Raw genomic sequence first — 68,443 nt, 5'->3', positions numbered from 1 at the left:
CTTGTGTGCTATCTCTGTTGAATAAGAATGGTTTTGGTACTGTGTGTTTGTAATTTGTAGGGGAGTTTATGGCTATTTTGTGTCTGAGAGCTATAAACGTAATTTATGTGCAAAGTCTTGTCCTCTCTCCATTATTTAGTGTTTGTATTTTCTGTTTGTGGACCAGTCAGATAGAGGATAAAATCTGATAGTATATGGTGACGTCATGGGATTATTTAATCTATGATAAAACTAATATGTCTGTGTTTTATCTGCAGGTTCTTGAAGGAATGTTGCTATATATATAGTATGTGTAAAACCTGTGATATAATGGATCCATTTAAATTGGTAAATGTAAATTGGAGTATAGAAAGAGAAAAATCCACGCGGTGATATTGATGGGCCTTATTCGATTTGAAAAATAACAATGAGTTTTGTTTGTTTCCACAGCTGTAGGAGAGTTTTGCCCTAATGAAAAGTTTTGTTTATTCCACGGTTAAGCAAGATGGAGACCAAGAACTTCAACTGTGTGAAAATGCCATTAATTGTCCATTAATATTTTAGGATTTGCACATGAAAGAGACATTTTTTTGATATGGTTAACCACAATTTTTTAGGCATTTCATGATGCTTTTTTTTTTTTTTTTTGAAAGGAGCTCCATGTTTTGTTTTGTTTTTATCATTTCTTTTGTGTGAATTGTATGTTATGAATGGATGGGCCCATGTGTGTGTTTTATGTTTGTACATGTCTGTATTGTTATATGTGTTGTCTGTCTTGTGATACCACAAGAAGGTTAGTAGGTTTGGTATGGTCCCAGGGTTACAGACAACTGACCTGAAGTATGACAATACAAAGACCTGGACTAAGGGGGTGGTGACTAATGACATAGAAAGGTGGGAGGAGAAAGGTGGGATAAGAAATGGAGAGTGACAGCCCCTTATGTTTGGATATACCAGTCCTTTGCTCTTCCTAAAGATGTTATGGTCACTTGAAACCTGAGAGGAAAATAAGGTTGAGAAGTCTGAATTATCTTCAGATGCCTACTTGGTGCTATATAAGTGGTGTATCTGAATGTTAAATGGAAAATGTTTGATTGAAATTGTTTTGGGATAAAAATTAATCAATATTGAAGTAATAAATTGAATGAGTTCAGAAAGCTTAAGATTGTTTACAAACAAAACAATAAGAGTATTGGTGAATTGGTGTTATTGAAGGGTGGGTGAATTGTGTTGTGAAATGCAAATATGTACTGAGATGCCTGCATTGGATATAGCTATATATGTGTGTCTATATATCTCCAATACAGGATAATGGGTTTGCTTTACATGGGATGCATATTGAAGGATATATGTGTATACTCTTGATTTGTTTATTCACCCAACAGACAGAAACAATAGACTGAAGCCAGATATGTTTAGTTTGTATGCTTGAAACTAAGAATGTTGTTTGACGATAAACATGTGGGTAATGGGATTAGGTAGATAACCATTGTTACATGTCCTTGCTATCAACAGAAACACTTTCCTGGGCAGAGATTTGATTTGTTGTTGTTTTTTTTTTCCCTAAGAAAGACATTTGGATTTTTTATTTTTGTGTTTTCCATTTGATGAAGGAGTGAGCGACCACCATGAAAATGCACAGGACTTTATACAGAGTTTACAGAGACTTTGCAAATGACCTTCTGTTCTCATGTGACTGAGTCTAAAGCCACCATGTTTCCTATCTGCTGTGGATTCGTTGATTTATTCCTATTTGGATATTGACCCTTGTTAAGTCTGTCTCAGCAAGTGCAGAGAGCCTGAAGAGCTGACATCCCGAGATCTACAGTGTCTTCAAAGGTGCCAAGATGATGCACAAGTGCAGGAAGACAATGCACCTGGAACAGCACTGCCAAAGGGGCTCTACAGTCTGCACCTCCAGCCATACCTGCAACCCCCCCCCCCCCCAACCCCTCACCAGAGATACAGAGGGGGAGGGAAGGAATGAGACAGACTTCTGAACGTGTAAAGGGCTGGGGCAGATGCCTACTGAGGATTTGTTCTTTGACCAACCATGGAAGTAGTGACGTTACTGGGGCACAATGATCCCCTGCTTCCCTGCACCAGAGATTCAGGTCTAAGAAGACCAGAAGAAAGAAGGTTCACACCAGAATGGACATTGTATTTTGTATTACTGGACATTTGATTTTTCTTTTTTGTTTTTAAGCCCAGCTGTGACCGCACCAGTTTCTGTTTGTAGCAACCGACCAATGTAAGAGAGAATAGGAAGTGAGCAATCACATGGTTAAATGAGGATGATATCAGAAGAATGTGTAAATGGCGTCACAAATAATGTCTGTAACTTCCTTACATCACATCAATAAGTCAAGGGGTGGAGTGTAACCAGATGGGTTCATTTCAGAAAATTTAAGTGTCTTATTGATGTGATGAGAGGGAATGTATTATTTTAATGTCTTGTGTGTGTATATATATATATATATATATATATATATATATATATATATATATATATATTTGTATGGCTATGTGTGTAGAAGTCATTGTAGTTGTGTGTATGTATACTGTCACACCTATGTCAACTGTCCAGCCATATAACTTCACAATAGTGTAAACATTGGAGGATACAGTTGTTTGTTGCTATTGTTGTATGGCTGAAAGAACCTTGTAGCTGTAGTGGTAAAACTGGGTCCCCATTGTGCTTGGTAAATATGTACAAGGCCAGGGAAACATCCAGGGATAACTTCCATTCATGGTCATCAGTGGTCTACATAGACATAGAAGCACATCACCCCCACCCAAACTTACTATAAAGGTCAGGGGTATGTAGCTTCTAGTCAGCCTCAGCTGGGACCATGGATGGAAGGTGCCCAGCACTCTGGAGGTCATCGAGGGAAATGGGTGTATATTAGACCATAATATACAAAGGGGCTCCCCATTTCAATGTGGATGAAACATCTATGCATCTGTACCATCTGTAACTACAGCTAAGTATTGTTCTTTGTATTAAATACCTTATTTTTCTATAAATCTGTGTGGTTATAGCCTTCTCCGACTTGTCAAAAGCAACCGGTTACAACACGTTAGATTACAAGGACACAAACCAATCAACCAATCAACCAAGGAAAACTTTAATACGGACACTATGTCAAGTGACTCCTAAAAGTTAAAGAGGTAGTGTGTACTATCATGAACACTGATTGCAGGTGCTGTATACAAGTGCATTATGAAGGTCTTTGTGATATTTATGCCTATTGAACTTTATTTGAGAAGATTGACTTATGCTGCTTTTATCTTGCATATAAGCTATATTTTCTGTATTTAAGAGACACATTTGCAGTTATTGACCCATCTATGGCAGGCAGCCTTGTAGAATGTACTCCACAGATAAAAGACTTTTTGTTGTTGTACTTGATGTTTGAGTAAAGTCACTGTTGAATGATAATATCTCATCTCCCTGTTGGCTGATTTCTACTGCACCTCAACAACACCCAGGGACTCCTTGTAATCAAAGGTGACTTGCTGGGATAATTTCACCCAGGAGAGCTGTGGACAAGGTGTACTGGTACACAAATCAAGAGGACAGAAGAAAACTGACAGCTACACAGCTTACTCTGTTACCCTCACACTTTCCCCTATCTGTCCCTGATACCTAAACAACCTTTTTTAAACCTGCCTCTCTTTGTCTTTACTTATCTCTCTCTAGCTATTATACAGAAGCTGATTTGATCCAATGTGTGTATATCTTAAGTGTGGCATGCGGGGTGTGTGTGCTTTACAGCCCTTTGCCCGGCTGCAAGGGATTATGGGTAACCCCTTGCACCTGCACTTTTGCTGTAATGTCATGTACTATGTGCATCCCATTTTGGACAAACTTTTGAGTGAACATTTTGAAAAATTCAGTTTGTTCCCGAATAAAATTTTTGGCAAAGTTCGAAATAAATCTCAGTTCGGGAAGTTGGGTCCGCTCATTTCTACTATTCAGGAGATATTTGTGCATCAAGCTCAATAATAACAGAATACAATAAGCTTCTAAGGCCTCTGTAGGGATGTCTGTGGGATTTTATTAAGCAGGTGAAGAAATTGAACATTTTGGAGAAATGGAGCTACAAACGATAAAAAAAAGGTTATATCATGGAATTGATCAGTATAGAATCATAAATCTATTTAGATTTAAATAATTAAAAAAAATTGTAGATTTGCTTTAAATTTTGCAGAATTCGCTTCAAATTGTATTAGCAGCAAAGAACATTCCTTGGAATCGGTTCAGCCTTTAGCTCCCATGCAGGGTTTCATTGTAATTTATAGAAAAAGCTCATTTTTCATCTTTTCCTGATTTATCCGTACACTCAAAAATGTGTTCTTTGACTTCTCTGACCCCAACCATGGCGCTTACATCCACTTTACATCCAGCAGTGTTTGTGCATCCTTTTACTGAATAACGTATTAATTCGCCATCTGTAAAAAATAAGTAAATAAATAAATAATAATAATATTAAATAATATTCACAATCAATGACAATTAGGAAACAAGATAAAATGATACATGATATTAATAATATTCACAATCAATGACAATTAGGAAACAAGATAAAATGATACATGATAGATTTTCTTAAAGGCTTAAATGAGAATGCCAGTTTAGAGAGGCTTCACTTCCTGGATAACATGGTGATGTCACTTCCTGGATAACATGGTAATGTCACTTCCTGGATAAAATGGTGATGTCACGACCTGACTCCTAGAGCTGTGTGGGCTGTGCAGCCACACTGGGGGGACACTGAGCAGCCACAGCCCGCACAGCTCTGGGAGTCGGGTCGTGACATCACCATGTTATCCAGGAAGTGACATCACCATGTTATCCAGGAAGTGACATCACCATGTTATCCAGGAAGTGACATCACCATGTGATCCAGAAAGTGACATCACCATGTTATCCAGGAAGTGAAGCCTTGATGCAGTAGTAAGTGCAGGGAAAAAAGCACTTTATAAGCATTTCCCTTATTAAGTGTATATTGGGGATTTGTATAAATTTTGCAGGGCAATACATTACTTTAATTAAAATTTTCGCCGGACTTCTCCTTTAAAAAAAAAAAAAAACGATAGATACGGTTAAGTCTTGATACTGCACTTTACATGCATTTCCCGTAAAGGGTGTATATTGGGGACCTGTATAATTTTTGCAGGGCAATACAATACTTAATAAAAAAAATTTGCCAGACTTCTCCTTTAAGTAGTGTTGTCCGTTAAAAGAAACGGATATGTTTTGATCTGTTTTTTTTTTTTTTCTTTATAATGGAAGTCAATGGAATAACGGATCAAAACGGATGCACACAAATGCATCCATTTTTTTCCCTTCCTTTTTCATCCGTTTTTGCAAAAAAAACGGATTGCAAAAACTCAGCGGGAACCCAGCCTGACTTCTCATGAAAATGTCTCTGTCAAATTATTGATTGCAGTGGGACTCCGTACTGTGACCGGAGATACAGCCAAAGAAAGAGGAAGTTCTCTCTACTCCCCGACCATCCAAAGAGCCAACTTTTTTGCTTGATATCATGAATTACGAGTCTGATTTGATTGACAGCTTGGGAGAGGTACCAGCCATTGTGCTTTATCCCTAGCTATAACTCCAGATCACAGCAGGTCTCCTCAGTGAAAGTGAGATTCTCTCTTAGGGTATGTTCACACCTACCAGATCCGCAGTGGATCTCATGCTGCGGATTCGCAGAGAGATCCACTGCGGATCCGGTACCATTCACCCCAATGATAGCACATACTCGCAGCGGTATTGACATCCCGCTGTGAGTGTGTGCTTTAACCTTCTGCTGCCCGCATCTCCCATCGCCGCCCCCATCAGCCCCGCCGTCTGCATCCCACATCAGCCCCGCATCCCCCATCCCCGCCGGCTGCCGCCAAGAGCATACCTGCTCCTCGGCGTGGCTGCAGTGAGGCTTCCGGCTCCGGTCCCGCTCAGCCGATCAGCGCACGGCAGCACTGATCAGCTGAGCGGTACTGGCGGCGGGGATGGGGGATGCGGGCGGTGGGGCTGATGGGGGCGGCAATGGGAGATGCGGCCAGCGGGACTGCAGGAGGCAGGGACGCGGCAGGGCTGCGGGCGGCAGGGGGTTAAAGCACATACTCACAGCGGGATGTCAATCCCGCTGCGAGTATGTGCTATTATTCAGGTGAATGGTACCGGATCCGCAGTGGATCACGCTGTGAATCCGCAGCATGAGATCTGCTGTGGATCCGGTTGGTCTGAAACTACCGTAAATTAGCTTTTTCTCCACTTGTTGGCTTTTCTAGAACTATCATAGGTGGTTAAATGGGTACTCCAGTGATTCCCCCCCCCCCTTCCCAAATCAACTGGTGTTGGAAAGTTATATAGATTTACAATTTACTTCTATTTAAAAATCTCAAGTCTTCCAGTACTTATCAGCTGCTGTATGTCCTCCAGGAAGTTTTGCATTTTTTTCCCCAAGAGCTGTCCAGAGCAGTAGCAAATCCTCATAGAAAATCTCTACTGCTCTGGACTCCGCTGTTTTTAATAGACATCCAAAAATAACTAACATGATTTTGACGTCCGCCATTTTGTACATTGTGTGCATTGGACAGCCGTCATTCCATTGACTTCGATCCATTGCACTGAAGTCAATTAAATTACGGCATGATGATGTGTGAACATAGCCTTTCATTGATCTCTGAGCTCCTAGTTGCCTCTTCGGTGATTTTTAAACATTACATAATGAGTTTTAGATGAATTTTCTTAAAATTTACCTGGTTTCTCGAGCTCCCCAGCATACGATATACATTTGTCCCTGTCACCCTGGCACTCGATTTCCTCTTCGGATTCACACTCCTCTGTAGTGTTAAATGCAAAGCAGTTTGGACATACAACCCCGTTGGGCTCAACATCAACTTCTGGAACTAAATTATAATTGAGGAAACAATAAGTTGAGATACACGCTAAATAGACAATCAATAATTTCTTTAATTTGTCCTTTAATGTCTTTAATCTCCGCTTTTTTTGCCTAGAAGCTCCTTAGGTAGAAAATCCCCCCATTATGTAGAAATCAACTGTAAATAGAAAAGGTTAAAAAAAAAAAAAAAAAAAGGGTAGAGATCCTCTGTAAATAGAAAAGGTAAAAACAAATCCCCCCCCCCCCATTAGGTAGAAATGCTCTGTAAATAGAAAAGTTAAAGAAAAATCCCCTCTCTGGCGGCTCCATAGAAATGGATACAGCCAAGTATGCTGGAAAAGTGCTTACTTGGGTCTCTCCAGCTCCTCCATAGGAATGAATTGAGCTGCCGGTCTTGTGCCGTACCCACGTCTCTATTCGTAACACAGAAGCCGGGGGCCAATACGGAGACTGCCAGGGGGTTCAGAGGTTGAACCCCTCCTTATCTATTACTTGTCTCCTATCCTGGGATTAGAGGACAAGTTAATTTTATCTTGGATTACCCCTTTAAATGGCATAAGTGACTGATAGGCTTCCCTTTAGATAAGTATATTACGCTCTAAACATCCTTCCATATCTTAACCTGATTTATACTATTTATTTGATCATTACTATAATTTCTATCAGTGTATAATATATGATGTATAATATATGATCTTATTCTCTGTACTTACTTTCATAGGACTCATTGTTACAGAGGTATTCACCGCAGCACTTTGTGTTAATTATTAAAAAGAGTTCATTTTCTCCCTTTGTAAAAGGCAGCCGCTCATCACACTCCCCGGCACCCCGAGCACAACCCTTGCGTATCGAGCGATAGGTTCCATCTGCCAAAATAATTTATTTTTTATTTGATTCACTTTTTAGTTATTTTTTTTTTTTCTTTTTAAAAACACAATGAAGTAAAAAAAAATGCAGAAAAGACAAAAAGACAGAAATTCATACTCACTCATTATATATTGTTCAGACCTTGTTAAACATTGGTCTCCCTCTGGACAGTCTACTTCTTCTACATCACATGTCTCTGAGGTCCTTTCATTACACTTATAGCATTTCAGAGCGCCAGCTAAGAGTAAAATACATGGGAAATTTATAATGTAAACATAATAATTAGAGATGAGCGAATACAATTCTATCGAGATGGTATACGATCGAATATTGCGGTATTCGAAAGCTTCGAATTCAATCAAATAGTGTGGCGAATACGCGGGAAACATTCAAAAGCCCTCCCATCGCAGTTGATGCTTTATTTTAATCCAATCATCATGCAGAGAGGCCGTGAGGGACCCTGGGAATACGCACGCAGCACGAAAACGGCGTCTACCCTCATTGGATGGCTGAACCACATGACCTTGAATCTTAAATACTTGGCTCCCACCTCTCAACCGCAGATGCACTTTCAACCTAGTCAGGGAGAGATCTTGGAGCAGGGAGAGATAGGTTTTAGTAGCGTTTTGGTTAGGCAGGATTACTACAGAACTCAAAAGTCCTTTTCAGGGCTAAGATCCAGCAAAAAAGTCATCTCTTCTCAGTGCTAAGACATACACAGTAGAATCAGCAGCATCAGTAGTAGGTGTATTCATTCCAGTACCCTGTGTGACTCATAGTGTCATAGTGTCCCTGGTGTAGCCCACTAAGGGCACGTTATACATACTGCTCCAGTAGCCCGATAAAGGCACGTGATACATAATATTCTAGTAGCCCACTAAGGGCACGTTATACATACTGTTCCAGTAGCCCACTAAGAGCACGTGATACATACTGTTCCAGTAGCCCACTAAGGGCACATTATACATACTGTTCCAGTAGCCCACTAACATGACGCTCTACAGATGCACATTGCAATCATGTATGTAACGCTGCGCAAGAAATACGAACGAAATGTGTGAACATTGCCATAAATGTTTGCAAATATTTTTCCTTCGCAACTGCGGAGAGTGGCATTATACTGAGATTTTGGGGTGTTGGGTGCACCCAGGCATGCTCCCCCTAATGTCCGAGTGTCATTCCGGAGGTGTTGGCATCGTTTAGGTAGGTTTCATGGGGGACTTGGTGACCTCAAAGTGGTCGAATTTGGATTTCCAAGTGCAGAGATTTTTTTCCCATAGGCTGTAAAGGGATCGAATATTCTTTCGAATTTTAGAAAGTCGAATATTTTACTACTTGCTTATCTCTAATAATAATAATATAAATATCAACAATAATCATAATAATATAAATATAAACAGAAGCAGGAATTACAGTGTAGATCTTGATGGCACCATGGACAACAACACAACTCCAGATAATAAAACCTCTTAAATTTTACCCAAGATGGCCACTATCTAAATGTCCCGATCCACCTTGGGTCATATTAACGCGTCCGTAAAAAAAAAAAAAAAAAAAAAAGAGTACATACGGATCCGCAATCCGCAAATAGTGACTAGCTTATAATTAAGTACCCTTTTTCATTTTTGCAGATTAGCAAAAAATACGGATGCAATACAGATGGAATTTTTCAGAATAGACCCTAAGGGCCCATTCACACTGAACAATAGGCAAAGAATAGACAAGGAATTGAAGAGGAAAGATTTCTGCCTGAAATTTCTCATACAGCTCTGGCAAAAAAAAATAGCAGAATTTGGGTGGAATTCAAGAAGAATTCAAGCAGAATTTAAGCCCCATTGCCTTCTATAGGATTCCTCTAGCGGAATCCACCCAAAGAATTGGCATGTCGATTCTTTGGGCGGAAAGCAGATCTGCGACGAATTCAGCCGTGTGAACAGCAGAGTGGAAATCCCATTGAACTTAATGGAAAATTGCTCTGCACCAATTTTTCAGGCAGAATTTTAAGTGTGGATTCAGCAAGGAAATTGTTCGCTTTTTACTCAGTGTGAATTGGCCCTTATACTTTTGTCATCTGCAACGACAGTACTACAGAGGTTAGTATAAGAATATGTGGGATGCTCCCGATCCATCACCTGCAGATGATGTACTGTAGGTTTAGATAGGGGTTTGAAGGAAAATCACTACTTGACCCCTCAGCTCTTGGCAAACTCCACATAAAATGTTATCTCCAATTTTTAGCATAATATTCATTGCAGTATAATTATCTAGCTATTATAGAAGAATAACAAATGGGTCATAAAATAGACCCTATAATTCACAATACTTACCTATCGGCAGTAAGAAGGAAAGAAGGAAGACGCTTATTACGGCAGGTTTCATATTGCCGATCTTGTACTTCTGAGACTTTTCTATAGAGATAATCTCATATTGGAAGATCAGGATATATACATACAGTAGTGTCAGCGCCTGGGGGGAGCGGGGGGGGGGGGGGGGGGGGGCAGTTATGCAGCATATCATGTTCCTGCTGACAGTTTTAGCCTCTCACAAAATAAACGAATAAATGTTTGTTAGAGCTTATTTGATCAGCTTTAGGGGCTTATTCTTACAATTATCCAAATAAAACGTGATAAAGCACACAACCTGCTCATATGACACTAGAGATGAGTCAATTGTTTAAGAAGAAGTCACATTTGTGACTAAATTAAAAAAAAATCAATTTTGCGTGAATCTGATTTTTTTATTTTTATTTTAAATCTGAGTCCTTTACAATGTATACATGCCTGCAAAGGCCCAGAGACCTGATTTGAATATACTCACCGCACTCCTGGGGTAGCGCCCAGCTTTATAGTGATCACTAGTATGCTGCATTATATTCCTCTGCTGTCTCTTCTGATAATCAAATGGTCACTAGAGACCTACAGGAAAATGCTGGTCTGAGTCTTACAGGAATGAGGAGAGATGAGTATATTCATAACACCCCATAAGAGGAGTAGGATCGCTGTTTTTGTGTTCCTCCGCAGTAAGCAGTGATGCACTATAAATCACCTGCTCCTTCCTGCAGGAGGCATACATGGAGATCAATAATTCTACTACAGGAACACAATCCTATCATTATAAAAAGCATTTTGTGTAATAATGAAGTAATTTGTGTGTGTATATACTGTATCTGTGTGTATGTATGTACTGCATCTGTGTGTGTGTGTGTGTGTGTGTATGTACTGTATCTGTGTGTATGTATATACTTTATGTGTGTATGTCCTGTATTTGTGTGTATATCTATGTACTGTGTTTGTTTGTGTGTGTGTGTGTGTGTGTTCTGTATCTGTGTATACTGTATCTGTGTGTATAATGTACTGTATTTGTGTGTGTGTGTGTGTGTGTGTGTACTGCATGTGTGTGTATGTGTGTTTACTGTATCTGTGTATGTATATACTTTATGTGTGTATGTCCTGTATTTGTGTGTATATCTATGTACTGTGTTTGTTTGTTTGTGTGTGTGTGTGTTCTGTATCTGTGTATGTATATACTCTATCTGTGTGTATAATGTACTGTATTTGTGTGTGTGTGTGTGTGTACTGCATGTGTGTGTATGTGTGTGTTTACTGTATCTGTGTATGTATATACTTTATGTGTGTATGTCCTGTATTTGTGTGTATATCTATGTACTGTGTTTGTTTGTGTGTTCTGTATCTGTGTGTGTGTGTGTTCTGTATCTGTATCTGTGTGTATAATGTACTGTATTTGTATGTATGTGTGTACTGCATCTGTGTGTGTGTGTGTGTACTGTATCTGTGTGTATGTATATACTTTATGTGTGTATGTCCTGTATTTTTGTGTATATCTATGTACTGTGTTTGTTTGTTTGTTTGTGTGTGTGTGTGTGTGTGTGTGTGTGTGTGTTCTGTATCTGTGTATATATATACTGTATCTGTGTGTATAATGTACTGTATTTGTATGTATGTATGTATGTGTGTGTGTAGTCAATTTTCCAAGAGACGCCACTAAGAGCATGGAACATCTGCAGTCATGGCTGGAAGAAAGCCAACTTAGGTTAAGTAAGAACCCCCCCATCCATGTGAGTGCAAGACACAGGATTACATAATGAAGATTGGTGCTTTTTTAGCAAGTCTCAGAAAATGTGCACTGAATAAACAACAATTCAATGGCTGGACTCCAAGACTGACTTTACTTTTATTATCATGAATATGCTGCATGATAAGTTTCCATGAAGTTACAGTTTAGAGCCATCAAATATCACTGAGCTGGAGGCTTTTACAAGTGAAGAACAAAGATTCTAATCAAAAAGTAAGAAGATCTGTTCCATCTGTACAGTCACACGTGTTCTGAGATTTTCATTTTTCATTTGAAAAATAACTTAATTATGTGGGAATAAATATTCGTTGCTGCGTTATGAGGTTTGTTTGTTAATTATTTCCATTATTGTACATCTACATCTCTATAATGTGTTTTGAGATAAGGGGAGTAATTATTTCCGATAAGTGAGTCATGACCAGTGCCTTAAGAGAAACAGATTGCTGAACTCAGGGAGACCAGCCAAATGACAACACTGCCGGCTGCTAGTGAAAGTGCTCAATGCAGTGAAGTCCTAGGTGCATTGCCCACTGGGAAACATGAATATGCAAAAGAGCCAGAATCCTGCTCCACACTGATGAGGGGCAACACCCCAAAACAGCTGTATGTGGATGGTTACCTGGCCTTGGTTTATCCCTTGTCATTACATTGACTTATAGGGCCACTTAATTTGGTGGTTTCCTAACAGGAGATGCCCCTTGGCTGTGTCCTTCCTGGAGGGATGTCTGGCTAGTCCTGTGTTTTGAGACTCTTCAATGAGGCTCCACGGGCTCTTCTTTTGCATATTCATGACCAGTGCCTGGCTTCCTCCAGATATGGTGCTTAGAATTGAGGCCACAAAGTTCAATCCAGGTTTCATTAGAACAGAGAATCTTGTTTCTCACAGTCTGAGATTTCTTTAGGTGCTTTTTTTTACAAGCTCCAGGTGACTTTTATTGAGGAGAGGTGTCAGGTAGGGTATGGGAAAGACACGGAGACAAGTGCAGCCCTAGACTGGCACCCGCCCCAGCTGTCCCTACCTACTTGCCATAAACAGTACTAAGAATTACTGCGGACAACTGGTCGACAAACTTTACACTGATATAAGTGCAACACAATAACAAAACAAGACAAACAAACACAGTATAGAATGGTCAGAAAATACTCAGCAACAGCCGGGCAATGGAGGTACAAAATCAGAATCCAGAAAGCAAGGTCAGGGTACGAAATCCAAAAGGTCAGAACAACAACAATAATCAGTCAGGAGAAAGCTAGGTCAAGGCACAAGGCGCTATCACAGGCACTGGAATGAGACCAGGGGCTGGAATTTATAGTAAACAGGAACCTAGGTGCTGACAGCTAACTGGCTAGGTCAGCTGTCAGTCACCATCAAGGGTACACCTGATGCTGATTGACCGGGGGTGGTAAGGCCCCGGCCGCGGCTATACACAAAAGAAAAGATAAACACAGCAGGCTGGTTGCCGGGGACGCTATCGGCAGGCCCCCGGCAACCAGTTCCGCTCAACAGCAGAGCGTTGTAATGTCAGAGCACGGCCCGAGATCTAAATGTGCAGGGCAACTGCTAAGGACACCGTCGGCGCGCCCCCAGCAACCTTTCCTGCTTGTTACGAAGGACGCCGTTGGCGCTACTCCCAGCCGCGCGCCTTGGCTCCTGACAAGAGGTTTCTTTCTAGCCATTTTGCCATTAAGTCCAGATTGGTGGAGCATTGCAGTGATGGTTGACCTTCTGGAAATTTCTCCTACCTTTAAAGCTCATCCAGACTAACCATTGAATTCTTGGTAATCTCTCTTACCAAGGCCCTTTCCCCCCAATTACTCAGTTTGGTGTTTAGTTTGGTTGTTCCAAAATTCTTCCTTTTATATTTTATTGAGGCCTTTGGGATTTTAAGAGCTTTAAGTGCAGGGGTGCCGATATCCGTGTTAATCAACTGTTTAGCACCCCAGTAGACAGTGTTGACCTGAAGTTACACATTGCCACGGTGTAAAGCAGTGCAGAACAGCGGACAGAGAAGTTGTTAGGGCCGATTCGGCCGATTATCACTCCGTGTAATAAAGACATTTTCAGATTCCCCCATCCGCGATGTGTGAGCAGGCTTCTCTGGCAAACAGACATGGCATGAGCTGCTATCACATGACCACACATCAGCTCAGCTAATGATAGACATCTGTCAGGGATAGAGCATGTGATCAGAAGCCAGGGGTATACCTGTAGGGAGTGCAGAGGTAGATATGTTTTCCTGACACATATGAGAACAGTAATTCAACACTTTCAAGTCTAGATTATTTTCTCTTCTATTTTACAATACAATTGTATTGTATTGACGCCTTTCATTTGATCATTTTTTTTTTTTTCATACATGGTTCACCATGCAGGATCAATAATATTTTACTTACAGTATGTTTTAACATTTCTGTATTTCTTGAAACTATAAGACTGTATTAGTAGAGTTAAAGGGATAGTCTGAACCTTTTATTTTTTATATTGCTGTTGAGGTACAGGTTCATGTTTATCATGTTTAAGCTGCAGTTTAGTTAGCCACGGCAGCTTGCAAACTGCATAGTGTGAACAAGTGTGAGTGGGGTTCTGGCTACTCGTTTGCTTTTTGTGTTACATGTAGGGTGTGTGGCTACCGCCTTTTAGCCATGCATTCCACCCAGCTTCTGTGGGTGTTTTACATAGAGATTAGTTTGTCCTGTATGCCCAGTTTTGTAGACATATAGTCCAAGAGAGGCCATAGCTAAGTATAGGGTCCAACTCTTTGAGGTCTTAACCTTAACATGGCGAGTTGGTACATTCTATTTGATCAAATGGTTTGCTAAGAACTCTAAAAAGGGAACAACAAAGGGGCCATCTATAAGGGGGACTACACAGGGAGTGTATACAATATGGGATGCACAGTGGGGGGCATCTATAAAGGGGGGCTACAGAGAGGGGACATCTATAAGGGGGGGCTACAGAGAGGGGGGCCATATACTATAGGGGATACATAGAGGATGTCATCTACTATAGGGGGACGACACAGAGGGGGGCTTTCTAGGAAAGGCACACAAGGATAGGGGGGCATATACTATAAGGGGGATCACATAGTGTCAGGGCTACCCACTAAATGAGGGCAGATGGAGAAGAAATGAAAAGGAAAGAACTCTGATCAGAGAAGACGTCCCCTGTGAGTCACTGCACTGTAATTTATATGGCGGGCAATCAAAAGTTTGCTATGGGGCCCAGTCATTTCTAGTCACGCCCCTGCCTTTGATGCCACAATTGTTGTTGATCATGTCTATTTAATCTGGTAATTTATTCAATGATACATTCCCTGTCCACATACTGATGGCACATTTACTATTCCGAAGACAATTGTAGATTTAACTCAATAATGACAGAATACAATAAGCTTCTATGATCTCTGCAGGTTTTTATTAAGTATGTTAAGGAAATGTCAAATTCTACAGGAGAGAAATGTAGCTCCGAAACTATAAAGACATATTATGAGATTGATCAGAATTGAATATTGAATCGATCTAGATTTAAAAAAAAAAAAAAAAGAAGAAAAAATCTGCATATTTGCTTTTATTCTGCAGAATTGTCATTTTCAGCTTTATTTACGGCCGACAACATTTCTTGGAATTGGTTCAGCCTATTTTTTTAAGTAAGTTGGATACTACATTAAGAAGCCCGCCTTTTTCTCTGTTATCCGTACACTCATAATTGTTTACATGTAGTATTTTGGGTCCAACAAGTTTCTTTATGTCTATGTTGCATCCTGCTGGAGGGACACATCCTGTTACTGAGTAATGCTGCGTTTACACGTAACGATTATCGTACGAATTTGTGCGATAACGATCGAATTCGAACGATAATCGTACGTGTAAACGCAGCGAACGATCGAACGACGCACGATAAATCGTACATCGTGATCTTTCATCAGGTCAGCAAATCGTCGTTCATCGTACGCAACAGTCGTTCGCCGATTTAACCAATGTGTGAGATAGGCTTAAACGATCGCAGTGCGAATATTCGTACGATATATCGTACCATCTAAACGCTGATCGTTATAAAAAAAAATCGTAAATCCGACATCGCTAATCGTACGATCGGGCCAATAATCGTTACGTGTAAACGCAGCTTAAGTTACCGATTGGCCTGTAAGACAAATAAATAAGCAAATAAAAACAGAAACAAATAAAAAAAATTACAATTAACCCTTAGGGGACACAGCTACGTTTGGTGTTTATGACACGACCAAATTTTTCAAATATGACATGTGTCACTTTATATATTGATAACTCTGGAATGCTTTTACCGATCCTTGTGGTCCCAAGATTGTTTTTTTGTGACATGTTCCACTTTATGTTAGTGGTATATTTGGGCCACTACCTTTAAGTTTTTTTGTGAAAAACTCCAAAATGTTGTGAAAAATTGAAAAAAATTGCATTTCTCTAATTTTGAAAGTCTCTGCTAATAAGAAAGATAGTTATACTATATAAATTATTGACTAATTCATATCTAGAACATGTCTACTTTATGTTGGCAGCATTTGGTGAGCATGCTTTAACTTTTTTAGGATTTTAGAGGCCGTGATTGTTTAGTAGCAATTTTCTAAATTTTTGTGAAAATTTAAACTGGGATTTCTTTAGGGACCAGTTTAGTTTTGAAGCATATTCTAGAGGCCTGTATACTACAAACCCCCATAATTCACCCCATTTTGAACTCTTCACCCTTTGAAGTATTCAAATTGACATTTAAAACAGTTTTTAACCCTTTAGGCATTTCAGAGGAATAACTGCAAAGTAAGTGTGAAAAGTAAAAATTTCCATTTTCTTGGCAGACATTCCAATTCAATCCTATTTCTTTTATACCGCACAGCTATAAAAAGTAAAATACAATAAAACATTTATTCCTCTGAATCTGCAGTTTTTACAAATACCCCATTTGTGGGTGTAAACTGTTGTGCAGGCGCTCAGAAGAGAAGGAGCACCCTTTAAATTTTGGAGTGGGGATTTGGCTGCAATAAATATAGGAGACCATGTTACAGTTACAGAGCCCCCCTAGTGCCGAGACAGTGGGAACCCTCCATAAGTGACCCCATTTTGAAAACTACACCCCTTAAAGAATGTAACAAGGGGTACAGTGGGCATGTGGACCCTACAGGTTTTTCACAGTTTTTTGCAAAAGTGGGCAGTGAAAATGAAAAATCAAATTTTTCACACTTATACATTGATGAAACCTCAAATTTTTCAAATTTCAAAAAGCTTGGAGGAGAAAAAGCCCCCCAATATTTGTAAAGCAATCTCTACTGAGCACAGAAATACCCCATTTGTGAACATAGAGTATTGTGTGGGCGTACAACAGGGCTCAGAAGAGAAGGAGCACCTATGTCTGTGTGTGCACAGACGTTTACTGACACTTACTAATGGACACTGACTGACGGTTACTGACACTGACTGACGGTTACTGACACTTACTAATGGACACTGAATTACGGTTACTGACACTTACTAATGGACACTGACTGACAGTTACTGACACTTACTAATGGACACTGACTGACGGTTACTGACACTGACTGACGGTTACTGATACTTACTAACGGACGCTGACTGACACTGATGTTTACTAACGGACACTGACTGACACTGACGCTTACTAATGGACACTGACTGACACTGACGCTTACTAACGGACACTGACTGACACTGACGCTTACTAATGGACGCTGACTGACACTGACGCTTACTAACGGACACTGACTGACACTGACGCTTACTAATGGGCGCTGACTGACGCTAACGATTACTAACGGATATAGACTGACACTGACGCTTACTAATGGACACTGACTGACGCTTACTAACAGACGCTGACGGACGCTTACTAACGGACGCTGACTGACGCTTACTAACGGACGATGACTGACACTAACGGACGCTAACTGACGCTTACTAACGGACGATGACTGACTCTTACTAACGGACGCTGACTGACGCTTACTAACGGACGCTGACTGACGCTTACTAACAGATGCTGACTCACGCTTACTAGCGGACGCTGACTGACGCTTACTAATGGACACTGACTGACGGACGCTAACTAAGATCTCCCTTATTACTGGGAGATCACAGGGGAGGGGGTACTTTTTATTATATGTGTGTGTGTGTGTGTTTTTTACAGTATATGGATGCAGGCTCTGATCTTCTCACAAAGTGAGTGATCAAAGCCTGCATCCATGCTCTGCCACGATCAAATACTGTGATTGGCAGCTCTGATCACAGGGCTGCCAATCACAGTATATAGCAGCATGTACCAGCGTCATCACACAGACGCTGGTACATGCTGCTGCAGCACTGGCTCCCCGTTCCCTGAACTCACTCTAAGCTCCGGGATCCGGGGAGCCAGTGCTGCCAGGAGGAGGGGGAAAGAGACATCTCCTGTGACCCCCTCCGGTGGCGGCGGCAGCGGCGGCGGCTGTAGCGGCGATCCGGGGGGGGATCATGCTGCAGCAGGAGGGCGTCATAGCAGAGATTGCATCTGCTGTGACCCTCCAGCACATCGGCGGCGGGATGGCCCGGGCGACACATCAGCGGGGGGGGGGGGGGCAGACATGGCAGGGGGGGGGGGGGGTTGGGCGGGCGGGACATCAGCAGACACGGCAGGGGGGGCGGGACGGATCGGCAGCAGCTTCCCCCGGATCCCGGAACTCGTCAGAGACTGGGACCCGGGGGTTTACTGCTCGCTTTACCGGTATCAGTGGATCGTTACCGATCCACTGATGCTGGTGATTGGCTGTGCTGGACCCCTTCAAAGGGTCCAGGGGCAGCTACACTAAACTGTCAGCTATCAGCTGACAGTTTAGTTTCGGCTCCCGGTCACTGTTTGTGTAAACAGTGAGCACCGGGAGCCGGGAAGTTATAGTACGTCCTGGTGCGGAAAGTAACCTCCTGCCAGGACGTACTATAACGTCCTAGTGCGTCTATGGGTTAAAGGGGTACTCCAGCAACAAAATAAAAATAAATAAAAATCTTTCAAATCAACTGATCTCACAAAGTTATTGTATATAGATTTGTCATTTACTTAAGTCAAATCTTAAGTCTTCAAGAAATTATCAGCTTCTGTACCTCCTGCAGGACGTGGTGTATTCTTTCCAGTCTGAAACAGTGCTCTCTACTGCCCCCTATGTCCATGTCAGGAACTGTCAAGAGAAGAAGAGGTTCTCTATGCTCTGATTTGCTACTCCTCTGGACAGTTCCTGTTTTTGGCAGCAGAGCACTGCGTCAGACTGGAAAGAATACTCTACTTCCTGCAGGACATACAGCAAGTGATAAGTACTGTAAGACTTGAAATTTTTAAATAAAAGTAAATTACAAATCTTTTTTTTAATTTTTTATTTAATTTAATTTATTTTCCATAAAAAACAATACAAGTAACTTCTCCTCGCAGGGAGTACAATACCTTATTAAACCAAAATACAGTAACACTTCAGTCCCCCTGTCCCTAGCCAATTCCTGGTCTGAGTGGCAACTTGGGACATGACGTGTACGGAGCACCGCTACAGCTTCTGACTGGCGGAGCGGGTCTTAAACATCAATCCCCAAATCCCCTCTCTAGATCATGAAGTGACCGGGAACCAGTGGACCTGAGCGGAGGACAGTGGACAACATCGCTGGAGCCGGGGAGGTAAGTGCATGTTGATTTTTGCAACCACTTCCAACACGGCAGTTTTGAAAAAAATATCCCTTTAAGTGGACATATTGTAAAAGTGAAATATTAACTCATTTGTATGGTATGACTAGCTTTTTTTTCTTTTTTCATAGCGGTGAATTCCCAATTGTGAGAGTTTTCCCAAATAATTATTGTGTATCGGCCAAAATTTATCACTAAAATAAAGTGCAACGTCTCACCAATAACCAACTCAGAATCACATGGATGCTTTTTCTGAATATGGGATTTTCTGATATAGGATTTTTTATATTATTGTGGCCTCAGGAGAGGCATTTCTAGAGCAATAGAAGGAGATTAGAAAAAGTTGGTAACCAGGGTAATTTTCTTGTGTATCCTGTGCATTAAGTACTTCTTCTTCCTTTTTTTTTGTCTTACAAGATTGACAAAATAAATTTCCATTTTGTCAGTCTTTTGCAGAGACTTTTGGGGAGATCACGATAAATGGCATAAGCATGGCGTGACGATTGCGCATAGCGTGATTCCAAATATGTTTATTAATTTTTTTGTTTACATTTTTTATTTAACCATTAAGAAAAGGGGATTGATTAAAAAAAAAAACATTATTGGATGGATTTATTTATATTAAAAAAATACCTTGATTGCTCATAGGAATTAATGCAGTACCTAAGTACTGCATTGATCCTTTAAATCTGCACTTGATTGTTACTGGCTGCCAAAGGCAGGTTGTAGCAATCGCCAAGACATGACAGCAACAGTCTTTACAATGAATCGGCTTTGCGAACAGTTTTTGATCACAGTTGGTCTCACTGCCAAGTCCAGAGATATGGCTGGCGAGAAAGGGAGGAAGTGCACTCCATTCCCCGAAAGGCCAAAGATTCTTTGGCTTCATACAGTAGATTATAATGATTCGAGTCAGATTTCATAGACAGCCGGGAGAGATATGAGCTGCTGGCCTCTCTCCTTGGCTGTATCTTCGGATCGTAGCAAGTTTCAGCAGTGGGATTCTCGTTTAAAGGCTTGCATTTTACTTGTTGGACTTTTTAGGACTTTCCATATTGGTTAATAACAGTTTTAAAGCTAAGTAGTATCTTGTGGTGATTTGCAGCAGTTAATATGTCTGATCCTCTGAAGTCTTAAGGCCCTATTCCACGGAACGAATGTCGTTTGTATTCGGCCGATATCGGCCGCTACGAACGATAATCGTCCCGTGGAATACAGTGCAACGATCAGCCGACATCGTTCATGTCGGCTGATCGTTGCAGTCGCTTGTTTTTCAACATGTTGAAAAACAAGCGACTGATACAGCAACGATCTGCTGCCTTCGCTCCGTTGAATAGGAGCATCGGCAGCAGACGTTGCTGTATCCTATGGGCTGCCCGGACGATCAGCGATCCTCCAAGCAGCCCCCCCCCCCCGCAGCTCCCCGGTGCCCCTCCCGCACTCACCCGCTCGCTGCAGCCGCACCGAATAGCGGCGGCAGCGAGCGGGAACGAGGCGCAAACGAGCGCTGAGAGCGCTCGTTTGCCCCTCTAAGCGACCCGTGGAATAGGGCCATTAGATTGATCCCTCCTTGTTGCATCTTATATCATCTTCTAACATTATACAATCAGTGTTGTATTTTTTTTATTAATTACCTGGTTTCTCGACTTCTCCTGCAAATGTCACACATTTGTTTCTATTTCCCTGGCACTTTGTCTCCCCGTCACCTTTACACCCTTGTACAGTGTTTAGCTTAAAGCAGGATGAACATACAACCCCATTGGGCTCTTCATCAACAAGGTCTGGCACTAAAATTAGTAAGAAAACAGTAAAGGATTAAATTGTTATACAATGCCAGTTAAGGCCCAGCAGTAGCCACACTCATACATTTTAATCAACATAGGTTTCAGGTGTAAGTTCCCCATTTGGGTAGATGCCCCCAGTAGGTAAGTATACCGCAACCCAAATAAGTGAGTGCTCCTAGTAGGTAGGTAATCCCTTGTATTATGTAATAGTCTCCTAAACTACATACCCCTCCCCCAAATTAGATAGCTCCAACACCAGAATAGAAAATGATAAAAAAAAGAATACATTTACCTTCCTTCTTCACCCAGCACTAGGGAGAGCAAGGAAAGTATACTTACCTGGGTGGTCTTATTGTTGTCTTTACTATAACAACTAAGCTAATCAGCAGTGGAGGCAGGATTGCAGCCACTGATTGGCTGATTGGACTCCGCTCAACCAGTTAACGATGTCCCGCCTCAGCTGTTGAGTGGCAATAGTGAAGACAAATGGAAGACCAGAGTGGTAAGTATAATTTTCCGGCAACTCCCCCCCACACACCCCCCCCCAACAGAGCACAATCTGGCCCCTGGGGGGTATTTTAACCCCCTGGGGTCTGGACTGTCATTTTCAGGTCGACCAGGTACCCCCAACCCTGCCGAGCTGGGGCACCTGGTTAAATACCTGAGTCTCCCATTTATTTAAATGGGCTTGTTACTCGAATTGAGCACTCCAGTATTAAAAAATGTTCAACTTGAATAACAATCATTCGAGTATTTTGGTGTTCACTCATCTGCAGTAATAACATTATATTAAAAAGTCATATGTCTCGGGTGATAGTTTAATTTAAATGCAATATCCTGATAGTGGATTATCCCATTAAATGCCAAATAGTATCAGTTCATAAGTAATTGATGGGCTTATCTGTAGATCGGTATGTTTTCCACAGAACATACATAAGTGATATCTTAACTAGTAATAAGCCAGCACGCTCGTCCGAGCTTGGTACTCGATCGAGTATTAGGGTACTGATGGTACTCGTTACTCGGAAAAGCATCTCCCGATACTCGAGAAAATCTTATCATCCGTTTCCTGTAAGTTTGGGCCCTATTTCTCAGCCAATAAACATGCAGGAGACTCTTTGGTACATCCTGCAAACACGTGGGACCCATACATGTCGATATAAAATGTGCAGTAGGCTTTAGCGTTCCAGTAGGCAGGGAATACTAGCAAACAGACCTTTTCAGGGCTTCAAAGCGTTTTTTAATAGTATTACTACAGACTGCTGGCTGGGACTTGCAGTGCTGCTACCACGATTTTACCAGCACACTGTGGTGATCGGCCGCTGGCAGAAAGGGGACATTAGGTGTTGCATACAGACCCCTAAGAAGTGCTCAGTGTACTCTTTTTTGATTTTGGGGCTGGTGGTGCTGCTGTACTACATTGTATTGCTGGGATTTTTAGTACACCTGCATAGAACTTCACTGCTCATTGGACGGGGGTATCAGAGAGTGTGTATAGGTCTAGCCACTACCAGATTGTACCGTACAGCCCCCCCTTAAAATAGTGTGTACTACACTGTATTGCTGGGATTTGTAGTACACCTGCATACAACTTCACTGCTCATTGTCAGGGGTATCACAGAGTATGTGTATAGGTCCAGCCACTACCAGATTGTACCGTACAGCCCCCCAAAACTAGTATGTACTACACTATATTGCTGGGATTTGTAGTACACCTGCATACAACTTCACTGCTCATTGTAAAGGGGGTATCACAGAGTGTGTGTATAGGTCCAGCCACTACCAGATTGTACCGTACAGCCCCCCCCAAAAAAAAAATAAATAAAATAAAAAAAATAAATAAATAAACAAAAAAAAAACTGGTGTGTACTACACTGTATTGCTGGGATTTGTAGTACACCTGCATACAACTTCACTGCTCATTGTAAGGGGGTATCACAGAGTGTGTGGATAGGTCCAGCCACTACCAGATTGTATCGTACAGCCCCCCCCCCCCCCCCCCAAACCCGTGGGAGCACAAGTATTTTTCCTGATTTCTGTATTTCATACGCAAGGCCTATCTAAGTTCCATCACATCACAACTGCTTTCACAGAGTAAAGGGTGTGTCAGAGAGTGTGTCTAGGTCACGCCACTACCAGATTGTACCGTACAGCCCCCCCCAAAACTAGTGGGTATTACACTGTATTGCTGGGAATTGTAGTACACCTGCATAGCACTTCACTGCTCATTGTAACGGGGTGTCACAGAGTGTGTATAGGTCCAGCCACTACCACATTGCATCGCACAGCCCTACGTCTGTGGAGGAGCGGGACTGGTTGCCGGGGGCCTGCCAATCGCACCCCACCAACAAGCCTGCTGTTTTATTTATTTATTTATTTTTTTGTCTAGCCGTGGCCGGGGCCTCACCACCCCGGGTCGAGAGGCATCAGGTGAACCCTTGATGGTGACTGACAGCTGGCCTAGGCAGATTGTACCGTACAGCCCCCCCAAAACTTGTGGGTACTACACTGTATTGCTGAGATTTGTAGTACACCTGCAAAGAACTTCACTGCTCATTGTAATGGGGTGTCACAGAGTGTGTATAGGCCCAGCTACTACCAGATTGTACCGTACAGCCCCCCCCCCCCCAAAAAAAAAAAAAAAAAAAAACTAGTGGGACCACAATTTCTGTATTTCATACACAAGGCCTATCTAAGTTCACAACTGCTTGCACAGAGTAAAGGGTGTGTCACAGAGCGTGTATAGGTTCAGCCACTACCAGATTGTACCGCACAGCCCCCCAAAACTAGTGGATACTACATTGTATTGCTGGGATTTGTGGTACACTACCCCTCAAGTGAGGATCCCTTTGCATAAGACAATTGACAGATTCTCAAGGATCAAAGTCAAATTCAAAATGAAAAAAGCGGTGGGGGGAGAGGTGGTGAGTCACATTATGCAGGGAATGTTACCCCAACTGCTACAGTCAAATTGAAAATCAAAAGGGTGCTGGGGGTAGAAGTGAGTAGTTACATTATGCAGGGAATGTTACCCCATCTGCTCAGACAAATTGAAAATCGAAAGGGTGCTGGGGGTAGAAGGCTACTTGTTGGCTACTGCTGGGCCTTAACTGGCATCCATGTTGACTACTGGTGTACCTGCCCTTGCCTCCTTGTTGCTGGGCCTTAACTGGCACCCATGTTGACTACTGGTGTGCCTGCCCTTGCCTCCATGTTGGCTACTGCTGGGCCTTAACTGGCATCCAAGTTGACTACTGCTGGGCCTTAACTGGCATCCATGTTGACTACTGGTGTGCCTGTCCTTGCCTCCATGTTGCTGGGCCTTAACTAGCATCCATGTTGACTACTGGTGTGCCTGCCCTTGCCTCCTTGTTGCTGGGCCTTAACTAGCATCCACATTGACTACTGGTGTGCCTGCCCTTGCCTCCATGTTGCTGGGCCTTAACTGGCATCCATGATGACTACTGGTGTACCTGCCCTTGCCTCCATGTTGGCTACTGCTGGGCCTTAACTGGCATCCATGATGACTACAGGTGTGCCTGCCCTTGCCTCCTTGTTGCTGGGCCTTAACTGGCATCCATGTTGACTACTGGTGTTCCTGCCCTTGCCTCCTTGTTGCTGGGCCTTAACTGGCATCTTTGTTGACTACTGGTGTGCCTGCCCTTTCCTCCTTGTTGCTTGGCCTTAACTAGCATCCATGTTGACTACTGGTGTGCCTGCCCTTGCCTCCATGTTGCTGGGCCTTAACTAGCATCCATGTTGACTACTGGTGTGCCTGCCCTTGCCTCCTTGTTGCTGGGCCTTAACTAGCATCCACGTTGACTACTGGTGTGCCTGCCCTTGCCTCCATGTTGCTGGGCCTTAACTGGCATCCATGATGACTAATGGTGTGCCTGCCCTTGCCTCCATTTTGGCTACTGCTGGGCCTTAACTGGCATCCATGATGACTACAGGTGTGCCTGCCCTTGCCTCCATGTTGCTGGGCCTTAACTAGCATCCATGTTGACTACTGGTGTGCCTGCCCTTGCCTCCTTGTTGCTGGGCCTTAACTAGCATCCACGTTGACTACTGGTGTGCCTGCCCTTGCCTCCATGTTGCTGGGCCTTAACTGGCATCCATGATGACTAATGGTTTGCCTGCCCTTGCCTCCATGTTGGCTACTGCTGGGCCTTAACTGGCATCCATGATGACTACAGGTGTGCCTGCCCTTGCCTCCATGTTGCTGGGCCTTAACTAGCATCCATGTTGACTACTGGGGTGCCTGCCCTTGCCTCCTTGTTGCTGGGCCTTAACTGGCATCCTTGTTGACTACTGGTGTGCCTGCCCTTTCCTCCTTGTTGCTTGGCCTTAACTGGCATCCATGTTGACTACTGGTGTGCCTGCCCTTGCCTCCTTGTTGCTGGGCCTTAACTGGCATCCATGTTGACTACTGGTGTACCTGCCCTTGCCTCCTTGTTGCTGGGCCTTAGCTGGAATCCATGTTGACTACTGGTGTGCCTGCCCTTGCCTCCTTGTTGGCTACTGTTGGGCCTTAACTGGCATCCCGGGTTCGTGTGTAATTAGCAGTGAGTTTGGTTGCGTGTGACAAGAGGCGGAACCTGGTGGCGGCTCTGCAACTCGACAGCCTCACACATGTACCTGGCCCACATCTTCAAACTAGTGTTGCTGCAGTTCCTTAAAACTTACCCCAATGTGGCTGACTTGCTCACCAAGGTGCACCGCATCTGTGCGCATTTCCGCAAGTCAACCAGTTAAACTAACCCCAACTGCTAAATTCAAATTCAAACTCAAAACAACGGTGGGGGGAGAAGTGGGGAGTCACATGATGCAGGGAATGTTACCCCAACTGCTAGAGTCAAATTCATAGTCAAATTAGATTTGCCTTCCTTGTCTTGTCCATTTCGAACCATATTATCTGTGGATGTCACCTTATCTTACGGGTGTCCTCTGCCATCCTTTCACCAGTACCTTCTACCTTTTTTGGATGTTGTAGTCGTTTTGAAGGCAGGATTGACCAAGCCTTTCACCAGTAGTTTTTTTCCTTCCTTGGATGTTGTAGTAGCCTTTTTAAAGGCAGGATTGACCAGGCCTTTCACCGGTACCGTCTACCTTCCTTGGATGTTGTAGCCTTTTCGAAAGGCAGGATTGAAGCTGAAAATGTACTTCCCATCTGACACCACTAGCGCCAGAGGAACGTAGTTCTGTGGGCCAAAGAGCAGGGGAGAGGAGCCGTGGAGCAGGCAGCTTGTCAAGGGGCAGGGGAATACTCTCCAAGGCCTTTGACATTTTCATGGCATCCCAGCAAGACTATGTCAACCATCCCCAGTCTATACAGATTATATCCGCACTTTTGTCCACATGCATTAATTAATAGCTATTATGCTTTGGCAAGTGCCCATCTAACTTATTTGCATATAGTAGTAGTGCTACTACAGCTATACAAACAACTGCCTCAAAACGAAAGAAAAATGCTGAACTTATGTAGACAAAAAATTAATCTTTATTAAATAGAATATTAAAAACAATTCATTCTTTAAAAAAGAGAGGAACCCAACATTAAAGAACAGTGGCTGTCCCGAAGGAGGTATTATATTATACTATACTATTATTGCACATGCCGTGTCCCCGACCAAACTAAACACACCATAACATAGGCAAATCATTAAAGTGGTAGTGCATATTTGTAAGCAATCTTAATCCGTCTGGTCATACATCCTAATACAAAGTTGCCTATAAGTATTTCTGACCCCAATAGTCTTGGAGACACAGCATAGAAACCTGCCAAGTAGTTTTCATATATGTCCTCCGGGACATATACGGAAATGAATTTAAAGAATGAATTATTTTTAATATTCTATTTAATAAAGATTAATTTTTTGCCTACATAAGTTCAGCATTTTTTTTTTCGTTTTGAGCCAGTCTATATAGAGTAGGTGGAAGCCTTCAGGAAGATGGTGAGGGAGTACCTTGCTGACCATACCAACGTCCTTACCGATCACTCTGCTTCCTACAACTACTGGCTTTCAAAACTGGATACGTGGCCCGAACTGGCGCTTTACACCTTGGAGGTGCTGGCCTGCCCTGCCACTAGCGTGTTGTCAGAGCGGGTCTTCAGTGCAGCTGGTGCCATCATCACTGATAAGCGCACCCGCCTGTCAACTGACAGCGCTGACAGGCTGACGTTTATAAAAATTAACAAAGCCTGGATTTCACCTGAATTCAACTGTCCACCCGGGGAAAGCAGCTCAACATGAAGATTCTTGGTATCTTCTCTCCTCCTCCTCCTCCTCCTCCTCTTCCTCCTCTTCCTTCAGTTCTCAGCCAACTACCAAGTTTTCTTCCGCCATGCAGGGTCTGGCCTAATTATTGGGAGGCTCAATTGCTTCCTCACTCACTTCTAATGGTTCTCTGTGTCCTCGCTGCCATGCTCTGACATAACACTACGTCTGCAGAGGAGCGGGACTGGTTGCCATGGGCCCGCCGATCGTGCCCCCGCCAACCAGCCAGCTGTTTTATTTATTTTATATTTTTTTTTTGGTCTAGCCGTGGCCGCGGCCTCACCACCCCCGGTCGAGAGGCATCAGGTGTACCCTTTATGGTGACTGATAGCTGGCCTAGCCAGTTAGCTGTCAGCACCCGGGTTCATGTCCACTAAATATCCCAGCCCCGGACTGACTTCAATTTTTGGGTGGGCTCACTTGCTTCCTCGCTCACTTTTAATGGTTCTCTGTGTGCTCAATGCCATGCAGTGTCTGGCCTAATTTTTGGGAGGCTCACTAGCTTCCTCACTCACTTTTAATGGTTCTCTGTGTGCTTTATGCCATGCAGTGTTTGACCTAATTTTTTTGGAGGCTCACTAGCTTCCTCAATCACTTTTAATGGTTCTCTGTGTGCTCAGTGCCATGCTGTGTCTGGCCTAATTGTTGGGAGGCTCACTTGCTTCCTCACTCACTTTTAATGGTTCTCTGTGTGCTCACTGCCATGCTAGGTCTGGTATAATTTTGGAAGGCTCACTGGCTACCGCTTCTACCTTGTTCACTCTGTCCTCACCGCCATGCTGTGTCAGGCTGAATTTTTGGCTGGTTCATGATATGCTACCTCTGTTTTAATGGCTCCATGTGTTCTCACTGCCATGCTGTATCAGGCTGAGTTTTTGGGTGGTCCATATGCCTACCTCTGTTTTAACCAGGCTCTTGCACAGAATTAGGCATAATGGTGCCATTAGGCAGCCTCAGAGGCATGCATACATGCTGCCCCTGCTGTTTCCTGTCCATTTCCGTTGTGTTTCCATCAATTTCTGAGGTTGAAAGGTTTTCATACGACCTTCCCTTTATCGAACTTGGGTCCCCTGAAAAAATGCTCGAGTCTCCCATTGACCTCAATGGGGTTCGTTATTCTCTTATTCTCTGTACTTACTTTCATAGAATTTGTCATTACAGAGGTCTTTATGACAGCACTTTGTGTTAATCATTAAATGGACTTCATTTTTTGCATCTGTAATAGGTATCACGTCACAGGCCTCGTCAGCAGGAGCACAACCCTTGGATATCGAGTGATAGCTTCCATCTGCCAAAAGAATTATTATTTTGATTATTATCATCGTTATTATTATTTTATATTATTTTTTTTTTATAATTTAAAATAAATCTACAAAACTTATAGGCCATGACTACACAATGTCTATTTTTTGCCTGTTTGACATCCTTTTTTTTTTTTTACAGCCATCATTTCAAGCCCAAATAACAGGCGTTGTTTTGAAATTATTTGGGCTCAAAATAATGGCCATCCAAAAAACAGCCGTCAAACAGGCAAATATAGACGTTGTGTTTTTGTGGCCTTAAAGGGGTTGTCCAGCAATAGAAAAACATGTCCACTTTCTTCTAGAGACAACACGACTTTGTTTCCAGTTCAGGTGCGGTTTGCAATAAAGCTCCATTCATTTCATTGTAGTTGAGATGCAAAACCTGCACCCAAACTGGAGACAAGAGTAGTGCTGTCTCTGAAAGAAAGTGGCCATGTTTTTTTTAACGCTGGATAACCCTTTAGGCTATGTTCCCGCACAGTATTTTTGCTCAGTATTTTGCAACCAAAACCAGGAGTGAAATGAAAACACAAAAAGGCTCTGTTCACACATTGTTGAAATTGAGTGGATGGCGGCCATTTAATAGCAAATAATAAAGCTGATATGGGGCTCTTTACTTGTTGGCATCTATAAAAGGTCAAAAAAAGAGTAGCACCTATATAGATGTCTATCAAACCTACAAAAATTTTAAAAAGACAGAAATTGACACTCACCAACTTCAAATCTTTTAGATCTTGTCACACATTTGTTTCCCTCTGGACATTCTTTTTCTTTGTGCTCACATTTATCTGAGTTCCTTTCCAGACACTCGTAGCATTTCAGAGCGGCAGCTAAGAATAAGATACATTCAGTTGCATATTAACATCGAGAAGATATAGGAGAGAATATGATAAAGGCAAATAAACTTCAAAACAATAAAAAGTATTAAGATATGTTTCTTCACCAATGAATTAAAGGCGAAGGTCGACAATTTTTTAAAATTTGTCAGCCGGTAGGGGCAGGGTGGAACATAATAAACTATCAATACTTACCTCTCCCTGTGACTTTGCAGAGCAGGCTTGCCACTCCAGGTCCCCCGTCAGGGCTCTGAGTTCTCCTACAGCTTGAAGGTCACAACCTGGTTGATGGACCTCCCCTGTCACCAATTGGCTGATAAGGCAATCCATTACCTGGGTCTGGCATTTTGCCCTGAGTCGTGATGACATCGAAACTCGAGGGAAAATGCTTTCCGGCGTGGATCCTGGGGCCAGTGACACAGTGCTTCACAGGGACAGGAAAAGGTAAGAAGCTTTTTAGTCTTGTGCTGGTTGAAAAAACGAGACTAAACACATGAAGTCCCGGCCATTACAGAGAGGCACGGCTCAATGTGTCCATCAATCACATGACTGCCTTCTCTGTGAGCGCAGAGGAACTGGGGAACACTGGACTTCCTGTATTTAGACTCTTGGGGGGGGGGCACAGTCTGAAAACAGAAGTGTGGTGTTTTCCATGATAACAATAAATAAAGAAATAATGATCTGCTATAGATCTTGATGACACCATGGACAACAACACACCTCCAGAAGGTAAAACCTCCTGACTTTAACCAACAAAGACCACAATCTAAAGGTCCCATACAACATTATGCTTCAGCCAGCTGTACCTGCTGCTCGAGGAGGGTTCAGCTTTCAGTATAAGGTTTGTAGGCCTCTCCGGACCACCCGCTCACAAGTGACAAGACAGGACCTATGAGGACAAGTGAGGACCTATGGGACATAGGTGTTGGGTATGATGGAAAATCACTGCCAACCTCTCTGCTGTTGTTACCCTCTATGAATCAGTAGGAATATAACACAAAAAGTGCCATCCTCTATCCTTCCCCCCACGTCTCCGTCCAGTGCTCCCATACCCTACATGTGTTCACTTTATATGCTCATCGGTGTTCAATACTGCCCCCCAGAAATAATTCCCTCCCTGTTCAATAAAACATCTAGTGGTTGGTTACTGTGCTGTTTGTATCACACATGGGTAGAATTTTATGCTATGCATTTCGCTTTGTGTAATTAATGCTCTTTCATTGTGAGGTCACGGATAACATTGTGATGTCATGGATGGGGCAGTGCTTCCTTGCTAAAGCACTGAAAGATCGCAATAGCTTAGGAGTGAATTTATCTGGCAGAAAGGCTTGTATAATGATGCTGGGTTAGCCAGGCCTCCTCTTCCTGTGATATATAACATATATAATGTTGCTGGCCATAGTGCCGGATGTGAAACAAAGAATTTTGAAAAGGACTATAAAAAGTCTGGCACTGGTGGATCCTGCTCATATCATGGGAATGGAGAATGACATTGGGCAGTTATATAACTTTATATGCTACAGTCTTTCATCAAAATACCTCTTTAAATCTTTAAAGGGGTCCTCCAGCGTGAGGGCACTTTTTTGGGGGGACCAGGGAGGAGGTGGCTGAAATAAAAGTCGTCCCCTTACCTCCCCGGTTCCAGCGGCAGGTTCCACATCACGAAGTCCGTTGAGAGGACTTCAAACGGATCCCGCCTCCTTCACTGAGTGGCTGAGTGGACCTGAGACGTAGCGTCTCGGGCGGCGTCAGACACCAGGAAGCGGCCGGGAATCGGGCACCGGAGCGCCGTGATGCGGGACCTGCCGCTGGAACCGGGGAGGTAAGTGGATGTCTTTTATTTCAGCCACCTCCTCCCCGGTCCCCCAAAAAAGTGCCCCCACGCTGGAGCACCCCTTTAAATTAGGAAATTCATGATACAGTGTTAGGCTATGTTCAGTAAAGAAAAGACGGCCACACTTTACATTGAAGTGAATGGCTAATTGATTTTCGGGCACACCCAACAGTGCCCACAAGTCAGTTGTAAAAAAAGAACGTACCTGCAGCTGATACGGAGGTTCAGCGGTGGATCCGGTACGTGTGAAGCTACCCTAAAGGAAGATTACACATAAATGTGCAGCAGAGGGGCATAAGTAGAGATGAGCGAATTACTCGGAAATTCAATTCGCAAAGTTCATGAATATTCTCACAAATTTGCGAATCTTTGCAAGTTGCATACAAACGAATTTCATTTCGTAAAAAATTTGTATGTTCGTATGAAAATGCCGTTGTCATTTTCGCCGATAGGAACAATTTGTTTGGTGATCGGAATTCTATAACTATCATTTTTCAAACATGCAAATGTAAAAAATCTCCAATAAAAAGCCTATTTTATAAGACATATATTATACAAGAAAAGCAAAAACAAGGCTTTCAGCTGAAATTCATAGTTTAATTTTCACATAAAAGTTAAAAACCACATATATCACATAAAAACAAGTTTACAAAAGGTTATGAAAAAAATGGCGTCCTACAAACACACTGCTTTTGATCATGGAATATAAAAATATAAAATCCTCTATTATCTGGAGTCAATATGTGTGTTACTGTCTCTAATACATCGTAGCAGGCCTCCCAAAATTGGACTAAAAATTAATTAATTCTAGCCGCTATCTATAGACACATCTAAAAACACAATCTTAGCCAATCATATTGACTCACCCATGGCAGTGTGGTAGTGCTTGACCCCTACGCACGTTTCGCGTGGCTACGCTTCCTCTGAGCCATGATTAAGGCTGCGGTGTAGCAGCCGAAACGCGTAGGCTTCAGTTGGGGGCATGCCGCACGTGTGTACGGTGACGGAGATACAATAAACAACGCACCTGATTCCACCTTGCCGGGAGCTGGACTCGTTTCTTTTCCGCATATACTGAATATTTCCCCATAAAGATATATATCAATCTGCTCAGCTCCTTCTGCTCTATAACATGAAGCCGATAGCTTAGGAAGCTTAGGTAGCTAAGCTCTAAAATCAGTCACGGTGTATATATGGCTGCTAATGCCCAGTGACTTCAGGACTCCCTTCTGTAATCCCCCGCTGTTTAGTGATATCTGGAATGCTGCATTGTATTCCTCAGCTGCCTCTAGTGATAAATAATAGTCACTAAGGATTGTACAGAAGAGAAGGTAGAGAAGAGTATATTCATAGCACCATAGCACAGTGCTCAGCGATGGATTCGTATAGCTGTGTCAGGTGAAAACTAAAAAAAAAAAAAAAAGGTTATGGGTCTTGGAATGTGACATTACACTTGTTTTATTGTGCCAAAGTAGTAAAAAGTTTTGTTTTTTTTTTTATTATATTATTTTGATATCTAGAAGAAAAAGCTGTTTAGTACATTTTTCCCATAACACATTTATAATATTGACATGGAGAGAAAGGAGCGCTGCACCTCACACCTATGGCTGACACTACATTTAAAAACCAACGCCAGGATGTTTGTATATAATTTGATCAAACCCTATTGCCTCATGTACCATGTGCAGTTCTCCTTGCTCACATGAGTCCCTACACTAAATCAACACATGAGTCTTACCAGGAGGAGTGCTAGCCACTCCCTTTTCTGAGTTGCTAGCACTCCTCCTGGTAAGACCCATGTGACCCCAATTAGCAGGAAGCACCTGTGCACACATGGTAAGTACCTCCTATTTCTCCCATTTTACCTCTGGTGCAGTGCTAAGACCTTGTTCACGCTTGTGTTACTTGGTGGCAACTTTCTCCGCCAGCGGCGCCTGCTGGGTTTGGGGGGGCCCTTGGGGTTTGGTCCTGTGACAGTAGGGTTGCAGGGCCATTCTGAGGCCGCCCTTCCCTGCTTGCACTTACTTTGTGGGGTTGGCGGTCGCTGACCGAAAAAGTTAGTGTAGGGACTCATGTGATCTAGGGGACCTGCATGTGGAACATGAGGCAATATGGTTTGATCAAATTTTATACCAACATCCTGGCGTTGGTTTTTAAATGTAGCCAAGAGGGATTAGTGTCAGCCATAGGTGTGAGGTGCAGCAGCATCTTTTTCTCTCCATGTCCGTACCTTTAAAATATTGCTGATGGTATAGGCCAGTGAAGTGGTTAATCCTACCATCCCTGTCCGCTGAGGGTAGAGAAGGTGATATTGATAACATGACCAGTAATCCATGATCCATGGTGTGTAGAGTTGTGAAAGGGTACAGATACTTATCTGCCTGTTCAATTCTGTCCCTTGCTGTATACTGCTGAATCTAAAGCACTGGTGATGAGACAATGAGATGAGCCTGCTGGTATAAAGTAATTAGTTGTACTGCACTCTCTAAGGCTATGTTCACACAACATACGTTTTTTATTGATCACGACCATTGTTGCCATTGTTGGTGGTATTAGTCAGTATGTGGTAACAGTCAGTATGCAGTGGTATTAGTCAGTATGTGGTGGGATTAGTCACTATGCAGTGACAGTGAGTATGTGGTGGTATTAGTCAATATGTGGTGGTATTAGTCAGTATGTGGTGGTATTAGTCAGTATGTGGTGGTATTAGTCAGTACGTGGTGATCGAGTCCGGAAGCAGTCTGTCTCCATACACTCTGTAGTGGTGACGACCTGTAACTGCAGCACCACTACACAGTACAGAGATAGAAGCTTCTGATCCCATTTACTGTGTTATTATCTGTAATTTCAGTCATGGCCGTGATGATACAACATGTAGCCATGCTGCACTCACAACATTGTCTCATAACTCATCACTGCACGGCGAGTGGACCTGTGTGCACACAGTGAGTGTGTGCAGGCTACAGTGAGAGTGTGCAGGCTACAATGAGTGTATCATGCCCAGACACTGGGGAATCCAGAAACTGGTGGACTCCGCATTCAGTCTGTTGCCAGGAGGGAAAGAAGTTAGAGCAGCCTGTGTGTGCCTGTGCTATCAGGAAGAAAAAGGGGACCCTGCAATGATCCTTGTCAGGGAGAAAGGAAGGGAGAGCCTTGTGTGCCAGACTAGATCCTAGGCAGTGCCAGCAGAAAGGAAGGGAGAGCCTTGTGTGCCAGACTAGATCCTAGGCAGTGCCAGCAGAAAGGAAGGGAGAGCCTTGTGTGCCAGGCTAGATCCTAGGCAGTGCCAGCAGAAAGGAAGGGAGAGCCTTGTGTGCCAGGCTAGATCCTAGGCAGTGCCAGCAGAAAGGAAGGGAGAGCCTTGTGTGCCAGGCTAGATCCTAGGCAGTGCCAGCAGAAAGGAAGGGAGAGCCTTGTGTGCCAGACTAGATCCTAGGCAGTGCCAGCAGAAAGGAAGGGAGAGCCTTGTGTGCCAGGCTAGATCCCATGCAGTGCCAGCATTGTCAACAGTTCGGTGTCTTAGATCATCAGCCCATGGACTGCATGCAGCTGGACAGATCTAATTTTTAGTGGGTCTTATCTCCATGTGGATGATGTGATTCCTGATATATGTCATATCTATCTATCTATCTATCTATCTATCTATCTATCTATCTATCTATCTATCTATCAAACTCAGTTTATCCATTTAGTTTGACATCTTGGGGTCTTAAGAACCAACTAGATTTGCATTTCTGGGGAAATCCATAGTGCTTTAAAAGAGTGACTTGGGTATCGTCCCTTTAAGAGCGACTTGGGTACGATCCCTTTACGTATGTAGTACGGGTGCCGGCTCTGCTACACGGCTGCCTCAGCTCTGCTACGTAGTGCGGGTGTCAGCTCTGCTACATGTCTGCCTCAGCTCTGCTACTTAGTGCGGGTGTCGGCTCTGCTACACGGCTGCCTCAGCTCTGCTATGTAGTGCGGATGTCAGCTCTGCTATACTGCTGGCTCAGCTCTGCTACATAGTGTGGGTGTCGGGCTGGCTCAGCTTTGCTACTTTACTGACTGAACTCTGCTACTTATAATGGTAAAGATCATTGCTCGGTTGCCATGACAATCTTACTGGACATGTGACTGTGTGGATGTTGTGAGGCACTGACTGACAAGACCTTAGAATTTCTATTGGCTGCTATATTTCAGCTATTTGCATATGTGCTTTGATTGGCTGTTAGCGTTTACAGTGTAGTCATTATTTTCAATGGGCCATTATTTCGTATGGGAAATTAGGGGTCTTTAACCCCTTAACGACATCGGGCGTAAACTTACGCCCTCGCGCCCTGGTACTTGGCGCATCAGGGCGTAAATTTACGCCCGATGTTTCCCCGATCGCTGCGTGTTCACACACAGCGGTCGGGGAAGATGGCCTGCTATAAATCATAGCAGGCCATCTTAGCTTCACGGCACGGGGGGTGGTTAACACCCCCCGTGCTTACGATCGCCGCTATAGGCTGATCAATTCAGATCAGCCAATAGCGGCGATCGGAACCTTTCCGGGTCATCGGCGACCCGATGACCCGGAAAAAAAATGGCGGTCGGTGCTGTCCGAGGACGGCACCGACCGCCATTACTGTAAAAAGTAATGGTGATCGCCGTGCCACCGGCCCGATCGCCGTGAACGGCCGGCCGGTACCGGCCGGCCATTCACGGCGATCGGGCCGGTGGCACGGCGATCAGAGTCCCACAATATAGTAAATACCTGCCCTGGACCCCTCAGCTAGGTAGCCGAGGGGTCCAGAGCAGGTATTTGTACATTACTCACCTGTCCCGGGCTCCTGATCGGCGTCTTCCGGGTTCGCGGCATCCTCGTCTTCGTTCGGGTCTTCGGCTTCTTCCGTGACGTCACGTTCGGCTTCTCTCGGCTATTTTCGGCTCCAGCGTCGGCTCTTTCCGTATTTTGCGCTCTGCTGCCCTCTAGCGGCTGATATGTGTAATACACTTATCAGCAGCTACAGGGATGTTCAAATGTAGAAATTTTTTTTTTTTTCAAATTTTTTTTTTTCTATTTTCCGCACCCTATCGCCGCTGAGTGTTGATCTGCATCGCACGAAAGTGCGCTGCTAATCAGCAACTCCTCCTTTTTGGCGTAGGGTGTTTTTTTTCTATATTCTACTGCCACGGTCTGCTTATAAGTGCCGCACATAAGTGCGGCATTTATCAGCAACTCCTTTGTTGGCGTAGGTTTTTTTTTTATACTTACTGTAAAAAAACACGTAAAAAACACTACATTACACCACACTACATTGAATAAAGTTTGACACTACACCACTACATACCCCATATACCAATCCCCGTATAAAGATGGCCCCCAGGGTGTTTTCGGCGTCAGAGGGATACGTTATTATTACCTCCGACACCGAAACAGCCAGTGAGGATGAATGGGGGGTCCTTCGTTCCTCCATTCATCCTCATCATCCTCATCCTCCAATGACGTATCTGGGGGTAGCGTAGCGTACGCTGCCCCCCAGACACGTCTTTTCTGCCAGTACCATCCCAATAAGAGATGACGGTATGGTGTGAAATTCTACAAACTCTGTGAGCGTGCCTTAGGGTACACTTACAGATTTCGGGTACGTGCACACTGCGGAATGGCGAAGGATAACCCTTTGTGCATTCCACAGCTAGCACCCGCCGGCGGACTGATGCAGGCATGTGTCTCCACCCGTGTCATAGACTCCATTCTATGCACGGGCGGATTCCATCGTCCATCCAAAGAATGAACACGTTGGACGGAGAGCGGAATCCGCCCGTGCATAGAATGGAGTCTATGACACGTGTGGAGACGTGCGCCTGCATCAGTCCGCCGGTGGGTGCCAGCTGTGGAATGCAGGAAGGGTTATCTGTCGCGATTCCGCAGTGTGCATGTACCCTTAGAGTGTATGTAGGAAGGGACACCCGAATCCAGCCCCCAGATGCCCCCCTCCCCCCCATCCTCGGAGTTAGTGGGAAGATCGTCCGGGAACTGATCTTCCCACTGCTGGATAAAGGTTACCACCCGTACAGGGATAACTTTTATACCAGCGCCCCCTCCTCTGGTCTCTCGCTGCCCTGTAGCTTGCGGCACGATCCGAACATATCAGAAGCAGTAATAGCGCCCTAATATTTAGCAGCCATGGAGCGGACCCAGCACTTCTGGATATGAAGGACCCCGTATCGCACCAGGACAACATTTTCCAGGTGACGTCCCCCACACTGGAGAACGGGAGACCCCAGAAGAAGTGCAGAGTGTGGCGTAACAGGGGGATCAGGAAGGACAACATTTTCCAGTGTGACGCCTGTCCTGATCCCCCCGGCCTCTGCATACTGGATCGCTCCAAGGCGCACCACACGTCACTGGGGTTCTACATTATCTAAATTCTGTCCCTTATTCCTATTTCAGGGGTCACGTTGATCCAGGGATTATTCTGATCGCCATTATGGAGTCGGGAAGGAATTTCTCCCCTGTGATGAGGCTACTGTCGTCTGCCTCACGAGGGTTTTTTGCCTTCCTCTGGATCAACACAGGTTGAGTTTGATGGACACCTGTCATTTCCAACCTTATAAACTAATAATTGGCCTAATACCCCCAAATAAATTAGAATTGTCCCTTTTCCCCAGCTAAGTAGGTATGGCCGCCATTTCCATTAGAGGATGCCATGTCGCAATTACAAAGCCTCTGTGCGGCCAGGACAGTAGAAACCCCCCACAAGTGACCCCATTCTGGAAACTACACCCCATAAGGAATCTAAGAAGGGGGGCAGCGGGGATATGGCCCCCTGGTGACGGCCACATTTGGGACGTGAAAATGAAAAAAATTGTATTTTTTATTTTCTCGGCACATGTTCTACGTAAGTGCCCGTCACCAGTGGGGTCCATATGCTCACTGCACCCCTTGTTAGATTCCTTATGGGGTGTAGTTTCCAGAATGGGGTCACTTGTCGGGGGTTTCTACTGTCCTGGCAGCACAGGAGCTTTGTAATTGCGACATGGCCTCCATCCTCCATTCCAGCCTCTAAATGGCGCTCTGTCCCTTTGGTGACTTGCCCTGTGCCCATATGGCACATTATGTCCACATGTGGGGTATTTTCGTACTCAGGGGACACTACCCTACACGTTTTGTGTTCATTTTCTTTTTTAACCCCTTGTGGAAATGGAAAAAAATCAAGGCTAGACCAACATTTAGTGTAATTTTTGTAAAATTTTTACTCTAAATCATTAATCTTGTCATGTTTTTTTCATTTTCACAAGGGGTTAAAAGATAAAAAAAAACATTTAATGTGTAGAGCAATTTCCCCTGAGTACGGAAATACCCCACATGTGGACATAAAGCGCCATGCGGGTGCAGGGTAAGCCTCCGAAGGGAAGAAGCGCCATTTGGTTTTTGAAGGCTGGATTTGGATGGAATGGATTTCGAGGGGCCATGTTGCATTCAAAAGGCCCCTGTGTTGCCAAGACAGTTGAAACCCCCCACAAGTGACCCCATTATGGAAACTACACCCCTCAGGGAATGTAACAAGGGGTGTAGTGAGCATATGGACCCCACTGGTGACGGGCACAAATGTGGAACAATGTGGCGTGAAAATGAAATATTACATTTTTTACACTATAATGTTGGTTTAGCCTTGAATTTATCATTTTCACAAGGGGTTAAAAGAGAAAAAAACACACAATATGTGTAGAGCAATTTCCCCCGAGTCCGTAAATACCCCACATGTGGACATAAAGCGCCATGTGGGCGCAGGGCAAGCCTCCGAAGGGAAGGAGCGCCATTTGGATTTTGGAGGTTGGATTTGGCTAGAATGGATGATGAACGCCATGTCGCATTTACAGAGCCCTCGTGCTGCCAAAACACTGGAAACCCCCCACAAGTGACCCCATTCTGGAAACTGCACCCCTCAAGGATTCTAACAAGGGGTGCAGTGAGGATATGGACCCCTTGATGACGGGCACATTTGTGCCATGAAAGTGAAAAAATGAAATTTTTCCCTTTCACGTCACATTGTTCCACATTTGTGCCCGTCACCAGTGGGGTCCATATGCTCACTGCACCCCTTGTTAGATTCCTTGAGGGGTGTAGTTTCCAGAATGGAATCACTTGTGGGGGGTTTCCAGTGTTTTGGCAGCACGAGGGCTCTGTAAATGCGACATGGCCCTTGAAATCCTTTTCAGTGAAATTCAGCTTCCAAAAGCCAATTGGCGCTCCTTCCCTTTGGAGGCTCGTCCTGCGCCCCCTTGGCACTCTATTGCCACATGTGGGGTATTTCTGTACTCGGGAGAAACTGCGCTACACATTTTTTGTCTTTTTTTGCCTCTTATCCCTTTAAGAAAATGAAAAATTGAAGGCTAGAACAACGTTTTAGTGTAAAAAATAAATTTTTCTTTTTTCACGCCATATTGTTCGGAAAATCTGTGAAGCACCTGTGGGGTCCAGATGCTCACCGCACCCCTTGTTACATTCCTTGAGGGGTGTAGTTTTCTAAATGGTGTCCTTTTAGGGGTGTTTTTTAGGTTTTGACACCCCAGAGCCTCTGCCAACCTGAAGTGGTACAGTCAGAAATGACCAAATATAACGGAGGCGTTGAAATTCACTAGGCGCTCCCTTATATCTGAGGCTTGTGGTTGCGTCAAATAGCGCAATAGGGTCACATATGGGGTATTTCTATAAACTGCAGAAACGGGGCAATAATTATTGGGGTGCATTTCTCTGGTAATAGGTTTATAATTATGAAAAATATTGGATTACAATAAAATCTCTGCACAGAAAATTAAAATTTTCAAATTCCTTACACACTTGGCTTTTATTTCTGTGACTCCCCTAAAGGGTTAAAACACTTTCTGGATATGCTTTTGCAGAGTTTGGGGGGTGCAGTTTCTGAAATGGGGTGCTTTGTGGGGCTTTCTAACATACAGGCCCCTCAAATACACTTTAAACCTGAACAGGTCCCTAAAAATATCTGATTTTGAAATTTTACTGAAAATTTGGAAATTTGCTGCTAATGTTTTAAGCTTCCTATCGTCTAAAAAAAATGAAAGATAGTTTAATAAATGCCGCCAACATAAAGTAGACATGTTGCTAATGCTATTTAATATATAATTTATGTGGTATAACCACTTTCTGTATACGCAAAGAAGTTTCAAAGTTGGAAAAATGCATTTTTTCACATTTTTTCACATTATTTGGGTTTTTTTCATAAAGATTTGTTATGAGTATCGACTCCAATTTACCAGAAATGTAAAGTACAATATGTCACGAGAAAACAATCTCAGAATCAGCCGGATAGGTAAAAGCATCCCGAAGTTATTAATGACTAAAGTGACACTGGTCATATTCATAAAATTTGTCTCTGTCATTAAGGCCATTTCAGGCTCTGTCCTTAAGGGGTTAAACATAAATTTCTTAAAAATGACAAATCTGATCGAAACCAAAGATAGATAGCAGACCTGTCAACGCTGAGGTTTTCGTAACGCAGTTTGAATGGAGTCTTTGCACAAAGCAGTTCGGACTGTATTAATTGCAAAAGAGTGGCTGGAAGAAGAAGCGGAAGAAGAATACGGATTACAATATAGTGCTTTTTCAAGCACTATAATTAGCAGTTGTCCATAGAGTTAAGGACTCAACATAGAATGGTTTCAACATACAATGGTCCTCCCAGAACCAATTAAAATCGTATGTTGAGGGATCACTGTATATGCATCTATGGCAAGTGGATCCCTTTCCATGACTACCCAGCTACAGCTAGGCTCTGTCCAGGTCCAGCTGGGGTCCACAGCCAGTTCCAGCTCCATAAAAAGAGACAACCTCCCAGAGTCGATGTATAACCTGGAACCCGGTGGGGAGGTATAGTACACCCTTATGCAGGGGGCAGGTGGGTGGTGGGCTGTGGGAAATCATGAAGCCAGGTGTGTTGCCACTGGAACCTTCCTCTGTCCATACGGAGTTAGAAGAGAGGGATGAAGAATATCACCTGCACCATGTTAAGCCCTGAATGACACACTTAAGGGCCTAAACCTGACACCCGGACATGGAAGTCACCTTACAGGAGCAGAAAACATCCTACTGCTTCTGGTGTCACCTCACCAGCTTTTCCTGCAAGCCATGGAGTCCCTCAAGTGGCCTACACCAACTTAGCTCCCATAGTGGCAGTCCTTCCCTCAGAATCCACTTCTACATCCACAGGTGAAGGTTCCCCACATATAAAAGACTTTTATCTGTTGTACGTTTTAGTAAAGTCACCTCGTTTTCCTGTTGGCTGATTTCTACTGCTCCTCACTAAGGGCGTCCCTATGATCACCTGACTAACGTCACCGAGTTAGCTTTTTGAAAAAAAATTTTGCTCCTGAATTAAACTTTTTGCAAGTTTGCAATGAATCTCAGTGCGTGGAGTTTGGTTAGCTCATCTCTGTTGACCATCATAGGATATTGATATATTGTATATAACTTAGATGTAAAAAAATATATATAAATCTGAATAGTTTCTTTAATTTTACAGCATCATCACCAAATTTTATTAGAATGAAAGAACATTTCTAGGAATTGGTTCAGCCATTAGCTCTCATGCAGTATTTGATGGTAAAAGCTCAATTTTCCTCTTGTCCTGGGTTATCCGGACACTTAAAAGTGTCTATTTTTAGTACATCAATTCCAATGAACTTGCCTATGTGTGCCTCGCATCCTGCGGAAGACGTGCATCCTTGTACTATGTAAGTTATTACATTGCCATCTGCAAAAAAAACAACATAATAAATAATATCTATAATAAACGACTATTGTGAATGAAGATGAAATTACATACTTTCTATGACAGGTTTTTCATTAATTTGGTATTTACTCATCATATGATAGAGATTATCTGATACAACTCACTCAAGATTTTTGACTAGGATTTTTTGACTAGTTGTTCTGGATAGTTTTATACATTTGGCCCATTGGGGGAGATTTATCAAATTGGTGTAAAACAGAATTGTCTTAGTTGCCCCTAGCAACCAATCGGATTCCACCTTTCATTCATCACAGGTCCTTCTTTATATAATTCCTTAATTATATCCATTGTATGTATATTTTGCACTAGCACTTTGATTCACACTTTGCACTTTTTTCACCTAGCACTTGCACTTTACTTTTTTGGCATGTTCACTATTCACTATAATTAAGTACCTTGATATACTTTCATTAATTTTGTTTACAGCACATAGTCACTTTATTTAGGGTTGTTGTTCTGGTGCCATAAAACATAATGCTCATTTTTTGTATGGTTTATATGTCTTAGTGCATCTGTTACATGTAGCCCACACTGTTGCCCTTTTTTAAGATGGCGTCCGCATCGGGTGCGGCCTGGTGCGGCCGGCGGGCGAGTCACGTGATGTGAGGCGGATCTGGCGTAGGAGCTCTTTACGCCTGGCGTCACTTCCGGTTCCTCCCGCGGCCCGCTGCTGGAGATGGCGTCCGTGCTAATGGCCGTCATATAATACGATGCAGGTGAGACTATCGGGGCCAACCAATGGGCTATTAGGGCGTACTATTTAACATCCTCTGGGTCTCCTCCTCATCACTCCCTGAAGAAGCCAATAGGTGGGAGGCCTGAGGCTTTGGGAACTGTATTCCCGGGTAACCTTGTTTATGTGCCCTTGCTAACATTTTGGGTTATTTAGCTATGCAGCCTGTGGTTTTGTATATATTTTAGTACTTGCACTTTATAATACTGTTTACAACCTGGCTGTAATGAGCTATATTATCTGTACCTAATATCTGCACTTGCACTTTAATTGTAAACATATACCTGTCCTCTTGTATGGTCTCCCACCTCCCAGGTCTTTGTTTTTATTTTCCTTTCTTCCCTTTTCCTTTTTTATTGTTGCAATATTTCTCAATAAAGTTTTTCATATATATCAGTGAATTTTCAATCTTTTTTTTTTTACATTCACACAGGATGGGTTTATTATTACTACTTTTATACCAGTTTGCTAAATCTCCCCCATTGTCTAATCCCTTCACAGAGGAACAGTACAGATGGAATTCCAAGTTAACATTAATTCTAATAGTCCCTAGTAGGACAAACAAGCTAAAACAAAGCCCCCCCCCCCCCCCCCCCCATCTAAGGTATCACAGTGGGTCTCAACAGTCAGACCTGGAGCGATCAGTAACTTTTGACATGTTTGAAGATATAACAAAGTTATTCAAATTAACAGTATCTCGGCCGCGGGCGGCTGGAAACCTACTAGTGTAAAAAGACCCTAAATTCGGTATTACTGTAATTTCACTGATTCACAGAATACAGAGGTCCAGAGGTCACTTTTACTGTAACTTTTATGATGTAAGAAGAAAATCCCTAAATCGCTAAATTGCAATTTTTTTTTTGAAGTGAGTGTACCACTTAGATTAGTTGAAAAAGTTTACATACTACCCTATTGTCCCCGGTGCATACATCCCAGTAATGCAGTCCATTTTTTAAAACTGCCACTGGGTTCCCGCCACCTACGTTGGTTTCTGATATCCAAATTGGGCTGTTTTATACACTGGGGGTTGGCCCGACACCCCCGCCCCCCTCCATTGTACCGATATCTACTCCCCTCTGTGACTAGTCCACACTTATTCTTATGGAGGCGCGTCACAAAGGGGAGGGGATATCAGTACACTGGGGGTGTCGGGCTCACCTTCAGTGCCTAGAGCATAGTACATATCAGAAACCACTGCAGACCGCGGTTTAAAACTGGACCATGTCAATGTAAGGTATGCATCGGTGCCGACAACCACAAATGTAATTATATATATTTGGAAACACCTTCTCATTCAAAGAGTTTTCGGTATTTTCATGACTACGAAAATTGTAGATTGTAGCGGCATGCTATTCCATCTGGTTTGAGTTTAATTAGACCATCAATTATTTTGCAACAAGGCAATGACCCCAAACATCTCCAGGCTGTGTAATGGCTATTTGACCAAGAAGGAGAGTGATGGGGTGCTACACCAGATGACCTGGCCTCCATAGTCACCAGACCGGAACACAATCCAGATGGTTTGGGGTGAGCTGGACCGCAGAGTGACGGCAAAAGGACCAACAAGTGCTAAGCATCTCTGGGAACTCCTTCAAGACTGTTGGGAGACCATGTCAGGTGACGACCTCTTGAAGCTCATCAGGAGAATGCCAAGAGTGTGCAAAGCAGGAATCACAGCAAAAAAAGTGGCTACTCTGAAGAACCTAGAATATTGTTTCACACTTTTTTGTTAAGTATACTATACAATTCCACATATGTTATTTCATAGTTTTGATGCCTTCAGTGTGAATCTACAATTTTCATAGTCATGAAAATACAGAAAACTCTTTAAATGAGAAGGTGTGTCCAAACTTTTTGTCTGTACTGTACATATATATATATATATATATATATATATATATATATGTATATATACAGTGTTGGCCAAAAGTATTGGCACCCCAGCAATTCTGTCAGATAATATTCAATTCCTTCCAGAAAATGATCGCAATCACAAATGCTTTGGTAATAATACCTTCACTTACTTTGCTTGCAATGAAAAAAGACAAAAGAGAATGAAAAAGAAAAAGTCAAATCGTTGATCATTTTACACAAAACTCCAAAAATGGTCCGGACAAAAGTATTGGCACCCTCAGCCTTATACTTGGTAGCACAACCTTTAGACACAATAACTGTGAACAACTGCTTCCAGTAACCATCAATGAGTTTCTTATAATGCTCGGCTGGAATTTTAGACCATTCTTCATTATCAAATTGCTCGCGGTCTCTGTGATTTGAAGGGCGCCTTCTCTATACTGCCATTTTGAGATCTCTCCAAAGGTGTTCTACGGGATTCAGTATGGGATTTGTATCTACTGTACGTCACCATTAGGGGGTCTCAGCACAGGCTGGAGGGAAGGAGGTTAGGAAATTTGTTGACATAGACTAAATCCTACAGCCTCCCACCACCCCAGACAACCCCCATAATAAAACCACGAACGACAGCCCTCCCTGGAAGGATGGGAGGCTGTAGGATTTGGTCTATGTCACTATTATGGGTATTAACAGAGGTCCTGGGCTTCCATACTGTGTATGTATGTATACAGTATATATATATATATATATATATATATATATATATATATATATATATATATTTATTTATTTAGCTTTTTTACTATTATTATTTTATTTTATTTTTTTCCCCAAGTTTTGGATATTTTTATCCCTTTCAGTTTTTCCCAGTTTTGCTGTACATTTTATACTGAAATAAAAAATTAGTAAAATGAGAGAGTACAATTAGTCCCATAAAAAAGCCCAAATATAGCTCCATGTGTAGAAAAAGAGCATTATGAATTTAAGAAGCGAGGAGGACAAAATAAAAACTCAAGGGGTTGAGAGTTACCTGGTTTCTCGACGTCCCCAGAAAATGTATAGCATATGTCATTATTTCCTCGGCATTTATACTCCTTGTCACCTTTGCAGTCTTCTATGTTGTTTGTCTCCAAGCAGGTAGGACATACAACCCCATTGGGCTCATCGTCAACTTCTTCCACTAAATAATAGTTAAGAAAACCAGTCATTCATTTGGTCAGCCTTAGTAGGTTCTAAGGAAAGCTTCTGCAGTATCCATCGGTCATCCAAAGGGCAAGTACAGAATGGAACTCATTAGACCTGCCTATTTCCTAGCTGTGGGTTTCAGCACCAATCCTGAAAACCCCTTATACCCTTAATGACAGAGGGTATACATGTATGCCCTCAATGTTTGGGCTTTCCCAATCGAGGGCACAAAAGTAAATCCTTCCATTGTATAGCGAAGCTGAGCTTGCTTCGTAGCATGTGAGGACCCACTACTATCAGGAGCCTTGTTTTACCCTGTCATGAATGTGCCTGGGATGAACACCGTGCACCCCTCAGCTCGTGCTGCGCGGCTGAGATAGCGCAGATTGTTTTTGTATGTCTTGTGCAGTAACCTGAACCCTGTCTGAACATTGGCCTATTTCTAGCAGGATGTTCAGCCCCGTCTGCTGTGTGCTCTGGCTATTAAGGAGTTACACTGCTGCCAGTTGTGATCCACAGGTGAATTTGTTTGGAACCAAGAGCCTTGTCCAATAGGGGGCTGGAACTTTCTCCTGGTTCCCTATAAGTCTTTGGCTGAGGCTCATTCTAGTGCTGGATATTGAGCTTGTCTCTGCCTGCTTGTGGTTCTGCTATTATCTGTATTTACTCTGATCCTTTTGCCTTGCTTTCTGACCATCCTTGCTAGCTGCCTGCCCCTAACCATATTGTCTGACTTTGACCTTGTCTATTGGATTGGGATTTTGTACTGTGCTGCCCGATTGTTGTGACTGTCGACTCTTCTTATTGTGTTGTTTGTCTTGTCTTGTTTTGTGTTCCACCTAGCCAGTGCAGGGAGCGCCGCCCAGTTGCTCGCTGCCATTTTAGGGCAGATTGCGGCAAGTAGGCAGGAACAGTGGGCTGGGTTCAGCTTAGGGTCCACTGTCTGTGTCCGCCATCTTGTCTGTCTGAGCGACCAGTCCTAACATACCCACAATGATGGGCCTCCATGATTGTGTGTCTGCTCACCAATAACCCCTTAAGGGAACGTCCACACGTACCGACTCGCAGTGGAATCCCCCAATCACTCTGCAGGGTTTCCAATCATTAAAAGACACTAGTGGCTCCTGTCACTCCTGTAGATTTTTGCTGCGAGATCCACTATGAGTTAATTTCCTGGCAGGTCCCTGCCCTTACATACTCGCAACGGTTTGAAAGACTGCTGTGAGTATGTAATGCAGCCGCCCCCCTTAACCTCTTCTGCTCCCGCCCAGCTCCCCTGCTCTCTGTTTACATGACCTCTTTCCTGCACGGGTCCCGGCATCCTGCTCTCCCGCCCAGCCAATCAGTGGCTGCGGCTGGGAAACACACTGATTGGCTGGGCGGCAGAGCAGTAAGCCAGGACCCGTGCAGGAGAGAGGTAATGTATACAGAGAGCAGTGGAGCCGAGCGGCAGTAGAAAGGGTTAAGGGGGCGGCTGCATTACATACTCGCAGCGGTCTGGCAGTGTATGTGCACAGGACCTGCCAGGAAATTAACTCATAACAGATCTCGCTGCAAAACTCGCAGCGAGATTTGCGCTGTGAGTGGGTACGTGTGGACGTACCCTAAATGTTGCAGCACTTAAGTCTAAGTGACAGGAGCCGCTAGTGTCACTTAACCCCTAGACGACCCTGGACGTAGGGTTACGTCATGGAAGTCTGTCCCCAGACGACCCATGACGTAACCTTACGTCATGGGTGTTATTCCCGCTATGAAGCGCGCTCCGGAGCGGAGCGCGCTTCATAGGAGGTGGGGGCCGGCTGCAGTGAGCAGCCGGGACCTCACCGGTAATGACACGCTGCAGCGATTGCGCTGCCGCGTGTCATTAACCCCTTTAACGCCGCGGTGCGACCGCGGCGTTTAAGTGTAAGTGACAGGGGGAGTCCCCTGTCACTTACCGATCGGGACCCCCGCAGTGTGACTGCGGGGGTCCCGATCGGTAAAACGGGCCGCTGGAGGTCTCTCACCTGCCTCTGTGCGGTCCGATCGGCGATCTGCTACTCTAAGCCTGCACAGGCAGGCTCAATGAGCAGATCGCCGATAACACTGATCAATGCTATGCCTATGGCATAGCAATCATCAGTGTAGAAATCAGACTAATGAATGTACAAGTCCCCCAAAGGGACTTCAAATGTGTAAAAAAAAAAAAGTTAAAAACACTAACACACAACCCCAAAACCCCTCCCCCAATAAAAGTTGAAATCACCCCCCTTTCCCATTATATAAATAAAACATATAAAAATAAATAAATAGATAAACATATAATATACCGTAGCGTGCGTAATTGTCCGATCTATTAAAATATAACAAGCGTCATTGCGAATGGTAAACGGCGTACACGAAAAGAGGGAAAAAAGTGCGCGGATTACCGATTTTATGTTACATTATATATATAAAAAAATTAATAAAAAGTGATCAAAACGTCCGATCTTCACAAATATGGTATTAATAAAAACTAGAGATCATGGCGGAAAAAATGACACCCCACACAGCCCCGTAGGTGAAAAAATAAAACTGTTATAAGCGTCACAATAGGCCCATTTTATTAATATTTAATTGCCAAAAAAAGGACTTCATTTAAAAAAAATATATAACATTAGAGAATCTGTGTAACCTGCATATGGTTGTGTTCAGACTGACCTATAGAATAATTGTATCATGTCGCTGTTACCATATAGTGCATTACGTAGACACAGGAACCCCCCAAACGTTACCATATTGCATTCTTTTTTGCGATTTCACCAATTTATATTTTCATAAACAATATATTTGGGATTCCATCATACATGTTATGGTAAAATGAAAGACGCCATTACACAGTACAACTATTCCTGTAACAAACAAGCACTTACATGGCCTGTAGATAAAAAACTGAAAGTGCTAGAGCTCTTAGAAAGGGAGGAGGGAAAAACGGAAACACTAAGATCAAAATTTGCCCGGTCCACTGGGTCATTTGGGGCCTGGTCCTCAAAGGGTTAATGCTTGGAAACCCTGCAGTGTGATTGGGGGAATCCTGATCTTTTTCCTGACTGCAAGAGGAGTTCTTATTACCCCTGAGCAGTCAGATTGGCACTCTTCTCATACGGTCTGACACAGGCAGGCTCTATGAGAAGGGCGCCAATAACACTGATCAGTGAATGCAATCTAATGATTGAATGTAATAGCTCCCAGGGGGACTTAAAGTGAAAGAAGACGGAAAAAAAAGTTTTTATAAATATGTCAAAGCCCCTCCCCCAATAAAAGTTTCAATCCCCCATTTCCCAATTTATAAATAAAACTTGTAAAAATAGTCAAATTAAAAAATATTCTATATATTGTAATGTGCGTGTGTCTAATCTATAAAAATAACACAATATTTTTTCTGCACGGTAAATGGGGTAAACAAAAAGCAGTAAAAACTCCAAGGTTGATGATTTTTTAAAAAATATTTTATCTAAGAAAAAAAAAAGTGATCAATACGTCCCATCTATGCACACATTGTACTAATAAAAGCTAGCGATCATGGCACAATTGCTCTTAGAAGGGGAGAAGGATAAAACAAAAAAGCAAAAAACAAAAAAAAAAAATGGCCCGGCCATTAAAGGGGTTGTCCAGCGAAAATCTTTTTCTTTCAAACCAACTGGTGTCAGAAAGTTATATAGATTTGTAATTTACTTCTATTAAAAAATCTCAAGTCTTCCCATACTTATCAGCTGCTGTATGTCCTGCAGGAAGTGGTGTTTCATTTTCAGTCTGACACAGTGCTCTCTGCTGACATCTCTGGCCGAGACAGGAACTGTCCAGAGCAGGAGAGGTTTTCTATGGGGGATTTACATACAAAGCCTCTCTTTCTCTGGACAGTTCCTGTCTCGACTAGAAATGTCAGCAGAGAGCACTGTGTCAGACTGAAATTAAAAGACCACTTCCTGCAGGACATACAGCAGCTGATAAGTACTGTAAGACTTAAGGTTTTTTAAAAGTAGTAAATTACTAATCTATATAACTTTCTGACACAAGTTGATTTGAAAGAAAATGATTTTCGATGGATAATCCCTTTAAAGCCATTTTTGACTGTGTCTAATATAACTAACTAACTAACTAACTAACTAACTAACTATCTAACTAACTGTTATATCTTATTTATAATGTTTATTCAATCTTTATTGCAAAGGTATCATAAGCAGTGTATAATATGTATGTATTGTTCTTATTCCCCGTACTTACATTCAAAGAATTGCTCGTTGCAGAGGTCTTTGTTGCAACACTTGTTGTTAATCGTGAAAAAGGCGTTATTGTTCATCCCTGTATATATTATCCCACCACATTTTACGCCATGAGCACAACCCTTGAATATCGAGTGATAGGTTCCATCTGCCAAAATAATTATATAGTTTAATTAATTTTTGATTCATTTTAATATCTTAAAATTTTAAAAACATCAAGAGAACAACCCTCTAAACCCAAAATATTAAAAGGCTTGCAAATTGTGTTAATGGGAATCTATTAGAGATGAGCGAGTAGTGAAATATTCGTCTTTCCAGAATTCGAATCGAATAGTCACAGAGATTCGACTATTCGAACGAACATTCAATCCCATTATAGTCTATGGGAAAAAAAATTGTGGCACTTGGAAATCCAAATTCGACCACTTGGAGGTCACCAAGTACCCCATGAAACCTCCCTAAATGATGCCAACACCTCCGGAATGACACTGGGACATTAGGGGGAGCATGCCTGGGTGCACCCAACACCCCAAAATCGCAGTATAATGCCACTCTCCACAGTTGCGAAGGAAAAATATTTGTGAACGCTTTACGAACGCTTTACGGCAATGTTCACACATTTCCTTCGTATTTCTTGTGCAGAATTACATACATGATTCCAATGTGTGTCCGTAGAGCGTCATGCTGCATGAACGTTACTGGAACAGTATGTATCACGTGCCTTTTTCTGGGCTACTGGAACAGTATATATCAGGTGCCCTTAGTGGGCTAAACCAGGGACACTATAAGTCACTTGTACACACAGGGTACTGGAATGAATACACCTGCTGATGCTGATGCTGCTGTTATATCATCTATTTCTTAGCACTGAGAAGCTTTGGATTCAGAGATGACTTTTTCGCTGTATTTTAGCCCTGAAAAGCACTTTTGGGTTCTGTAGTAATCCTGCCTAACCAAAACGCTACTAAACCTATCTCTCCCTACTGCAAGATCTTTCCCTGGCTAGGTTGAAAGCGCATCTGTGGTCCAGAAGTAGGAGCCAAGTATTTAAAGTGACACTGTCACCCCCTTTTTGCATTATGACTGCTCTACACAGATGTATACGGCTGGGTTCACACACAGTATATTTCAGGCTGTATTTGGTCCTCATGTCAGGTCCTCATAGCAACCAAAACCAGGAGTGGATTGAAAACACAGAAAGGCTATGATCACACAATGGTGAAATTGAGTGGATGGCCGCCATATAACGGTAAATAACTGCCATTATTTCAATACAACAGCCGTTGTTTTAAAATAACAGCAAATATTTGCCATTAAATGACGGCCATCCACTCAATTACAACATTATGTGAACATAGCCTTTCTGTGTTTTCAATCCACTCCTTGTTTTGGTTGCTATACAGCCTCAAATATACGTAGTGTGAACATAGCCTTAAAGGGTAAATTTAACAGTTTCCATACCTCACTTTCTATCATACCTCATGCTGCTTCTTCCAGTAAAAAGTTATCTTTTATCATCTGGGATTGGGATACCTGGGTGGGGCTTCACAGCCAAAGTGCCAGTCAGCCATGCCCCCTGTGCCAGTTAGACACGCCCCCTCCGTGATGTCATCACTGCATAGGTCACGCCCCTTCAGCGGCCATTGGTGTGGGCCAATCTAGTGGGGGTGGGGCCTACACCTTAAGACCGGCCCTTACAATGGCTGCTGAGGGTGTGGGTCCTATGCTGCGATGACGTCACGGAGGGGAGTGGCTAAGTGACACTTCACCCGTGAAGCCCTGCCCAGTTATCCCAATCCCAGATGACCAAAGAACACTTTTTACTGGAACAAGCACCATGATGTATGATTTAAAATAAGGTATGAAAACTGCTTAGTTTACCCTTTACACCTGTGTAGAGCAGTCATAATGCAAAAAGTAGGGGTGACAGTGTCACTTTAAGATTCAAGGTCATGTGGTTCAGCCATCTAATGAGGGTAGACGCCATTTTCGTGCTGCGTGCGTACTCCCAGGGTCCCTCACGGCCTCCCTTATGGTGATTGAATTAAAAAAGCACCAACTGCGATGGGAGGGCTTTCAAATGTTTCCCACGTATTCGCTACACTACTCAATTAAATTCAAATCTTTCGAATACCGCAATATCCAATCGAATACCATCTCGATCGAATCGTATTCGCTTATCTCTAGAAGTTCCCAGGCAAAAGCTGAATGTTTTATTACAGTGCTTTTTTCCCTGGAAACCCCATGGCAGCAAGCAGTTGACAGCAAACCAAGTAATCAGCAATGTGAAAAGCAAAATGCTTAGCAACATGTGCCACCTGGTGGTCAAGAGGAGATATTACACTCTAAAATTTAGCATGAGCACTGTGATGTGTTAGAATACCTCTTTTTCTATAGATGTGTGTCAGCACGATCGTGTTAAAACAGTCTATATATATATATATATATATATATATATATATATATATATATATATATATATTTATATATATATCTATATATATAGCTATATATATAAGTCTATATATAACATGATAGCTAGGAGTAGGAGGATGAAGCAGCACTCATTTAGACATCCAACATAACTTTAAAGAAATGCCGAAAAGACATAAAATCTTTACTCACTAATTGCATATTTTTCTGAAATTGTTATACATTGCTCTCCCTCTGGACAGTCGATTTGTTCCTGCTCACATGTATCTGAGTTCCTTTCATGACAGTGGTAGCACACCAGTGCGGCAGCTGGGAACAGAACATTTGATAGTTATAATATAATAACATTTACCACATATAGGAGACAATAGAATAAAGAGGAATAAACTCCAAAGCAATAAAAAGTAGCAGCTGAATTCTATTCTTTACCAGTGAATCACAGTCTTTATCGATCCAGACGTTGTTTGCTCTTGGCCCCTGCATTTTACTAGTGTTTTTTATCAGTTAAGTTACTAAGGCGTACGGTCCTATGAACATTTTAGTGATTGGTTACTGTGCTGTTTGTGATACAAATGCGCTGAATCCTATGCTATGCTATACCCTCCACTTTTGTACTATGGAAAATACTTTCATTGTGAAATTATGCCTTGAGATGAATCTAATTTATTCCGATTTGCAAGTACAGCGGTGCCTTGGATTACGAGCATAATTGGTTCCAGGACCGTGCTTGTAATCCAAATCCACTCTTAAACCAAAGCAAATTTTCCCATAAGAAATCATAGAAATGCAGACAATTGGTTCCAAACCCCCCAAATAATGATTTATTATTGTGAATAACGTGTAAAACTAATGAAACAAACATTCAGAAACAGCAGAATATGTGATATTATAAGTTACTGTACAGTAATGGAGAGGATGGGAAACATAAGGGCGGACAGAGACTGCAGGGAGCATGAAGGAATGAGCAGGGAAGATGTGGGCACATACATGCAGCGCTCTCTGTCCGGGGAGAGAGGGGTTACAGCTATGGAGAGATTACCTCCACCGTCCTGTCCTCTGATGTAAGCCCCAGCCTGAAGTCGATTTGCTATGATTTGGAAGGTGGGGGAGACTTCCTGGGTCAGAGTACAGTGCTGTAGACCACGTTATGCAGACCATGCCCCTCCCCCACTCGCGCTCCCACCCAGCACAGGGAGCTCTTAAACCAAAGCAATGCTCTTAAACCAAGTCATAATTTTGAAAAACTGTGAGCTCTTAAACCAAAACGCTCTTAAACCAAGTTACTCTTAAACCAAGGTACCACTGTAATCGGGAGTTTAATTCGCCTCATTGCAATTTGCGAATTCGTCATATTCGCTAAACATGGCGGCCACAATAGCGACCACACATGTCAGCTTACTCTTATGCAGTTGCGTACATTACGCAGTTGCGAGCATTACGCAGTTGGGAATATTACGCAGTTGCATACAGTACAGACCAAAAGTTTGGACACACCTTCTCATTCAAAGAGTTTTCTGTATTTCCATGACTATGAAAATTGTTGATTGTTGCGGCTGCTATTCCATCCGGTTTGCGTTTAGTTGGACCATCATTTATTTTTAACAGGACAATGACCCCAAACATCTCCAGGATGTGTAATGGCTATGTGACCAAGAAGGAGAGTGATGGGGTGCTACACCAGATGACCTGGCCTCCATAGTCACCAGACCTGAACCCAATCCAGATGGTTTGGGGTGAGCTGGACGTCAAAAGGGCCAACAAGTGCCAAGCATCTCTGGGAACTCCTTCAAGGCTGTTGGGAGACCATGTCAGGTGACTACCTCAAGAAGATCATCAGGAGAAAGCCAAGAGTGTGCAAAGCAGGAATCACAGCAAAAAGTGGCTACTCTGAAGAACCTAGAATATTGTTTCACATTCTTTTGTTAAGTAGACTGTATAATTCCACATGTGTTATTTCATAGTTTTGATGCCTTCAGTGTGAATCTACATAGTCATGAAAATATAGAAAACTCTTTGAATGAGAAGGTGTGTCCAAAATGATTGTTCTAACCATTCCGATCATCGAACAAATTGTTTGCATAAATTTCTACTGGCTTGAAGAGTAATAGCAGTTACAATAGTCTGACGTTTCCTGTTTTCTTTCCTGTTTTGCAGTCTATGAGAGGTTCGCGCTCCTCCTCTCTCCGCTTGGAAGAATTGACATGTCCATTCTTCTGCACGGAGAGAGGGGACGCACGAGCCTCCCTGCAGTGGAGAATTCCGCCAGTTTTGCTCTGTGTGAACTGGTCCTTATATAGAATGAGCAGATTTATATCATTATCATGATAAAGTGATTGAGCTAAGACTCCTGTGGAGTATCCCAAACTGTGCTCAGAAAGGAGTAAAGAAAAACCTCGGGCTGCAGTATATAAACAAGGAGAGCAGCTGATAATCAGTAGCATCTCACTGTACTCTACTGTAGTCAAGGCCACGGCCACAGTAGCCAAAACAATTACATATTTGTCTGCGAATAGTGTTATTGCTGGGGTTGTTTGCATTTTTCCCCCCGGAAAAAAAATAATAAAAATAATTTGTACAATGTATGTACTCAATAAATGGTTTTATAAAAGCTACAACTTACAGCCTCACTAACAGGAGAGCCCCGCAGCCAGTGATTGGCTGAGCAGTCTGTCACCATTATCTGGTGAGTGACAGCCCATTCAGCAAATCACTGACCGCATAGCTGATCTGTCTCAGTCAGTAATTGGCTGAGCGGGCAGGAGGCACGGGGACACAGAAGAGGACACCGGAGGAGCGTGGACAGGTGAGCATACAATTTTTTTTATTTTTATTTTTTTACAAATTTCCCTAATTTTTGGGCCACCATTTTTCTAGATAAAATAAAGTTTTATCGACCTTACAGCATAATAATTACTATAAAACATCGGTTACAAATAGGACGCTATAATACACAATACTTACCTATTGGCAGCAGAAAGAAAAGAAGGAAGACGCTTATTGTGGCAGGTTTCATCTTGCTGTGGTCGAATGTGAATGATCTTGTACTTCTGAGACTTCTGAGTTAATCTCATACTGGAGAAACCTGATATATATATACAGTAGTGTCAGTGCCTCGGGAGGGGATGATGCAACATTTCATGTTCTCTGCTAACAGCTTTAGGCCCTGACAAAATTAATTTTGATCTTATCTGATCAGCCTTAGAGGATATATGATTAACCCCTTAAGGACAGAGCCTGAAATGGCCTTAATGACAGAGACAAATTTTATGAATATGACCTGTGTCACTTTATTCATTAATAACTTCGGGATGCTTTTACCTATCCGGCTGATTCTGAGATTGTACGTCACATTTTTGGTAAATTGGAGTCGATACTTATAACGAATCTTTATGAAAAAAAAACAAAATAACGTGAAAAATTGTTAAAAAATGCATTTTTCCAACTTTGAAACTCTTCTGCTTATACAGAAAGTGGTTCTACCACATAAATTATATATTAAATAGCATTAGCAATATGTCTACTTTATGTTGGCGGCATTTATTAAACTATCTTTAATTTTTTTTAGACAATGGAAAGCCTAAAACATTAGCAGCAATTTTCCAAATTTTCTGCAAAATTTCAAAATCAGATATTTTTAGGGACCTGTTCGGGTTTAAAGGGGTAGTGCGGCGCTCAGAAATTATTCAAAGAATAACACACATTACAAAATTATACAACTTTGTAATGTGTGTTATGTCTGTGAATGGCCCCCTTCCCCGTGTCCCACCACCCCAACCCGTGTACCCGGAAGTGTGGTGCGCTATACTCACCTGTCACGTGCCGACACCTGTTTCCGATCTTCAGCGAGTGATGTCTTCTTCGGGCGGCCGGCGAACAGCTCCAAATGTCCCGAATGCCGTCCGCCCTCTGCAGCGTCATCCGATGCTCAGCCGCGATTGGCTGAGCATAACTGTGCTCAGCCAATCGCGGCTGAGCACAGTTGTGACGCGGCGGAGGGGGGACGGGCGGCAGCGACTCGGCCGTCCATCCGAAGATGACGTTTGGCACAAGATGGCGGACGGCCCTCGACACGGATCAGGTAATGTATAATGCACCAACACTTCCGGGTACACGGGTGGGGGTGGTGGGACACAGGGAACGGGGCGATTCACAGACATAACATACATTACATTCAAAGTTGTATAACTTTGTAATGTGTGTTATTCTGTGAATAATTTCTGAGCGCCGCACTACCCCTTTAAAAAGTGTTTTTGAGGGGACTGTGTGTTAGAAAGCCCCACAAAGCACCCCATTTCAGAAATTGCACCCCCCAAACTCTGCAAAAGCACATCCAGAAAGTTTTTTAACCCTTTAGGGAAGTCAGAGAAATAAAAGCTAAGTGTGTAAGAAATTTGAAATTTTTCAATTTCTGTGCAGAGATTTTATTGTAATCCAATATTTTTCATAATTATAAACCCATTACCAGAGAAATGCACCCCAATACTGATTGCCCCTTTGCTGCAGTTTATAGAAATACCCCATATGTGGCCCTATTGCATTGTTTGATGCAACCACAAGCCTCAGATACAAAGTAGCGCCTAGTGAATTTTAACGCCTCCGTTATATTTGGTCATTTTTGACTGTACCACTTCAGGTTGGCAGAGGCTCTGGGGTGCCAAAATACTGGAAACCCCCCACAAGTGACCCCATTCTGGAAACTAAACCCCTCAAGGAATGTAACAAGGGGTGCGGTGAGCATTTGGACCCCACAGGTGTGTCACAGATTTTCAGAACAATGTGTCGTGAAAAAGAGAAAAAAAATTTTTACACTGAAATGTTGTTCTAGCCTTCAATTTTTCATTTTCACAAAGGGATACAAGGAAAAAAAAACACAAAAAACGTGTTTCTCCTGAGTACGGAAATACCCCACATGTGGACATAAAGTGCCAAGCGGGCGCAAGACGAGCCTCCAAAGGGAAGGAGCGCCAATTGGCTTTTGGAAGCTGTATTTCACTGGAATGGATTTCATGAGCCATGTCGCATTTACAGAGCCCTCGTGCTGCCAAAACACTGGAAACCCCCCAAAATTGATCCCATTCTGGAAACTACACCCCTCAAGGAATCTAACAAGGGGTGCAGTGAGCATATGGACCCCACTCGTGACAGGCACAAATGTGGAACAATGTGACGTGAAAGTAAAAAAATTCATTTTTTCACTTTCACGGCACAAATGTGCCTGTTATCCAAATGGCGCTCCTTCCCTGCGGAGGCTTGCTCTGCGCCCACATGGCACTTTATGTCCACATGTGGGGTATTTACGGACTCGGGGGAAATTGCTCTACACATTTTGTAGTTTTTTTCTCTTTTAACCCCTTGTGAAAATGAAAAATTCAAGGCTAAACCAACATTATAGTGTAAAAAAATGTAATATTTCATTTTCACGCCACATTGTTCCACATTTATGCCCATCACCAGTGGGGTCCATATGCTCACTGCACTGCTTGTTACATTCCCTGAGGGGTGTAGTTTCCATAATGGGGTCACTTGTGGGAGGGTTTCACTACTTTGGCAACACAGGGAGTTTTTAAATGTAACATGGCCCTCGAAATCCATTCTACCCAAATCCAGCCCCAAAAAGCTAAATGGCGCTCCTTCCCATTGGAGGCTTGTCTTGCGGCCGCATAGCGCCTTAAGTCAACATGTGGGGTATTTCCGTACTCGGGGGAAATTTCTCTACATGTTTTGTTCTGTTTCTTCTCTTTTAACCCCTTGTGCAAATGAGAAATGTCAAGACTAGATCAATGATGTTGTGTAAAAATTATTTTTTTTACACTTAAACATTGGCCTAGCCGTGAATTTTTCATTTAAAAGAGAAAAAAAAAACACAAAACGTGTAGAGCAGTTTGTCCTGAGTACAGAAATACCCCACATGTGGACATAAAGCGCCATGCGGCCGCAAGACGGGCCTCTAAAGGGAGGGAGCGCCATTTGGCTTTTGGATGCTGGATTTGGCTGAAATGGATTTCAAGGGCATTTTGCATTAACAGAGACCCTATGCTACCAGGACAGTGGTAAAACCCCACAAGTGACCCCATTCTGGAAACTACACCCCTCAAGGAATCTAACAAGGGGTGCAGTGCGCATATGGACTCCACTGGTGACGGGCACAAATAGGGAACAATGTGACATGAAAGTGAAAATTTTCCTTTTTTCATTTTCACAACACAAATGTGCCTGTCATCAAGCGGTCCATATCCTCATTGCACCCCTTGTTAGATTCCTTGAGGGGTGCAGTTTCCAGAATGGGGTCACTTTTGGGGGGCCTCCACTGTCTTGGCAACACAGGGCCTTTGTAAATGCGACATGACATTCACCATCCATTCTAGCCAAATGGCGCTTCCTCCCTGCGGAGGCTTACCGTGCACCCGCCTGGCGCTTTATGTCCACATGTGAGGTATTTTCACACTTGGGGGAAGTTGCGCTACACATATGGGGGGAGATTTATCAAAGGGTGTAAAATTTAGACTGGTGCAAACTGCCCACAGCAACCAATCACAGCTCAGCTTTAGGCAGTGCTGAAAGGAAAGCTGAGCTGTGATTGGTTGCTGTGGGCAGTTTGCACCAGTCTAACTTTTACACCCTTTGATAAATCTCCCCATTAGTGTTTTTTTTTTATCTTTTAACCCCTTGTGAAAAAGAAAAAATAAAGACTAGATCAATGATTTAGTGTAAAATTTTCTTTTTTTTTTTACACTAAATGTTGGTCTAGCCTTAATTTTTTTCATTTCCACAAGGGGTTAAAAGAGAAAATAAATGCAAAACGTGTAGGGTACGAAAATACCCCACATGGGCACAGGGCAAGCCACCAGAGGGACAGAGTGCCATTTAGAGGCTGGAGGCCATGTCACATTTACAAAGATCCTGTGCTGCCAGGACAGTAGAAACTCCCCACAAGTGACCCCATTTTGGAAAATACACCCCATAAGGAATCTAACAAGGGGTGCAGTGAGCATATGGACCCCACTGGTGACGGGCACATATGTAGAACATGTGCTGTGAAGATGAAAAATACAATTTTTTTCATTTTCACGGCACAAATGCCCCTTGCCCCCTGCTCCCCTTGTTAGATTCCTTAAGGGGTGTAGTTGCCAGAAAGGGGTCACTTGTGGGGGGTTTCTACTGTCCTGGCCGCACAGAGGCTTTGTAATTGCAACATGGCAAGCCTCTAATGGGAATGGCGGCCATATCTATTTAGTTGGGGAAAAGGGACAATTATTAATTAATTTGGGGGTATTAGGCCAATTATTAGTTTATAAGGTTGAAAATGACAGGTGTCCATCAAATTTAACCTGTGTTGATCCAGAGGAAGGCAAAAAACCCTCGTGAGGCAGACAACAGTAGACTCATCACAGGGGAAAAATTCCTTCCCGACTCCATAATGGCGATCAGAATAATCCCTGGATCAACGTGACCCCTGAAATAGGAATAAGAGAAAGAATTTTGAAAATTTAGAACTCCAATGACGTGTGGTGCGCCTTGCAGCAATCCTTTTTGCAGAGGCCCGGGTGATCAGGACAGGTGTCACACTGGTAAATGGTGTCCTTCCTGATCCCCCTTTTACGGCACACTCTGCACTTCTTTTGGGATCTCCCCTTTTTTCCAGTGTGGGGGACTTCACCTGGAAAATGTTGTCCCTGTACGATGGTCCTTCATATCCAGAAGCGCTGGGGCCCGCTCCGTGGCTGCCGAATATCAGGGCTTTGATCACTGCTACCTGGAATTCAAGAAATTTCCCCGGGTGGCTGGCACATCGGTACAACACAAAAGCGTTGTACATCGCTGTCTGTACCAGATATACGGCCACCTTTTTATACCACCGTCTGGTTTTTCTCGTGGCGTTATATGGTTTGAGGACTTGATCTGAGAGATCAACTCCTCCCATATACTGATTGTACTCTAGAACACAATCAGGTTTGTTCACCACGTTTGTGGTACCACGTACAGGGACAGGGGTGGCGCTATTCCTGTGAATTGTGGTCAAAATAAGGACATCGCGTTTGTCCTTATATTTGACCAACAACATATTTTCACAGGCATAGGCCTTGCTCTCCCCCCTTTGCATCAGTTGTCTAACAGGGTGACTTGGGAGGCCTCTTTGATTTTTTCGGATCGTGCCGCAAGCTACAGTAGCTCGGGCAGCGAGTGTCCGAAACAGGGGGATGCTGGTATAAAAGTTATCAACATACAGGTGATAACCTTTATCCAGCAGTGGGAAGATCAGTTCCCAAACGATCTTCCCACTAACTCCGAGGATGGGGGGGCATTCTGGGGGTTGGATTTGGGTGTCCCTACCCTCATATACTCTAAATCTGTAAGTGTACCCTGAGGTACTCTCACAGAGTTTGTATAATTTCACGCCATACCGTGATCTTTTATTGGGAAGGTACTGGCGGAAATGGAGTCTTCCTTTGAAGCTCAGGAGGGACTCATCTACTGAGATGTATTTCTCTGGGATATACATCTCAGTAAATTTGGCTGAGAAGTGCTCTTTGACCTGCCGTACTTTGTACAGTTGGTCATACGAGGGATCATCTCGCGGGGGGCAACTTGCATTGTCGTTATAATGCAAGAATTTTAGGAGGGCTTTGAATCGAAACCGTCCCATGGCCATAGTGTAAAGTGGGGTATTATACATAATATCCCCACTCCAGTATTGCCGAATTGTGTTTTTTTTTACTAGGCCCATGTGCAGCAGAAGCCCCCAAAATGTTGTCATTTCGGCTGCATCAGTAGGGGTCCACGCCATGGGCCTAGCCAAAGAAGAGGAGGGGTTCTGGGCTAGAAATTGGTGCGCGTACAAGTTTGTTTGCGCCACCATCAAATTTACAAGGTCATCAGAGAAATAGAGCTTGAAAAAGTCTATTTCTCTGAGACCTGTGGGGTTAATTTGGATTCCCGCCGTTGCCATAAAGCCAGGAATCCGGGGCTGATAATTTTGGGGGTCTGGGGTCCAGATGGGGTCACCTATCTGGGGGGCAGGGGGCAGGATGGGGTCACCTGTCTGGGGGACGGGGGGTGGGATGGGATGACGTGTCTGGGGGGCAGGGGGCGGGATGGGATGATTTGTCTGGGGAGCAGGAGACAGGATGGGGTCACCTGTTTGGGGAGCAGGGGGCAGGATGGGATGACGTGTCTGGTGGGCAGCCCGAGGCGTCCTCCTTGGTCGCCTAAGTGGAAAGTCATCATCACTGGATGATGATGATGATAATGATGATGAGGATGAATGGAGGAAAGAAGGATCCCCCCATTCATCCTCACTGGACGTTTCGGTGTCGGAGGCAATAAGCGCGTATGCCTCCTTCGCCGAAAACACTCTCTGGGACATTATTATACAGGGATTGGTATATGGGGGTATGTAAATGTGATGTAGTGTAGTGGTGTAGAGTAAAACTTTATTTCAAGTAGTGTTATGTGTAATGTGGGGTAGTGTAGTGTAATGTAGTGTTTTATACGTGTTTTTCACAGTAAAGGGGGGGGGACCTATACCAAAAAAGGAGTTGCTGATAAATGCCGCACTTATGTGCGGTACTTATCAGCAGACAGTGGCAGTAGGATATAGAAAAAAAAAAAGGGGGGGGGAACCCTACGCCAAAAAAGAGGGGTTGCTGATCAGTGGCGCACTTGCGGCGGGAGGGCGCAAAAAAAAAAAAAAAAAAGCTACCTCTTTACCCCAAAGCCACTGATTAGTGTATTATATACACAAGTCAGCCGCTAGGGGGCAGTACAAGTACCTGGACGAAGATCTCCAAAGAAAACCGACGAAAACCGACGGGAGACGAGCGGAGACGACGGAGAACCACGTGGACGCCGCGGGACCGCAGATCTTCTCTCCAGTGTCGGGATCCGGTGATTATGGTGCTCACACACCACACAACTCCTTCTCTGCACCTCTTAGCTAACTAGCTGAGGGGTGCAGAGAAAAGTAATAATATTTATTTTTACTTAGATCACCGCTATTGGCCGTCCGGGCTTGGCCGGCCAATAGCGGCGATCTGGAGGGTGGCAACATGGCCCCCTTCAGTATACACAGTAATGGTGATTGGTGCTGTCTCGGACAGCATCAATCACCATTGATTTCCGGGGCCCCGAGTCACCGATGACCCAGGAACCATAAAATCGCTGTAGTTGGCTGATTTGAATAAATCAGCCAATTACAGCGATCGTCAGCACGGGGGGTGTAATCCACCCCCCGTGCCGACAAGCTACGATGGTCTGCTGTGTATTACAGCAGCCATCGTTACCGGATCGCCGTGTGTTTACACACAGCGATCCGGTAAACATCGGGCGTAAGTGTACGCCCGTTTACGTTAAGTACCACGCTGCGGGGACGTACACTTACGCCTGATGTCGTTAAGGGGTTAAAAATATAAATATAGACAGATGATGGAACACACAACTTGCTCATGTGACACTAGTGATAAACAAATTGTTTTCAACAATTAAAGTGACACTGTGACCCCCTTTTTGGATTATGACTTCTCTACTCAGGTGTAAAGTTAAATCTTGCCGCTTTCATACCTTATTTTATATCATATGGCGTGGTGCTTGTTCCAGTAAAATGTGATCTTTTATCATCTGTGGATTGTGCTACCTGGGCAGGGCTTCACGGCCGAAGTGCCACTTAGCCCCACCCACATCACCACCATAGGCCACGACCCTCCATGACGTTATTACCACATAGGCCCTGCCCCCTCAGCAGCCATTGTTATGGGCCTACCTAGAGGGGGGTAGGGCCTAGACCTTAAAGGGGTTGTGCGGCGCTAAAAAATTATTCGCAGAATAACACACATTACAAAGTTATACAACTTTGTAATGTATGTTATGTCTGTGAATGGCCCCCTTCCCTGTGTTCCACCACCCCCACCCGTGTACCCGGAAGTGTGGTGCGCTATACTCACCTGTCACGTGCCGACCACCGTCTCCGATCTTCAGCCAGTGACGTCTTCTTTGGGTGGCCGGCGGATCTTCCCGAGTGCCGGCCGCCCTCTGCAGAGGCATCCGATGCTCAGCCGCGATTGGCTGAGCATAACTGTGCTCAGCCAATCGCGGCTGAGCGGCTGATGACGCGGCTGATGATCATGGTCCAGGTCTGATGTATTCCAAAATGGTACCAATAGGAGCTGCAAATCTTGCTGTGAAAAATGAGCCCTCATATTATATGTGTGTCTTGGGATTTTACCCTTTTTTTCTTTAATATTTCTATTGGGCCAAAATAGTAAAACTTGCTATCGCTGCAATAGTGCTAATCCATAAAAAAAGAACAAAAAAGTTGATATTATTTTTTACTATTCCGTGAATAACATAAATTTAAAATGCAAAAAATGAACATAATCCCCCCCTCTCCGTACTAAAATGACCAATAATAACATATATAAACCCCAAATTGGTGCCATAAGGGTATGTTCACACTGAGTAAATGTGGTGGAATTCCGCTGCGAATCACACCTGCCTCAGTGTGACACTGCTTCTCTATCAGAGGGCTCGTGCGCCACCGCTCCATCCGCTCTCTGTGCAAAGAATTAAGATGTCAATTCTTTGAGTGGAGAGCGGAGAAAAAGCCCTCTCATAGAGAAGCAGTGTCACACTAAGACAAGCAGGAATTCCACCTCAAATACCCGTAGGCCATGTTCACTCAACGTATGTTTAGCAACAACGGCCGTGATTTATGCTAAACATACATTTTATTTGAATGAATGGAATCCCATTGTGGAATCACATAGTATACGCTCCAGCCGGGATTCCATTCAGTCGCATGAAAAACTGACATGTCAGTTTTCTGCGGCCGATGTTCATTGAATAGCAGCCGCACAGACATGTCAGTTCACACAATGGAAAGTGCAGCTCCGGCCGCACTCTCCATTGTGTGCAGCGGTAAATTGGGATCCGAATTTACCAGAAATGAAGATCATCCGGCTGGTACTGCAGTACCTGCCGGGATGATCTTCAATAACATCGACCGTTCTGTGACCCGGCCGGGTCACAGAACGGCCAGTGTTATACACAATGGGAACATGGCCTTAAAGAGTAAAACATGTTGTTGTTTTTTTTTTTAAACTGCCATATTGGTTCCTGGATTAGTTTTGTACATGCTCAGAATGGGATGGATACAATTATATGATCTTCTGTGGATGTTGTGATGACTGGCAGCTCCTTGGGTTACTTTTCCCATGTAACCTATCCGGTTCAAGATCCTTTCAGATGATGATTTTGCATAAACACAGCTCCCCATTTTTGGCAAACACCTCAGAGACATCTTCTGGTTCTGTATGTATTACAGGTATTCGGTACACATAGAAGTCACCGGTGTGTATTTTACCTAGGGTGGGTAACACTAGAAATATAAACCAACAGTTTTTTATTTACTTTGCCTTCTCTTAAAGTTTTTCACCTCTCAAAGAGACCTCTGATGGGCTCTGAAATCTCCAGCATCCATAGATTAAACTGCTTTTATTTCCAATCCCACCATTCCCTATCATTAATATGCTTATGAGATTCTACGCTGTCAACTTGTCAGTCTCCACCTGGCTGCAGTCAGCAGCCAGGCCCTCACTGTTAATGGCAGGCTGCAGCCATGGCAGCTCCTGTCACTTAACGATCGGGATCCCAGCAGTGTGACTGTGGGGGTCCCGATCGCTTTCACGGACTGACGGATGTCTCTTACCTTCCTCCGTGCGGTCCAATAGGTGCTCTGCTGATCGAGTCTGCCACAGGCAGGCTCAATTAGTAGAGCGCCTATTACACTGATCAATGCAATGGCTATTGGTCCTTTTACACGGGATGATTATCGTTCATTTTTTGCACGATAACGATCGAATTCGAACGATAATCGTACGTGTAAACGCTGCAAACGATCAAACGATGAGTGAGAAATCGTTCATTTTGATCTTTCAACATGTTCTTAAATCATCGTTGATCGTTCGCAAAACATTCGCAGATCGTTCATTCTTTCTACGATTTCCCCTATGTGTGAGATAGGCTTAACGATCGCATAGCGAATTTTCCGTACAATGTATCGTTCCGTCTAAACGCTGATCGTTATGAAAAAAAACATTGTTCATTCAAAATCGTTAATCGTGCGATCGGGCGAATTATAGCACCGTGTAAAAGTACCATAAGGCATAGCAATGATCAGTATAGGCAATCTAATGATTGTATGTAAAAGTTTCCAGGGGGACTTAAAATGTGTAAAAAAAAAAAAGTTTTTAAAACTACCCCAAAGCCCCTCCCCCAATAAAAATTTAAATCACCCCCTATACTATTATCCAAATAAAACATATAAAAATAATGAAATAAATAAACATATCTTGTACTGTAGCGTGCATAATTTTTCGAACTGTTGAAATATAACAATCGTCATCGCGAACAGAGTAAGCAAAAAGAGGGCAAAAAGCTCCAGGATTGCCAATTTTTTGTTACATTATATAAATATATAAAAAATGTATAAAAAGTGATGGGTTGGTGTAGATCTTTGCCATGATTCATGTCTGTCAATAGGCACAAATCATTATAAATTAGGCGAGCAGGGCATACAATGGAAAAAATAGTGCCAAATTCTTGTGCAAACATCTAGGTATGTGCATAAATCTGTACCTTTTTGCCATTGTATGCCAGACGCACATTTCATAAATCCCTCCATGGTCTATATGCTGTACAATATGTATACTGGGGGGGGGGGATTTATGAAGCCAAAAAAGTTGTTTCAGACGCAGTTTCGGACTGCAGTTTCGGACTTACTTTAAAGGTTTGCTAAATTAATGTCTTTGTAAAAATATTTAACCTGATGAGCCATACAAGATTAAAGGGGTTATCCAGCGCTACAAAAACATGGTCACTTTATTCCAGACACAGCAGAAATCTTGTTTCTGGTTTGGTTGGGGTTTGCCACTTAGTTCCATTGAAGTGAATGGAGCCTTATTGCAAACCGCACCTGAACGGGAGACAAGAGTCGTGTTGTTTTTGGAAGAAAGTGGGCGTGTTTTTTGTAGCGCTGGATAACCCCTTTAACTATGTTAGATAAGATAGGAATACCCTTTAAATGTTAACATTAGAGATGAGCGAGCAATACTCAGTCAAATATTGCACTACTCAAAAGATCAATCCAATTGAATATTTTAATCTAAACAAACTTTAATAAAACAGCAGTAAAACAACAATTGTATAGGTGTCTTAGTAAAATTTACTGTAGTTCACTCACCCGTCCACGTCCCCCCGGTGTCATCTTCGGCCTCCTCCAGCCCCTTGACAGCCCCACAGCTTAGTCACCTTATCTGGAGAGTGACAGCCTGCTTGGCATATCACTAGCTGCAAGGATGTCCAGAGGCACCTGGCACATTGAGCCAGGTGCTAAAGTTGTTGGAGGTGAGTATAAACCACCCCCCCCCCCCCCCCCCCCCGCAGTGACCGCCTTCCTTGCTGGTATAGGTGCAGTGCAAAATAAGTCAAGCTCCCAAAGGGTTAAGTGTGTATGCAATGCATGCTCACTTAACCCCTTGGGTACCAGATTGTTCACTATGGCACTCCAAAGGGTTAAGGCGAATGCAGTACATCCTCACGTAACCCTTTGGGTGCAACACTGTAAGCAGCTATCTGTAAAGGTGCTGCATACTGTGAGGTGAAGAAGACCTGTCAAAATGGTGGGTGTTCTGCTCCTGTTTTTTTTTTTTTTTTTTGTGTACTGTGTGTGTGTGTGTGTTTCTCCCTTTTTGTTTTTCAGATATCAGTATCCTGAGTATTCTGTTGGATTCTGTGGACTACGTCGATGACCATCAGTTTTGGGGGCTTTTTATTTTTAATAAAATGGTCAACGAGGGGTGTAGGGGTGTTTTCATTTGAAAAAAAAAAACACATGTGTCTTGTGTTTATTTCTTTACTTTACAGGCTTAGTGGTGGAAGCTGTCTGATCCAGACAGAATCCAGACAGACAGAATCCGTTACTAAGTCAGTATGAGATGGCTAACTCTAACCCCCCCCATTATTACCCCAGTGCCCAATGCCACCAGAGGTACTGTGAAGAGCCAGGTGGCAATAGTCCCAGAGTGTCAAAATTGGTGATCCTGGACTGGGCGGCAGCAGGATGGTATTATTAGGCTGGGGAGGTTCAAAATAAATGTCCCTTCCCAGCCTGGTACTATTAGGCTGCTGATGTTTGTTTTTTTAACCTAGCTGGTTATGAAAATGGGGGGGACCTACGCACTTTTTTGAATAAATAAATCTTTTTTTAAAAAGCGCATAGGATTTTCATAGCACATAGCGTGTTCATAACTAGCCAGGTTAAATACCAAACAGCAGTAGCTTAGTAGTACCAGGTTGGGAAGGGCCATTTATTTTGCCTGCCTGCTGCTGCCCAGTCTAGGACCACAGATTTTGAAACTCTGGGACTACTGGCACCCAGCTCTTCCCAGTACCCCTGGTGGCATTGGGTACTAGGGTAATAATGGGGGGTTAACCATTTTATTAAAAAAAAAAAAAAAAAAAAAACCTGGTCATCAACGTAGTCCCTTGAATCCAACATAACCCTCAGGGTACCGATATATGAAAAACAAAAAGGGAGAAACACACACACAAAAACAGGACCAGAACATCCATAATTTTGACAGGTCTTCTGTGTCTCA

At 43.3% G+C, this 68,443-nt stretch overlaps 2 protein-coding genes across 2 annotated transcripts; both read right to left on the bottom strand.

Moving 5' to 3' along the window:
• Positions 1-4,020: 4,020 nt before the first annotated feature.
• Positions 4,021-10,168, bottom strand: LOC138769760 (phospholipase A2 inhibitor gamma subunit B-like). The gene is made up of 5 exons (XM_069948406.1): positions 10,091-10,168; positions 7,885-8,001; positions 7,610-7,762; positions 6,754-6,903; positions 4,021-4,434 (listed from the first exon to the last, which is right to left on the bottom strand). The coding sequence occupies exons 1-5, from the start codon at positions 10,140-10,142 to the stop codon at positions 4,292-4,294; spliced, it is 615 nt and encodes a 204-aa protein (XP_069804507.1). The 5' UTR covers positions 10,143-10,168; the 3' UTR covers positions 4,021-4,291.
• A 31,892-nt stretch (positions 10,169-42,060) lies between these two features.
• Positions 42,061-55,865, bottom strand: LOC138769812 (uncharacterized). Its single transcript, XM_069948500.1, has 5 exons — positions 55,755-55,865; positions 52,986-53,102; positions 50,362-50,508; positions 45,965-46,114; positions 42,061-42,308 (listed from the first exon to the last, which is right to left on the bottom strand). The coding sequence occupies exons 1-5, from the start codon at positions 55,804-55,806 to the stop codon at positions 42,166-42,168; spliced, it is 609 nt and encodes a 202-aa protein (XP_069804601.1). The 5' UTR covers positions 55,807-55,865; the 3' UTR covers positions 42,061-42,165.
• Positions 55,866-68,443: the final 12,578 nt, after the last annotated feature.

The sequence above is a fragment of the Dendropsophus ebraccatus genome, chromosome 12 (assembly GCF_027789765.1).
Source record: "Dendropsophus ebraccatus isolate aDenEbr1 chromosome 12, aDenEbr1.pat, whole genome shotgun sequence".
Taxonomy (NCBI): Eukaryota; Metazoa; Chordata; class Amphibia; order Anura; family Hylidae; genus Dendropsophus; species Dendropsophus ebraccatus.
This window is presented reverse-complemented; position numbering and strand designations above follow the sequence as displayed.

Bases quoted from the DNA above. Each gene is read 5' to 3' on its own strand.
- LOC138769760 (XM_069948406.1), bottom strand. From the start codon at position 10,142: ATGAAACCTGCCGTAATAAGCGTCTTCCTTCTTTCCTTCTTACTGCCG. The intron at 8,002-10,090 runs GTAAGTATTGTG...TTTTACTCTTAG, and splicing joins TTCCTTCTTACTGCCGATAG to CTGGCGCTCTGAAATGCTAT. The intron at 6,904-7,609 runs GTAAGTACAGAG...ATTATAATTTAG, and splicing joins TAACAATGAGTCCTATGAAA to TTCCAGAAGTTGATGTTGAG.
- LOC138769812 (XM_069948500.1), bottom strand. From the start codon at position 55,806: ATGAAACCTGCCACAATAAGCGTCTTCCTTCTTTTCTTTCTGCTGCCA. The intron at 50,509-52,985 runs GTGAGTAAAGAT...TTATTTTGGCAG, and splicing joins TTCAGAAAAATATGCAATTA to ATGGAACCTATCACTCGATA. The intron at 46,115-50,361 runs GTAAGTACGGGG...ACTATTATTTAG, and splicing joins CAACGAGCAATTCTTTGAAT to TGGAAGAAGTTGACGATGAG.